Source organism: Myotis nattereri, assembly GCF_964212035.1.
Source record: "Myotis nattereri genome assembly, chromosome: 2".
In the NCBI taxonomy this organism is placed as follows: domain Eukaryota; kingdom Metazoa; phylum Chordata; class Mammalia; order Chiroptera; family Vespertilionidae; genus Myotis; species Myotis nattereri.
Window position 1 is genome coordinate 102,153,781 of NC_138076.1, and position 71,931 is coordinate 102,225,711.

Below are 71,931 nucleotides of genomic sequence, written 5' to 3' on the forward strand. Positions count from 1 at the left end.
GCCTCAGGACTCACTGAAACAAACCCTCAGAGTTGGATCAGCTCAGAAGAGAAACATAAAAGAACCATGTGAGTAACAGAAATGTATCCAGAAGAGAAACACGTATCTGGGGGGCCAACTACAGTTTGCTGTGATAGGTAACTGACATGCATCATGTAAATCAATGCTTAAAAAAACAAAATGCCCTCGGTAGTTCCTAACTAATATGTAAATCTAATAACTGCAAAAATCTCTTCTCCATCTCAGCGATGGGAGGTTCAGAGCCTGATGAACCATGGGAGGGGCACGGGGAGGAGAAAGCAAGCTGTTACCATTTTGAAACCAAGTTTCATCTGAAGGGGGTGCAAGCATGAGCTGTCACTTCTTGGAAGAAGAGGGAAAGCCTTTCATGCTGACTTAGGGGCTAGGACCTGGTGTTCCGTTCCATCTTGTCCAAGCACTCCCGAACCAGCCTTGTCATGTGGATGATGCCTCGTTTCAGTCTCTCCATCGCGCTCTTGCTGCCCGCTTATGTGAGTCAGATCTCCTTCCCTAGTTCTTCAATGATGACCAGCAGCTCAGCATATTTGCTCTGGGGCACCTGGCTGTTCTCTGTTCCCTGCGTGTTAGAGATGGTGGTCCTAGTCACTCAGCAGCTGGCGTACTGGGAAGACGTTGCCATGCTGGTGGAAGGAGGGTGAACGCTCCCAGAGGCCTTGATGGAGGTGGCGGGCATGTGCATGGTCAAGTTTGGTTTGTAAGACATCCCCCCCCCCACAGCCCCCCCGCCTCCCGCTGTGGAGCGCAGGCCCCATGAGAGGGCATCGCAGCGGTGGTGGTGAGGCCAGGCGGTGGCGAGGTGGGCCTGGGGTCTGTGTGCCTGTCTGTGCGCCTGCCCAGCTCCCGCACACTTTTTGTTGTTGACAGCTCCGGCGCACTGACAAATATGGCTGTCCCCACTGACAAATATGGCTGTCCCCTCACCCTGACACTGCCGCAGTATCATGATCTTTCAGTTTCTTGATGTTCTGCTTGTGCTGCTCAATTTCTTTCTGCAGACGCTCAAGCTCCTTTTTATGATGAGTGATCTCTTCTTCATATTGTTTCTTCAAGGCTGCCAGCTGTTCTTTAATCCGCTCTGGGAAGTATCCTTCCTCTTCAGCCTTCTCCTTTTTTGTGAAGGTCCCCATGGCTTCCCTGATTGCGCCTGCCTTGGAGCTGAAATTATCTGACCATTGCAGCCAAAGCCTCTGGCTTGCATGACCCTCACCCCCCACACTTCAAGCTGCAGATGTGCCACTGACGCAGAGACTGCCCTGGTTGTCAGTGCCGCGCAGTTCTGGACCACCCCACTTAGTTTTAAATGCAAACCTTCCTTGGACAGGCCTTGAAGGTCTTTTTTCCACAGCGATCACAGGGTAGCAGGCCAGCCGGCACCCACGCCTGGGAGGATCCAGGGGTGCCGGCTGGCCTGCACCGGGGCTCTCTCTGCCCCCGATCGCCATGGCAATCACCGGGTAGCAGGCCGGGGCTCTCTCTGCCCCCGATCGCCATGGCGATCACTGGGTAGCAGGCCAGCCAGCACCAACAGCCCCGGGGGTTGGGAGGTGCCGGCTGGCCTGGCTGGGGCTCTCTCTGCCCCCAATGGCCATGGCGATCACGGGGTAGCAGGCCAGCCGGCACCCACAGCCCGGGGGGTCCGGGTGCCGGCTGGCCTGGCTGGGGCTCTCTCTGCCCCTGATCACTATGGCAATCACGGGGAAGCAGCTCTCTCTGCCTCCAATCCACAATGCAATCACTGATCACCGGCTGTCTTTGCCTGCTCCCCACCTCTTGCCTGCCGGCTGGGTTTCCCATCCCTTTCGCCTCCCAGCATTGCTACTATGTATTCAAATTAACCGCCATCTTGGCTGGCAGTTAATTTGCATATCGCCCTGATTAGCCAATGGGAAGGGTAGTGGTTGTACGCTAATTACCATGTTTCTCTTTTATTAGATAGGATTGTTGATAATATTACAGATATCTCCCATTTTCCCCACTTCACACCCCTCCTCCCAGCCCCTAAACCTCCCCACCCCAGGTCTTCATTACCCTGTTTTTCATGTCCATGGGCTATGCTTATAAGTATATCTGTTATTTGGTTTACTTCTTCTCGTCCCCCCAATCCCACATTGAGGTTGTTAAGTCTGTTCCATGCCTCCATGTTTCGGGTCTTATTTTGTTGGTCAATTCATTCTGTTCATTAGATTGCACAAATAAGTGAGATCATGTTATATTTGTCTTTCTCAGATTGGCTTATTTCACTGCACATAATATTTTCCAGGTCCATCCATGCTGTCCCAAAGAGTAAGAGATTCCTCATTTTTACAGCTGCCTAGTATTTTAAAGCTTAAATGTCCCACCGCTTTTTTATCCATTCATCTACTGATAGACAATTGAGCTATTTCCAAATCTTAGCTATTGTAAATAATGCTGCTATGAGCATAAGGGTGTATATATTGTTTCTGATTGGAGTTTTGGGTTTTTAGGATATATTTCCAGAATTGGGAATGCTGGGTCAAAAGGAAGTTCCATTTTTAATATTTTGAGGAAATTCCATACTGTTTTCCATAGTGACTGTACCAATCTGCATTCCCACCAGCAGTGAACTAGAGTTCCCTTGTCTCCACATCCTCGCCAACACTTGTTTGTTGATATTTTAATAATAGTCATTCTGACAGGTGTGAGGTGATATCTCCTTGGGATTTTAATTTGCCTCTCTGATGATTAGGGAGCTTGAGTATTTTTTCATATGTCTCTTGCCATTTGTATGTCCTCTTTGGATAAATGTCTATTTAGGTCTTCTGCCCATTTTTTAATTACATTGTTTGTCTTCCTTTTGTTAAGTGATATGAGTACTTTATATATTTTGGATATTGACTCCTTATCAGAAGTATCATTGGCAAAAATGTTGGTTCCCTTTTCATTCTGATGCTGCAGAAGCTTTTTATTTTGATGTAGTCCTATTTGTTTATTTTCTCCTTTAGTTTCCTTTGCCCTAGGACAGTGGTCGGCAAACTGTGGCTCACGAGCCACATGCGGCTCTTTGGCCCCTTGAGTGTGGCTCTTCCACAAAATATCGACATCTGTGCATGGGCCACGAAGTTTCAATCGCACTGTACATGCGCGCCCACATGTGGTATTTTGTGGAAGAGCCACACTCAAGGGGCCAAAGAGCTGCATGTGGCTCGCGAGCCACAGTTTGCCTACCACTGCCCTAGGAGATGCATCCATAAACATTGCTATGTGAGATGTCTGACATTTTTACTGCCTATGTTCTTCTCTAATATTTCTATGGTGACATACCTTAAATTTAAGTATTTTATCTATCTTGAGTTTATTTTTGTTTATGGTGTAAGTTGGTGGTCTAGTTTCATCTTTTTGCATGTGTCTGTTTAGTCTTCCCATCACCATTTGTTGAAGAGAGTGTCTTTATTCCATTGTATGTTCTTGCCTCCTTTGTCAAATGTTTTTTTTAATTAAATCTTTATTGTTCAGATTATTACATTTGTTCCTCTTTTTTCTCCCCATAACTCCCCTCCTCCCAGTTCCCGCCCCACCCTCCGCCCTCACTCCCCACCCACTGTCCTCATCCATAGGTGCATGATTTTTGTCCAGTCTCTTCCTGCATCTCCCACACCCCTTCCCCCCCCCAAGAATAGTCAGTCCATTCCCTTTCTATGTCCCTGATTCTATTATAATCACCAGTTCATTCTGTTCATCAGATTATTTATTCACTTGCTTCTTAGATTCACTTGTTGATAGATGCATATTTGTTGTTCATAATTTGTATCTTTACCTTTTTCTTCCTCTTCCTCTTCTTAAAGGATACCTTTCAGCATTTCATATAAGACTGGTTTGGTGGTGATGAACTCCTTTAGCTTTTCCTTATCTGTGAAGCTCTTTATCTGACCTTCAATTCTGAATGATAGCTTTGCTGGATAAAGTAATCTTGGTTGTAGGTTCTTGGTATTCATCACTTTGAATATTTCTTGCCACTCCCTTCTGGCTTGCAAAGTTTCTGTTGAGAAATCAGCTGACAGTCGTAAGGGTATTCCCCTGTAGGTAACTGAGTTTCTTTCTCTTGCTGCTTTTAAGATTCTCTCTTTGTCTTTTGCTCTTGGCATTTTAATTATGATGTGTCTTGGTGTGGTCCTCTTTGGATTCCTTTTGTTTGGGGTTCTCTGCGCTTCCTGGACTTGTAAGTCTATTTCTTTCACCAGGTGGGGGAAGTTTTCTGTCATTATTTCTTCAAATAGGTTTTCAATATCTTGCTCTCTCTCATCTTCTGGCACCCCTATAATTCTGATGTTGGTACGCTTGAAGCTGTCCCAGAGGCTCCTTACACTATCCTCGCATTTTTGGATTCTTTTTTCATTCCGCCCTCCAGTTGGGTGTTTTTTGCTTCCTCGCATTTCAAATCATTGACTTGATTCTTGCGCTCCTCTGGTCTGCTGTCGGGAGTTTGTATAATATTCGTTATTTCAGTCTGTGTATGCTTAATTTCTAGTTGGTTCCCCATCATAACATCGAGGGTCTCATTAGTTTTCTTGTAGATCTCATTAAGTTTATCGGCGGCTTCTAAACAGTTCTTGAGAGACCTTAAAAGTGTGGTTCTGAACTCTAGATCTTCCATTGACAATTTTGTCCTGTTTCTTTGTCTCCGCATTTTGTTATGCTTTCTTGGTGCACCCCCTAGTGGTCTTTGTGCGCAGTCTTGTAGTTAAGCCTTGATTGTTGTAGCTAATACCAGGGAGGGTTTGACCTCCAGGCCAAGTGGCTGTGAGAATCAGCTGTGTCTGCAGTGAGAGAACTTCTGTCCTCTAGGGAGGTGCTAATCTAGCCTTTGCCTGAGGCTATCCGGCAAGTGCCTCTGTGCAGGGCTTGGGCGGGGCGGGTCGCACAGGATCAACAGGGTGGGCCAGAGAGAGCAGTTATGGCGGCTCTCAGTCCTGTCCCCAGGGGCTCTGCCTCTCTGAGTCCCAGCAACCGCTGCAAACCTCGGAGAGAAAGCTGCACTCGCTCTGACCGAAGCCAGACAGTCCCACTTCTCCCGTTTGAGTCTGGGTCCCTAAAGACTCGCCCGTATCTGGAGCTCAGAGTCTGCAACTCCCTCCTGATTGAAAACGCCAACCGCGCCCTCCGCCGCCAGCCCGCTCCACGCACTCCGCACCTCAGAATTTGACTTCAGCACTGCGCCTCCTCTGAGTGTCTGTATGCGTTTCTCTTTCCTCCTAGTTGTAGGACTTCCACTCAGCCAGTGTTCCTGTGGTTCTGGGTGATGTCCGTTCCGTCTTTTAGTTTCACTTTTGAAGTAGTTGTTCAAGGCAGCAAACTCCGGCGTTAACCTATGCCGCCATCTTGGTTCTCCCTCAAATGTTAACTGACTGTAATTATATGGGTCAATTTCTAAGGGTCTCTGTTCTGATCCATTGGTCTATATGTCTTTTCTTGTGCCAGTGCCAGGCTGTTTTGGTTATAATGGCTTTGTAGTATAGTTTGATATCTGGTATTGTGATCCCTCCAACTTCCTTCTTCTTTCTCAGTATGTCTGTAGTTATCCATATAAAGTTTTGGAGTATTTGTTCTAGTACTGTGAAGTATGTTGTTGATATTTTAATAGGGATTGTGTTGAATCTATAGATTGCTTTGGGTAGTATAGACCTTTCAATAATGTTAATTATTCCAATCCATGAACATGGTATATACTTACATATGTTTGCATCTTCCTCTATTTCTTTTTTCAATGTTCTATAGTTTTCCAAGTACAGGTCTTTTACCTCCTTGGTTAAGTTTATTCCTAGTTATTTTATTTGTTGTTGTTGTTGCAATGGTAAATGGAATTGCTTTTTTAGTTTCTCTTTCCGAGAGTTCATTATTGGTGTATAAAAATGCCATCAATTTTGTATCCTGCTACCTTGCCGCATTCACTTACTAAGTCTAGTAGTTTCCTAGTGGAATCTAGGGTTTTCTATGTACAATGTCATGTGATCTGCAAATCATGACAGTTTTACTTCCTCCTTTCCAATTTGGGTACCTTTTATCTTTTGTCTGATTGCTCTGGCTAGGACTTCCAGTACTATGTTGAATAAAAGTGGTGAAAGCAGACATTTTTGTCTTGTTCTTGTTCTTGTTCTTAAGGGAAACCCTTTTATTTTTGACCCTTTGAGTATTATGTTGGCTGTAGATTTGTCATATATGGCCTTTCTTATGTTGTGGTATGATCCCTCTTTTCCAACTTTACTGAGTTTTTATTAAAAAAAAAAGTGCTGAATTTTATCGAATGCTTTTTCTGCATCTATTGATATAATCATGTGGTTTTTATCTTTCACTAGAGGTTCGTGCACAAAATTCATGCACGGGTAGGGTTCCTAGGCCTGGCCAGCAATCAGGGCCGATCAGATTCCCCGCCTCCCCACCTTCCCACCTCTCCACCTTCTCCTTCCCTTGCTGCCCGCCTGTGTACCACCACCACACAGTCCCCACCCCCAACCTCCTTCCCTTGCCACCTGTGCACTGCCATCGCAGTTTCCCCTGCCTCCCCACCTCCCCGCCTCCTCCTTCCCTCACTCCCTCAGTGCCCTGCCACTACCGCTGGTCACCCACCATGTTCTGCACTCCCAGTCTCCCAGTCAAACTCCTGGGGGGACACTTTGCATATTAGCCTTTTATATATATAGAATTTCTTTATGTGATGTATCTCATTTATTGATTTGTGACTATTATACCAGCCTTGCATCCCTGGAATAAAACCCACTTGATCATGGTGTATGATCTTTTTAAAATATTGCTGGATTTGATTTGCTAATATTTTGTTGAGAATTTTAGCACCTGTGTTCATCAAAGATATTAGCTTGTAATTTTCTGTCTTTACCTGGTTTTGGAATTATGATAATGCTGGCTTCATAAAAAGATCTTGGAGGTGTTCCTTCCTATTGTATTTTTTGTAATAGTTTGAGGAACGTAGGTGTTAGTTCTTTTTTGAATGTTTGATAATATTCACCTGTAAGTCCATATGGTCCAGGACTTTTGCTTGCTGGAAATTTTTTAATTACTGCTTCAATTTCATCAATAGTTATTAGCCTACTCAGATTTCTGATTCTTCATGATTGAGTGTTGGAAGATTGTATTTTTCTAGGAATTTTTCCCAGGTTGTCCAGTTTGTTGGCAATTATTCATTCATAGTATTTGCTTACAATCCTTGTATTTCTGTGGTGTCCATTTTGTTATATTGCCTCTTTCGTTTCTGATTTTACTTATTTGGGTCATCTTTCTTTCTTGATGAGTCTGGCTAGGGGTTCATCAATCTTATTTATCTTTTCAAAGAACCAGCTTTTGGATTTATTGATCAAGAACCAGATTTTGGATTTATTGATCTTTTGTACTTTTTCTTGTCTTTTTTTTTAGTTTCTATGAAATTTATTTCCACTCTGATCTTTATTATGTCCTTCCTTCTACTTCCTCTGGGCTTTTCTTGCTGTTCTCTTTATAATTTATCTAGTTGTAGGGATAGATAGGTTACTAGTTATTTTTCTTGTTTCTTGAAATAGGCCTGTAGTGCTATTACCTTCCCTCTCAGGACTGCTTTTGCCATGTCCCATAGATTTTATGTGGTTGTATGTTCAATTCATTTGTTTCCAGGATGTTTTTATTTTTATTTTATTTTATTTTTTTGCTTGATCTCATTGACCACCTATCATTGTTTAATAACATGCTATTTAGCCTCCATGTTTTTGAGGAATTTTTTATTATTGTCATTGATTTCTAACTTCATGCCATTGTGATACAAGAAGATGCTTGGTATTATATCAGTCTTCTTGATTTTGCATAGACTTATTTTGTACCCTACATGTGGTCTATCTTTGAGAATGGTCCATGTGCACTTGAGAAGAATGAATATTCTGTTGCTTTGGTGTGAAATGTCCTGTAAATATCCGTTAGATCCATATGATCTAAGTGATCCATTTAAGGCCTATGTTTCCTTGTTAATTTTTTGTCTAGAAGATCTATCCCGTGATGTCAGTGGGGTGTTAAAGTCCCCTACTGTGAATGTATTGCTGTTAATCTCTCCCTTAAAGTCCATCAAGAGTTTTTCATGTACTTGTATGCTCCTATATTGGGTCCATATGTGATTACAAGGGTTATAGTTTCTTGTTGAATCATTTGTTTTAGTATTGTGAATTGGCCTTTTCTCTTGTCATGACCCATATCAGTATAGTCAATTAATCTGCTAATAAAAGCCTAGGTGGCCCTTGCACCTTCACACCCTCACATCATCACAAGATGGCCGCCCCCATGTCATCACAAGATGGTCACCACAAGAGGGCCTCAACAAAGATGGCTGCCAAAAGATGGATGGCAGGGGAGGGCAGTTGGGGGCAACCAGGCCTGCAAGGGGGCAGTTAGGCATAATCAGGCCTGCAGGGGAGCAGTTAGGGAGCGATCAGGCTGGCAGGCAGAAGCTGTTAGGGGCAATCAGGCAAGCAGGCAAGTGGTTAGGAGCCAGCAGTCCCGGATTGTGAGAGGCATGTCTGACCGCTGGTTTAGGCCCTATCCTGACTGCCAATAGGCATTCTGACATCCCCCGAGGGGTCCCAGATTGGAGAGGGTGTAGGCTGGGCTGAGGGACACCCCTCAGTGCACGAATTTTGTACACCAGGCCTCTGGTACAGTGATGGCGAAGCTTTTGAGCTCAGCGTGTCAGCATTTTGAAAAACCCTAACTTAACTCTGGTGCCGTGTCACATATACAAATGTTTTGATATTTGCAACCATAGTAAAACAAATATTTATATTTTTGATATTTATTTTATATATTTAAATGCCACTTAACAAAGAAAAATCAACCAAAAAAATGAGTTCACGTGTCACCTCTGACTAGCATATCATAGATTCGCCATCACTGCTCTAGTATTTGATAAAGAAAGTAAGAGAATACAATGGAGTAAAGGCAGTCTCTTCAATTAAATGGTGTAGGGAAAATTATAAAGATACATGCAAAAAAAAAAATTAAACTAGACCACCAACTTTCACCATACACAAGAATGTACTCAAAATAGATAAAAGACATAAATGTAAGTTACAAAAACCATAAAAATCCTAGAAGAAAACATAGGCAGTAAAATCTCAGACATCTCACAAAGTATAATTTTCACCAATACATCTCCTAGGGCAGGAGAAACAAAGAAAAAAATGAACTACAAAGCTTCTGTACAGCAGAAGAAACCATCTTCAAAATGAAAAGGGAACCCACTGTATGGGAGAACATATTCACCAATGCTACATCTGATAAGGGGCTAATTTCTAAAATATATAAAGAAATCATATAACTCAACAAAAGGAAGACAAACAATCCAATCAAAAAATGGGCAAAGGACCTGAATAGACACTGCTCCAAAGAGGACATACAGATGGCCAATAGACATATGAAAAAATGCTCAATGTCACTAATCATTAGAGAGATTCAAATTAAAACTACAGTGAGGTACCACTTCACACCTGCCAGAATGGCTATCTTCAATAAATCAACAAACAACAAGTGCTGGTGAGGATGTGGGAAAAAGGGAAACCTCATGCACTGTTGATGTAATGCATACTGGTGCAGCCACTGTGGAAAACAGTATGGAAATTTCTCAAGATATTAAAAATGGAATTGCTATTTGACCCAGCAACCCCCACTTCTGGAAATATATCCTAAGAAGCCTGAAACACCAATCAGAAATAATTTATGCACCCTATATTCATAGCAATATTTTTTACAATAGCTAAGATCTGGAAACAGCCCAAGTGCCTATCAGTAGATGAGTGGGTAAAAAAGCTGTGGTACATTTACACAGTGGAATACCTTGCAGCTGTAAAAAAGAAAAATCTCTTACCCTTTGAGACAGCATGGATGCTCTGTTATTATTATGCTAAGTGAAATAAGCCAGTCAGAGAATGAAAAATATAACATGATCTCACTTATTTTAGATGAGCAAAATAGGTCTAGAGATATAGAAACATGGAACAGACTGACAGACCTCAGAGAGAAGGGGGGGGGGGACAAAGGAGGGTAGGAAGAGATTAACCAAAGAATTTATATGCATGTATGCATAGCCCATGGATACAGACAATAGAGCAGTGGAGGCCGGGGGGGGGGGGGGGATGGGAGTCGGGTGGAGGGGGGAAAGGTGGGATAAATATGGGACATCTGTAATACTCTCAACAATAAAAATAAATTTTAAAAAATAAATTATTTCTACAAATTAGGCCTTGGACAGTTGGTTGGAGCATTATCCTATACACCAAAAGATTGTGGGTTTGATTCCCATGCCTGGCATATACCTAGGTTGCATGTTTGATCAGGCACATACAGAAGGCAACTAATCAATGTTTCTCCTTTTCTCTCTCTCTCTCTCTCTCTCTCTCTCTCTCTCTCTCTCTCTTTTCCTCTCTGTAAAAAGCAATAAAAATCTATACTCAGGTGAGGATTAAAAAAAAAAAAGCTATATGTCTAATCACTGGGTTGTGCACCTGAAATGAATATAGTATTGTACATCAACTGTAATTGAAAAATAAAAAATTACATTTAAAAAAAAAGAAAGAATGACAATTTCATTTGGATTAAATGAATTAAATGCTCCAATAAAAAGAAATGGGTTGGCTAAATGGCTAATAGAACAAGACCCATACATATGCTGCCTACCAAGAGACCCACTACAAATCAAAAGATACACACTGAAAGTAAAGGGACTGAAAGTAAAGGGACCGGAAAAGAATTTTCATGTAAATGGAGATGCAAAAAAGAAAGCTAGGGTAGCAATACTTATATCAGACAAAATAGACTTTAAAAGGAGGCTATAAAAGTAATAGAGAAGGGCATTTTATAATGAAAAAGGGATCGATCCAAGAAGAGGACATAACCTTGTAAACATTTACGCAACCAATGCAGGAGCACCTAAAGATATAAAGCAAATATTGATGGACATAAAGGGAGGGATCAACAGTAATACAGTGATAGTAGGGGACTTTAAAAGCACCATTGATGCCCTAGCCAGTTTGGCTCAGTGGACAGAGTGTCAGCCTGTGGATTGAAGGGTCCTAGGTTCAATTCCAGTCAAGGGCATGTACCTTGATTGAGGCTCGATCACTGGCCCTGGCCAGCTGAGGTGCAAATGGTAGGCAACCAATTGATGTGTCTCTTTCACATTGATGTTTCTCTCTGTGTGTCTCTTCCCCTCCCTTCCACTCTCTCTAAAGATCAATGGGAGAAAAGGTATACTCGGGTAAGGATTAGATAAATAAATAAGATACAATACCTAGGAATAAGCATAACCAAGGAGGTAATTCTCAACAAACTTAAAAAGACTGAAATCCTATCAAGTATCTACTCTGACCACAATGGTATGAAACTAGAAATCAATTACAAGAAGAAAAATGAAAAATACAAGAAAATACATGAGGCTAAATAAATTGCTACTAAAAAATAATGTGTTAACAATGAAATCAAGAAAGAAACCAAAAGATACATTTAGACAAATAATGAAAATACAACACCCCAAAAATCTATGGGACACAGCCAAAGCAGTTCTAAGAGGGAAATTCATAGAAATACAGGTCTACCTCAAGAAACAAAAGAGCCCTAGCCAGTGTGGCTCAGTTGGTTGAGCATCATCTCATGCACCAAGAGGATGCTGGTTCAATTCCTGGTCAGGGCACATACCTGGGTTGTGGGCTCAATTCCCAGTAGGGGGCATGCAGGAGACAGTCAACTGATGTTTCTCTCATCTATGTGTTTCTCCCTCTCCCTTCCTCTCTCTCTACAATCAATAAAAACATAATCTTTTTAAAAAAAAAAAAAGAAATAAATAAACAGATCAACATTCAACCTGTGATGCTGAGGCAGCGGGGCTCAGCTCTGTCCGGACATGGTCTGGACTCGCACATAGTTCCATGGTGCATGGATCCCAGGCTGAGATGGAGCAAGAGGAGGAGGTGCTGAACCAGTGGCAGGCAGCTCCACACCAGATGGCAGGGAATATTGAGAAGTCAATGTGCATCTTGGACATGTCTCCATCTCCCAAAAGCAGTGGAGTGCACACCTCTTAGAACCATGGTACATCAGGCATTCAACACATCCTTCAGGGTCCACAGTTGGAGAAGATCCCCTAGGTTTCTGCTCAGGAGCCCAGGCAGAACGCAAATGAAATGGGGCCACAGTTTAGTGTGTTACTGCCTTGAGCATAATGTGAACTTTTGATCCCAAGTGACTTTCCCTCCTTCTGTTATGGGTTGGCTCAGCGAGATAGACCACCGACTCAGAATTTAAGTTTAAGAGCCTTTATTAAGCTGGCCAGCTGACCACAGCACCTATCTCCCCATCTGGGAGCTTCGGAGCATGTGGCAGAGATCAAGGGTGCAGTATGATCCTTTATAGCAAAACAGTGTTACCTTAGAAGTTCACAGAAAGTTCATAAGCACAAAGGGGAGGTAAACGGAGTCACACCTGGCTGGAGCATATCATAACATATTGTTTTTCTAAGACAAGCTAGCAATTTTTCTTTCATGATTCCTAACCCTGACACAATCCTTCTCCATATCCTGACACAATCCCTCTACATACGTCAGTCCCCCCCTCCCAGCACATTCAGTTTCTCATGTTTCATTTCCCCCCCTTAGCACATTCTGTAACATTCTGTAACCCTTCCATGGCTCAGTCCCACACCCTGTAACACTTCCCAAATGATTTACTGTCAGAGAATGTCACCCTCTCAAACAGGAATGATGATTTTCAAGGGGTCCCAAATGATGTCCTTTGGAGAGCCCAATATTCCAAGGGTGGTCCTGACCTTCAGTGGGAATCTAAGCATGCCCCCCATGGGCCACCAGTCACAGCGTTTCACATTCGGACACCAACAATGCATTATTCTGGCCATTCTAATAGAAACCGTTTGACACCTAAAATGTTATTGCCATCTGCTGGGGTCCAGGCAGGGCTCTCCTCTTTGGCTCAGATGTTGCCACCTAGAGATCCCCACAACTGTGGAATGCCCTCAGATGGGTCCTCATCATTGCTGACTTTAAAATCCCTGAACTCTTGTTAGCCAGCCAGCCTCCCAGGAAGACCTGTTCCTATCTGAGCAGCCCATATCTTCTCCACAAAGAGCAGAGCAGAATTGCAGGGTCCCAGAAAGGCTCACAGGAGCAGATCTCCAGTTGCAAGGCCTCACTGCTGCCAGTATGAGAACTTTAGAAAAGCTTACACCAAGCGCTCCCACCTCCTGAGTCACCAACGCAAACACACAGTTGAGAGGCCCTATAAATGTGAGTGGGAAGGTTTTACGTGGTCTTTCTTCCATTCTGATGAGCTTGGACAACATATGTGGATACACGCCAGATACAGGCCACATAGATGTGATCAATGCGGCCAAGAATTCATGAGATCTGACCATCTCAGGCAACACCAAAAGACTCATCTGTGGATTCCAGGATCTCCCAATCCACAGGCCAACGATGAAAAGATGGCTGGTCTTCCTGCTCCTGGTCTTTAGTCAGTCTATTCTTCCCTTCATTTTGGCTTCTCTACCCAGATCCTGCTTGACTCTGACCAGCTAGTCTCTTTAGTAGGTATAAGCTTATTTGCAGACTGAGAAAGATTATGAGGCAGTGTTGAATGAAGCCCATATTAGCTGGACCCCATCAGGAACTCTTCAAAAAATAGATGTCATCACCTCTTTGGGGCCACTTACTGTTGCTGAGTTTATCTACATGGAAAGATGAAGCAAAGTAAAGATTGTGAGCTTTATTAAAAAGCTCTTTATGTCACTCTCCAACTTGAAACTCTTCAGTGACTCTCCTTGCCTGCTACAAAAAATCCAAGATCTTTATTTTGGTCTTCCACAGTTTCCAGAGCCAGGCTATGTTCAAATCCTGAACATACCACTTACTGGCCATAAGACCTTGGCAAAGGTCTTCTGGTAAGTGAAAAAAATACTATTAGACTGTTTGGGACACATCTTATGTATTGAATCAGATTCTGTCCAGAATTCACCAGCCACATGCCCAAAGTTTGTCTCCTCCCACCACTTTTTTTTTTTTAAAACAGTTTCATATTCTTTTTTTTTAAAATATATTTTATTGATTTTTGACAGAGAGGAAGGGAGAGAGATAGAGAGTCAGAAACATTGACGAGAGAAACATCGATCAGCCGCCTCCTGCACATCCCCCACTGGGGATGTGCCTGCAACCCAGGTACATGCCCTTGACCGGAATCGAACCTGGGACCTTTCAGTCCGCAGGCCGATGCTCTATCCACTGAGCCAAACCGGTTTTTGGCTCCTCCCACCACTTTAAGACTTGGATGGAATGGCCCACTGCAGGGCATGGGATCTGGCATTTTGAGTAGGCACTAGCAACACAGAAGCATGGGGGAGTTAATCCTCTTGGGCAACATTTGACTAATGAGAGTTGGGAAAGACCAGGGCATATAAATTCCCTCTTCTTTCCTCCCTTCCTTGAATTGCTGCAAGACACTGTTTCTCCAAATAATACACCCAATGGGGAGATGTCCCAAGTAGCCAGTGAACACACCTGCTGTGCTTCAAGATTTGTCATGAAGCAGGATCCCACCTGATATTACCTTGCATTGCCTCCCATTCTCCCTGCCTTGCTTTTCTTTTCTCCCTCTCACTGCCTTGGGTTTACACCACCAAATATAATATTGGTATGTCATTCTTGTGTTAGGCTCTGTTTTCTAGGTGACTTAGGGGTGGAGGACATTAGAATGGGGCAGAGAAGGACAAACCCACTGTAACTTCACCTTCTCCTTACAGAGCTCAGGTACCAGATACCTTGTATTAAATGGCCTGTTCTGCTCCTCCCCTTGGGTTGAGTGTATAAATGGCTATCCTGACAACTCAACCAGGTACTTCAAACCTCATTTCTGGACTTCTCAGCCAGCGTTTTTCTGACCAGCAAACTAATAGAAAGAAATTTATCCAAGGTCTCAAGTGTACTCTCAAGTAGCAGAGCTGGGATCCCAAGCAGGATTTGTCTACTCCAGGGGTACATCTCTTAGCTATGATGCCTTCTATAGATGTTGCCTGTTCCTACTCTAATGCCAAGCACTGCCAGGTGATTCCACAGTGAGATGGATCAAGACTGGTTCCTGTGGTACAGGAACCATTTGGTCTAGGGCCTAAGAGGTCCACCTAGGTGCAGTAACCATGGAGAGGAGGAGCACCTAAAGGGGAAGATCATAAAGATGTATGCTCCTCAACAAGGGATTGGCCCCACAACCTTGGGTATGTGCCCTGACTGGGAATCAAACCAGCAATTTTTTGGTGCACAGAACCATGCTTAGCCAACTGAGACACACTGGCCAGACTCTGCAAATATTTTTAAGTCTACAGTTCAAAGCTGTGGGGATTCATGGTGGATGGCATGGAAACAACAGTGTGCCAGGGAAGAAGACTTCTCAAGGAGGTGCCCAAATCAGACCTGAAGAGCTCATGGGGCTTAGCCAGACTTGCCATTTCCTGGATGTCTACCTTGGTCATGCTTAGTGCTGGACACTAAGAACTCAGAATATGACAAAATGGCAGCCGAATAGGCAGACATGTCCTGAGCCTTATCCCAGACCAGATAGAAAGAGCATCTAAATCGAATAACATCCACCCAGAATTAGCAAAGTGGACACAGCTGGTGAGACAATTCGCAGCCAGGAAGGGCAAAGGACACCTGGAGAATGGTAGGATCGGGGATCTGGGCTGGAGAGAGTTGCGAGACCTCTGAGCCAAGAGGATTGGAAGGAAGCTGCACGGCACCAAGTCCGCGCCCCTTGGAAACAAGCATAACATCTGACTGTGGAAAGGAACTTCACAGGGCTGCTGGTGGCAGGGGATTCTAGATCTAAGTCCACAGCCGTTAAAGGCTGAGCCCAGACCCCCATTCAGGTTTGGGCCTGAATAACTGCCCAAACGGCATGGTACCAGGGGGAGGGGAAGACGGGGGAGAGGAATTCAGTCATGCGATTGTTTCCCCTCTTTTTGGTCTTTGATTTTATTTGCTAAACCCAGTACATAGGACCTTTCAAATACAAACACTTACCCGTGGCTGAGGTGCAGGTGGAAGTGCGGACTTGTAGAGTTCAGGGAGAGGCTGTGGAGAAGAGCAGGTCAGGAAAAGGTGACCGGGCAACCGGCACTGGGACATTCCTCATACTCCGGACCTAAGCAGCCATTTTTTCCTGTAGAGCTAGCCCTTCTCTTCAGTCTCCAGGCAACCAATACAGCCACGCCCAGACTACATCCTGAAGGGTACAAAAAAAAAATCTGAATAGCCCTTAAGAGCCCTCAGGGACTGGATTGAAGAGAGGTTGTTCAGTCCCAGAGAGCACTACAGCAGCCTCCCTAACTATAGCCCTGTCAGAAACAGCCGCTTAAGAGATTAATATTGAAAGCAGGCAGACAGGCTAACTGGTCAGATTGGTCCTGCCTGCTGACAGTCAAGGTGGTAGAGATAGACACAAACAGAGGAACTTGGAACTTCTACAAAGTACTAGCTATCTAATAGGAAACAAAAGTGACAGACAGTACAGAAGAGTGGGATCTTAAACCAGCCTGTATGGGGCATTAATACTCGACTGAAATGAATGACACTTCACTTTTTAATTTTTACTTTATTTATTTTTTTTAATCTTTAATTTTTTATTTTTACTTTTATTTTATTTTGTTTTTAATCTTTTATTTAAATTTTTTCTTTATTTTCTTTGATTTTCTTGTTTTTTTATTTTTTGTAATATTTTTATTCATTCTATTTTTAATTTTTTAATTGTTATATTATCTTATTTTTATTTTTTATTAAAAACTTTTTTCTTTTTCTTTCTTTTCTTCTCATCCACTCATCCTCTTTCTACCTCCTCTATACTGAACTGAGGTCCTCCCCATATTCATTCAATTCCTTAACCTTATTTTCTGTATATAAGCTCTGCCTCTACAGATTCTGCCCCACCCTCTTTTATGCGTGTTTGTTGTTTGCATTTTTTTGTTTATCTGTTTGTTCTATGGTATTTTCTCCCCATATATATTTTTTTTTCTTTTTCTTCTTTTTCTTTTCTCTTTTACCAGTTTTTACCTCCTCAATATCATTTTTGCTCTTTTTTCTGTCCAGTAATTTCTGTGGTGGTCACTTCTATTGGGGTTATCAGTATTGTGAATACATTCGTGTTTTGTTTCCTTTGTGTTGTGTCATGTCAAGTTGTATTTTGTGATGTTTGGTCAATGTGGTAGAGAGTGAGGCACATAACCAGACACATTGAGAGGAGACTCCATCCACGAACGGGACAATAACACTCAAGACCCAAATACACCAAGAGAACACAAGTACCCAAATAAGAGGCATCCCTAGATTGCCCAGCCAAGAACACTGGAGAGATTGCACCACTGGGTCCCAAAAACATCTACTGTATAATACAAACTCAAAAAATATGGTGGCATAGCAGTTTGATCAAATATGTAGAAACAATCACAAAGGAACAGTAAATATGGGGAGACAAAGAAACAACCCCCAGTTGAAAGAAAAGGAGAAATCACCAGAAAATAAAATAAACAAAATGGAGGCAAGCAATTTGTCAGAGAAAGAATTCAGAGTAATGGTTATAAGGACACTGAAAAGGATGGAAGTCAAATTCAACATGTGTAAGAATCAAGAGGAAATCAAGAAGAATCAAAAGGAAACGAAGAATGGCATAGCATACTTAAGAACACAAAGGACAGGTTCAACAGTACACTAGAAGAACCTGAGACCACATCAGTGAGTTAAAAGACAAGGTAGAAAAAAAACCACCCACACACTGCAGCAACTGGAAAGAAAACTTAAAAGGCAGGAGGAGAGCCTAAGGGAGCTTTGGGACAACATGAAACAAAACAACATCTGCATAATAGGGGTGCCAGAAGGAGAGGAGGTGGAGCAAGGGATAGAAAACCTGTTTGAAGAAATAATGACAGAAAACTTCCTTGATTTGGGGAAGAAAAAAGCCAAATAAGTCCAAAAAGCACATAGAGTCCTAAACAAGATGAACCTAAAATGACCCACACCAAGACACATCATAATTAAATTGGCAAATATCAATGACAAATTAAGAATCTTAAAAGCTGCCAGAGAAAAACAGATACTTACCTAGAAGGAATATCCCATTAGAATATCAACTGATTTTTCAACAGAAACACATTAGGCCAAAGGAAATGGAATGAAATATACAAAGTGATGCAAAGCAAGGGACTGAATCTAAGAATACTCTATCCAGCAAGGCTATCATTCATATTTGAAGAGGAAATCAGGAGCTTCACAGACAAAAAAAGGGCTAAGGAGTTTATTACCACAGAGACAGCAATGCAAGAAATGCTAAAGGGACTGCTGTAAAAAGAAGGAATAGAAAAGGAAATGGGAACAAAGGCATAAAGAATAAAAATGGCAACAAACAAGTACTTAAAAGTAAATGGATTAAATGCTCCTATCAAAAGACATAGGGGTTGATGGGGGAAACAATAAAAAAGAGAGTACCCAAATAAATAAAATCAGAAATGAAAAAGAAGTAACAACTTACACCACAGAAATACAAAGGAGTATAAGAAAATACTATAAACAATTATATGCCAAAAAGTTGGATGACAAGGAAGAAATGTTTAAATTCCTGGAAAGAAACTATTTTCCAAGATGAGACAAGAAGAAAGCAAAGATCTGGACAGAATGATAACTACTAATGAAATTGAATCTATAATCCAGAAATTTACAACAAACCAAGTCTTGGACCAGATGACTTCACAGAATTTTATCACACATTCAAAGGAAAAATGACTATTTTTCTCACACTATTCTAAAAAGTAGACAAGAAAAGAAGGCTTCAAAGCTCATTTTATGAAGCAAACATTACTCTGATTCTAAAACCAGACAAAAACATTTCAAAAGAAGAAGATTATAGGCCAATATCTACTAACACATATGCAAACATCTGCAATAAAATATCAGCAAACCAAATGCAGCAATACATTAAAAGATTATACACCATGATCAGAGGAATGTATTCCTGGTATTCCAGGTTGAGTCTATATCTGCAAATCTATTAATGTGATAAGCCACATAAACAAAATGAAGGATTAAAAATTATATGATCTTATCAATAGATGCAGAGAAAGCATTGGACAAAATCCCACATCCATTTATGATGAAAACTCTCAGAAAAATGGGAATAGAGGGGTCATACCTCAACAGCTATATATGAAAAATGACAGCCAACATCATACTCAATAGGGAAAAACAAAGTGTTTCTCTTAAGATCAGGAACAAGACAGGGACATCTGCTTTCTGCTTTCATCACTCTTATTCAACACAGTACTTGGAGTCCTAGCCACAGCAACCAGACAGAAAAAATAAGTAAATAAAAGGCATCTAAATTGGAAAGAAAAAAGAAAAACTGCTGTTATTTTCAGATGACATGATACTGTGGAGAACCCTAAAGAATACACACACACACAAAAAAAATTATTGGCAAGAGGAAGGAAGATAGTGACTGGAAAGATGGCAGGGAGAGAGAGAGTGAGTGAGTGAGTGAAAGGGGAGTGTGTGCATGTGTGTAGTGAGTGTGTGTGTGAGCTAGGGACAGTTAGATCCTGCAGGACTTTCAGGGGCTGGTGGACCAGGCAGTCTTATACTGCAAGACCCTGCTTCTGCTGCTACTGCAAACACCCCCAAGTGGCTGGCGCTGGCACATAAACCACTGCCATCTTGAAGGACAGAACTGCTGTGACTAGGATTCTAGCCTAACCACCACCCAAACTGGCCTCGGATGCAAACCGGGATACTACAGCCACTCTGGACAAAGACCTGCTGCCACAGCTTCAGATCCAGGGACACCAAGACTCCAGACATCCTGGTCGCAGATTTCTGTGAGTCACAGAGTGCATCCCCCTCCCTGCTGTCCCTCCGCAGTAAGATAGGGCCTGTGCGACCCGTGGCACATGAGCGGGCCTCCCACCAACACATGGAAACTCTGATTATCAATGCGCATGTGCATGGACTGAATCTAGGCATGAGCAAGAGGCCGCACTAAGCGACACTGACTTTGATTCTCCCCGCATGCATGCAGGAACACTGTTTCTTGTCGTGTGTATGTAGGGGGACTCTGATTATTGGTGCACATGCAAGGCCGCACCGAGCACCAAAGACTTTGATTCTTGATTCTTGGCATGCACACATGGAGACTCTGATTCCTGGCACAATCTTGGAGACTCTGATTTTCAGCACACGCATGTAGGGACTCTGTTTCTCAGTGCACGCATGCGGGGAACCTGATTCTAGGTGCGTGCATGAAGCTGCACAGAGTGCCAGTGACTCCAATTCTTGGCACACACATGGGGACCCTGATTCTTGGTGCATGCGCAAGGCTGCACTGAGTGCCCATGACTCTGATTCTTGACGCATGAGGCTCCCACTGACCCACAGCAGGCACACATTGCAGTGTCTGAGCTCTTCAGTGATGCTCTGATGATGAGATGCTCCTGCTGTGCATGGCTCAGGCACCTGCAACTTGGCACTTGGACCTTCTGGTGATAGCAAGAATGGGGAGACAACGAAACAACCCCCAAAGGAAAGAAAAAGAGAAATCACCAAGAAAGGAAGTAAATGAAACAGAGACATGCAATATGTCAGAAAAAAATTCACAGTAATGGTCGTACAGTTCATAAATTGGATGTACAAGAAAATCAACAACCTATGCAAAAATCAGGAAGAAATCACAAGGGATATAGCTACAATTAAAAATGAGATGGAAGGTTTCAACAGTAGACTAGGAGAAGTGAAGGACAGAATTAGTGAGTTAGAAGATGATGTAGAGAAAAAAGCCCAATCAAAAGAGCAATTGTAGAAAAAAATTAAAAGCAGGAGGAGAGCCTAAGGGAGGTTTGAGACAACATGAAACAAACTAACATCTATACTAATAAAAGGGAAATATGCTAAATAGACCGGACATCTTCCAGACGACCTTCTGGGCATCCTTCCAGACAAAGCCATGGTGGCGGGGCTGAGGCAGAGGCAGTTAGGGGCAATCAGACAGGCAGGCAGAGGTGGCTAGGGGCGATCAGACAGGCAGGCAGAGGTGGCTAGGGACGATCAGGCAGGCAGGGGAGCAGTTAGGGACATCAGGAAGGCAGGCAGAATGGTTATGGGCAATCAGGCAGGCAGGCTGGTGAGCGGTTAGGAGCCAACAGTCCCAGTTTGCGAGAGGATGTCCAAGGAGTCCCAGATTGGAGAGATGTAGGACGGGCTGAGGGACCACACCCACCACCATGCACAAATTTTGTGCACTAGGCCTCTAGTATGTTATAATAGGGGTGCAAGAAGGACAAGAAAAGAAGGAAGGATTAGAGAATCTATTTGAAGAAATAATGACAGAAAATTTCCCTGATGTGGGGAAGAAAAAATTCAAACAAGTACAAGAAAGTCCCAAGCAAGATGAACCCCAACAGACCCATACCACATCATAATTACATTGGCAAATATTAATAATAAAGAGAGAATCTTAAAGACTGCAAGAGACAGACAGAGCGTTACCTACAAAGGATCCCCCATCATATTATCAAATGATTTCTCAACAGAAACACATCAGGTGAGAAGGGAATGGAATGAAGTATACAAAGTGATGCAAAGCAAAGGACTGAATCCAATAATACTCTACCCAGCAAGGCTATCAATAAAAATTGAAGGGGAAATAAGGAGCTTCACAGAGAAAAAAAAAGGCTAAGGGAGTTTATCACTACCAAGCCAGAAATGCAAGAAATGTTAAAGGAAATGCTGTAAAAAGAAGAAATAGAAATGGAGGAAGGAACAGAGGCATAAAGAATAGAAATGGCTACAAACAAGTACCTATCAATAATCCATTAAATATAAATGGATTAAATGCTCCAATTAAAAGACATTGAGTGACTGAATGGATAAGAAAACATGACCCATATATATGCTATCTATGAGAGACCCACCTCAGAACAAGGGACTCACAGAGAGTGAAAGGGAAGGGAAGGAAAAATATCTTTCAGGTAAATGGAAATGAAAAAAAAAGCTGGGGTAGCAATACTTATATCTGACAAAATAGAACTCAATGTGAAAACCATCACAAGAGACAAGGAAGGCCACTTCATAATTCTAAAGGTATCAATACAACAAGAGGTTATAACTCTGGTAAACATACATGCACCCAATGAAGGAGCACCCAAATACATAAAAAAAAACTTCTGGAAGATATCAGGGGAGAGATTGACAGCAATAAAATCATACTAGGAGACTTTAATACCCCATTAACATCACTGGATAAATCCTCTAGGAAAAAAAAAAGCAAAGAAATAGCAATCCTAAATGACTCACTAGATCAGTTGAACTTAATTGACATCTTCAGAACATTCTACCCTAAAGCTACAGAATATACATTCTTCTCAAGCGCAATAGGACATTTTCAAACATATACCACATATTGGGACACAGGCAAAGTCTCTCCAAATTCAAGAAGATGGAAATCATATCAAGCATCTTCTATGATCACAATGGCATAATATTAGAAATAAACTACAATAAAAAAAATCCAAAAAAATTCAAACACTTTGAGGCTGATTAGCATGCTATTAAACAATGATTGGGTTACCAAAGAGATCAAAGAAGAAATAGAAAACTTTCTGGGAAAAAAATGACCATAAACACACTCCAATCCAAAATCTATGGGACACAGTTAAAGCAGACCTGAGAGGGAAGTTCATAGCATTACAGGCCTACCTCTAAAAAAACAAACAAACAAACAAAAAACCCAAAACAAAGAAACAAACAAAAAAAAAACAAGGAAAAGTGGTAATAAATTATCTAACACTGCAACTTGAAGAATTAGAAAGAGAGCAACAAGAAAAGCCCAGAGTGAGCAGAAGAGAGGACATAATAAAGATCAGAGCAGAAATAAATGACATAGAGACAAAAAAAAATGAAGATAAATGAAACCAAGAGCTGGTTCTTTGAAAGGACAAACAAGATTGATGAACCTCTAGCCAGGCTCACCAAGAAGCAAAGAGAGAAGACGCAAATAAACAAATCAGAAATGAAAGAGGCGAAATACCAACAGAACCCACAGGAATACAAAGAATCATAAAAAAATACTATGAGCAAATCTATTCCAACAAACTGGACAACCTAGAAGAAATGGACATATTTTTAGAAAAATACGACATTCCAAACTCAACCAGAAACAATAAAAAATCTGAATAGGCTGAAAACTATGAAGGAAATTGAAGCAGTAATAAAAAAAATAAAATAAAACAAATAAAACAAAAAAAAACTTCCATGAATCAGAAACCCTGGACCAGATGGCTTCACAGGGGAGTTTTATCAAACATCCAAAGAAGAATTAAACCTATCCTCCTCAGACTATTCCAAAAAACTCAAGAGGAAGGAACACTTCCAAGCTCTTTTTATGAAGCCAGCATTACCCTAATCACAAAACCAGATAAAGATGATACCAAGAAAATTACAGGCCAATATCCTGCTTGAACATAGATGCCAAAATTCTAGGAAATTAAATCCAGCATTACATTAAAAAGATCATACACCATGACCAAGTGGGATTTATTCCAGGGACGCAAGGATGGTACAATATCCACAAATCAATAAATGTGATACACCACATAAACAAATTGAGACATAAAAACCATTTAATCAAATCCATTGATGCAGAAAAAGCATTTGACAAAATCCAACACCCTTTCTTGATAAAAACTCTCAGCAAGGTGGAAATAGAAGGATCATACCTCAACATAATAAAAGCCATATATGACAAACCTACAGCCAACATCATACTCAATGGGCAATCACTAAAACCATTTCCCCTAAGAACAGGAACAAGACAGGATACCCACTCTCACAATCCCATTCCACATAATTTTGGAAGTACTAGCCATGGCGATCAGACAAGAAGAAATAAAAGGCATCCAAATTGAAAAAGAAGAAGAAGAAGTAAAATTGTCATTATTTGTAGATGACATGATATTGTACATAGAAAACCCTAAAGACTCCAAAAAAAAACTACCAGACTCAATAAATGAATTCAGCAATGTAGCAGGATACAAAATTAACACCCAGAAGTCTATGGCTTTTTTTCACCAGTACACACCAACAATGAACTCACAGAAAGAGAAACTGTAAAAACAATCCCATTTACCATTATAACAAAAAAATTAAGATACCTACAAATAAATTTAACCATGAACGTAAAGCACTTGTACTCAGAAAATTATAGGACACTGAAAACAGAGAAGAAGATATAAACAAATGGAAGAATAATACCATGCTCTTGGATTGGTAAAATCAACATCATTAAAATGTCCATACTTCCCAAAGCAATCTATAAATTCAATGCAATTCTCATTAAAATACCAATGGCATACTTCAAAGACCTAGAACAAACTCTCCAAAAATTCATCTGGAATTAAAAAAAGACCCCAAACAGCTTCAGCAATCTTGATAAAGAAGAACAAAGTTGGAGGGATCAAAACACTGGGTATCAAGCTATACTACAAAGCCACGTTTCTCAAAACTGCCTGCTACTGGCACAAGAACAGACATATAGACCAATGGAATAGAAGAGAGACACAGAAATCAACACAAACCACTATACTCAATTAATATTTGACAAAGGAGGCAAAAACATATAATGGAGTCAAGACAGTCTCTTCAATAAATGGTGTTGGGAAAATTGGACAGATACATGAAATAAAATGAAAGTAGACCACAAACTTACACCATACACAAAAATGAACTCAAAATGAATAAAGGACTTAAACATAAGATGGGAAACCATAAAAATATTAGAGGAATCCACAGGCAGCAAAATCTCAGACATATGATGAGGCAATATCTTCACCGATACAGCTCCTAGGGCAATGAAAACTAAAGAGAAAATAAACAAATGGTATCAAAATTATACATCAAAATAAAAATCTTTTGCTGTGCAGAAACCATCCACAAAACAACAAGAAAGCCCACTTCATGGGAGAACATATTTGCCAATGTTATCACCAATAAGGGTTTAATCTCCAACATTTATAGGGAACTCATACAACTTAACAAAAGGAAGATAAACATTCCAATCATAAAATGGGCAACAGACCTAAATAGATACTTTTAGAAAGAGGACATAAGGAAGGTGAAGAGACATATGAAAACATGCTCAAAGTCACTGATCAACTGAGAGAGGCAAATCAAAATAACAATGAGGTACCATCTCACACCTATCATAATGGCTATCATCAACAAATCAACAAATGAAAAATGCTGGTGAAGATGCAGAAAAAAAGGACCCCTCGTGCACTGCTGGTGGGAATGCAGACTGGTGCAGCCACTGTGGAGAACAGTATGCAGTTTCCTCAAAAAACTAAAAATGGAACTCCGATTTGACCCAGTGATCCCACTTCTAAGAATATATCCCAAGAAACTAGAAACATCAATCAGAAAGGATATATGCACCCCTATGTTCATAGCAGAGCAATTTACAATAGCTAAGATTTGGAAACAGCCTAAGTGCCCATCAGCAGATGAGTGGATTAAAAAACGGTGGTACATCTACACAATGGAATACTACACTGCAGTGAAAAAGAAGGAATTCTTACCATTGCAACAGCATGGATGTAACTGAAGAGCATTATGCTAAGCAAAATAAACCAGTCAGAGAAAGATAAATATCACATGATCACATTCATTTTTGGAATGTAATGAACGACATAAACTGATGAACAAAAACAGATCCAGAGACAGAGAAGCATTGATCAGACTGCCATAACTTAGAGGGAAGGTAGGGTAGGGTGGGGGTAAGGAGGAGAGATCAACCAAAGGACTTGTATGCATGCATATAAGCCTAAACAATGGACACAGACACCAGGGGGGGTGAGGGCATGAGTGGGGGTGGGGGGTTGGGGGCAATAGGGGCAATGAAAACACATACATAATACCTTAATCAATAAAGAAAACAAGCCCTGGCCGTCTTGGCTCAGTGGCTAGAGCGTCAGCCTGCGGACTGAGGGGTCCCAGGTTCGATTCCAGCCAAGAGCACATGCCTGGGTTGCGGGCTCAATCCCCAGTGGTGGGCGTGAAGGAGGCAGCCGATCGATGATTCTCTCTCATCATTGATGTTTCTATCTCTCTCTCCTTCTCCCTTTCTCTCTGAAACCAATAAAGAAATATATTTAAAAAAATAAAGAAAACAAACAAACAAAAAATATTTGACAAAGGAGGCAAGACCATACAATGGAGTCAAGACAGTCTCTTCAATAAATGGTGTTGGGAAAATTGGACAGATACATGCAATAAAATGAAACTACACCACCAACTTATACCATACACAAAAATAAACTCAAAATGGATAAAGGACTTAAACATAAGATGGGAAACCATAAAAGTCTTAGAAGAAGCTATAGTCAGCAAAATAACAGACATTTGTCGCAACAATATCTTTACAGATACCACTCCTAGGGCAATGGAAACTAAAGAGAAAATAAACAAATGGGACTACATCAAAATAAAAAGCTTTTGCACAGAAAAAGAAACCATCAACAAATCAACAAGAAAGACCACTGTGTGGGAAAACATATTTGCCAATGTTATCACCAATAAGGATTTAATCTCCAACAGTTACAGGGAACTCATACAACTTAACAAAAGGAAGATAAACAATCCAATCAAAAAATGGGCAACAGACCTAAATAGATACTTTTAGAAAGAGGACATAAGGAAGGTGAAGAGACATATGAAAACATGCTAAAGTCACTGATCATCTGAGAGATGCAAATCAAAACAACAATGAGGTACCATCTCACACCTGTCAGAATGGCTATTGTCAACAAATCAACATATGACAAGTGCAGGAGATGATGCAGAGAAAAAGGAACCCTCTTGCACTGCTGGTGGGAATGCAGACTGGTGCAGCCACTGTTGAAAACAGTATGGAGTTCATCAAAAAATTAAAAATGGAACCTCCATTTGACCCAGTAATCCCACTTCTAGGAATATATACCAAGAAACCAGAAACGCCAAACAGAAAGGATATTTGCACCCCTGTGTTCATGGCAGCACAATTTACAATAGCTAAAATTTGGAAACAGCCTAAGTGCCCATCAGCAGATAAGTGTATTAGATAACTGTGGTCCATTTACACAATGGAATACTATGCTGCTGTAAAAAAAAAAAAAAAAAAAAAAAAAAAAAAGGAATTCTTACTATTTCCAACAGTATGGATGGAACTGGGGAGCATTATCCTAAGTGAAATAAACCAGTCAGAGAGAGATAAATATCACATGATCTCACTCATTTGTGGAATATAAAGAACATCATAAATTGATGAACAAAAATAGATACAGAGACAAAGAAACATGGAACAGACTGTCAAACTGCAGCAGGAAGGCAGAGGAAGGTTGGGGTCAGGTGATAAGAGATCAACCAAAGGACTTGTATGCATGCATATAAGTGTAGCCAATGGACACAGACACTGGGGGGTGAGGGCATGTGTCGGGGGATAGAGGAGGCCAGGGGGAGGTCAATGGGTGAAAAAGGAGACATATGTAGTACTATTTGTAATACTTTAAACAATAAAAAGAAAAAACTATTGGCACTGAAAAATGAATTCTCTTCTCCTTCTGGCATCCCTATGATGTGGATGTTGGTATGGTTGATGTGAGCTAGAAGTCTTTAAACTCTCCTCAGTTTCTGTTTTTGTTTTTGCTGTCCTGATAGGGTGTTTTCCTCTATCTTCTCTTCTAAATCACTAATTTTATCCTCTGCATCATCTAATAAACTGTTGATTTCCTCTAATGTATCCTTCAATTATTGTATTCATTTCTGACTGGTTATTTTTTGTTTCCTATCTCTTTGTTAAAGTTCTCACTGAGTTCATCTACTATTGCCCTAAGGTCATTGAACATCCTTATAACCAGTGCTTGAACTCTTCATCAGATAGATTGCTTGTCTCCATTTTGTTTAGTTCTTTTTCTGAAATTTTATCCTGTTTTTCATGTTTCTTTGTCTCCTCATTTTGACTGCCTCCCTGTGTTTGTTTATAGGTAGAACTACTGTATCTCTCAGTCTTGGTAGAGTGGCTGTAGGTAGTATGTGTCCTTTTTTTTGGTCATCTGAGCTGGGTACTCCATTGGTATCCCTTTTGTGGATTGTATGTGTCCTCCTGTTATAGTGGAGCCTTGATTGCTGCTGTGACATCACTGGGAGGAATTGATTCTTAAGCTGACTGGCTATGAGAAGTGAGTATGACTGTAGCAAATGACCTATTTGTTGGGGGTCTGACCCCACTGAGTGGGATTTGCTTCAGCTGGGCCCTGGTGCCTACTAAGTCCATCCTTTTGGGTATGTCATTTGTGGAGCTGATTGGGTGGTGCCCTGGTATGTTCTAAAGCCAGGCACCAGGTGTGTTGGTTCTGGGACCTCTGGGGAGGAACTTTGGCATAGGCCAAGTTCAGCCACTGCCTGTGCCTGATTCAGGGCCACCTGGTAGGAGCTGCAAAGTGATCTGTAGTTGACTGTCACCTGTGCTGGGCTTGGAGGGTGCTGGAAAAAGGTAAGCTCTGAACTGAGGCTGGCTGCCACTAGTGCCAGGCTTGGAGCTGTTTAGCAAGAGGTAAAGGATATACCAAGTACAGCTGCTGACTGTTTGGGATTAGTGGGCCTTTGAGATGTTTCAGGAAAGTCCACAGCATGAGGTCAGACAGGTTGTTTGTGTGGGAAAGCCTTCAAATGAGGTTTGGTCTGTGCACTCGAGTTGGGTAGGGTGGGGTCTCAGGGAATCACCAGGATAGGGTGAATGATGTTAACCAAGTTAACAAGTGCCTGCTGGCTTTTGGGGGAAACAATGGTGTTTGCCAGCACTTCCATTCCAACAGAGAGCTGTCCTGACCCCTGACCTTCCAGCCCTCACCCTGAAGCTTGGGAATTCAGCTCCTCCCCCAGATGTCACTGGTGGTTTTCGAGCTGCTGCCCCTGTGATGGAGCCCAGATTGAGTGAGTTTGTGAGTGAGTAAGTCTGTGCTCAGACCCCTCAAGAGGATGGATGCCTTGGTCTCCAAGAGCCTTCAGTCTAACTCAGTTGCAATCCCTGCTACTTCTCTCATACCGATCTCTCTCTCTCTCTCTCTCTCTCTCTCTCTCTCTCTCTCTCTCTCTCTCATAACCTCAGTGAGGATTAAAAAAAAAAAAAAGAATATTAGGTTTCTAAATGAGCCTTATCCAGTGCCTAGCACTTAACTGGTGTTTAGGGAAATATTTTGGTGGGGGGGGGGGAGTGGTGAAACCGGCTTGATTTGTCTCTTTAACCCAGGATGCCTGTGAGCTGCTGCCATCCTAGATATATGAGAAGGAATAGGTGGGTAAGAGTACTGGATTGAGAGTCAGAAGTCTAGCTGTAACCCTAACTCTACCCTTAAGTAGCTGTGTGACTTGGAGTAAGTTGCTTTACCTCTCTGTCTCTCAATTTTCAGTTATTGTATATAAGATATCTAACATGGACCCAAGGTGCTTATGAGGTACTCAGTGACTATGTCTTCCCTTTTCTAGACCCTTCTGGAATGTATGTACTCACTTTATATATCAGAATATCTTTTTGTCCTCCTTCTCATCATCGTCACATCTTTGTCAATCCCTTTCCTGGCTGAAACAAAGCCTCTCCCCCCATCCCACCTCCCCCAACACCGTGTGTGTGTGTGTGTGTGTGTGTGTGTGTGTGTGTGTGTGTGTATACACAGAAGATTAGAAAAAACCCAATGAAAGAGGAAATCCGTCTAATACTCAGACTACCAACTTATTCTATGGTGTACCCTGTTTTCTCATCATTTTTATCTGTGATCTTTTTATTCAAGGCCTCAGACCTGAAAAAAAAAAAAAAGTGGGCTAAAGAATCTCTTATAGAAAGTTAATCTGACTGACTACATTTCCCAGAAATGCAAAGGATAACATCAAAGGGCTGTTACAAGTTATCAGGGAGGAAACCTGTCCTGATGGAGGCACCTGACAGGTGAGAGCAGAAAGGAAGTATCTCTGAGTGACCCCAGAACAAGGGGGCATAGGGGTGAAGGAGTGGGGACAGATTCATCAGTGTTTTCTCAGGAGCCCAGTTCTTAGCTTTCATTAGCTGCTTCTGCTTCTTCAACTGCTTCATTAACTTGAGCAGAAGTTGTTCAGGGTAGCTGTTGGCTGGTGTTTTCTCTGGGAGAGAGCTAGGAGACTGCCTATAATCACTCCAGTTAGCAGTTGGCATCTCCCCAATCTGCTTTCTGGCTTGGACTGGCTCAGTCTTAACATTTGCAGAACCTGAAGCAATGCTCACAAATGAGTGCAGATTGTATCCTTGCCCCATGTGGGTGGGCTTTGGCACCAGCTGGCATAGTTGAATATCTCACACTGAAGCCTGTGAAGACCAGCCCCAAGTACCACTGCTCTTAATGAAAGCAGCTCTGCTCTCTAGCAGTTACTGAAGTGCAAAGCTATGGGGGAGCAGAACTCTGAATGTGGCCTTAGGCAGGGATCCAGCCCAGAAAGCAGTCATTAGTGGCCTGTACTATGAGTAAATGTTCCCTGGGAGGTTAAGACATGAGCTAAATGAAATTATGATGATAATACCACCATAATCAACTACCTTTGACTGAGTACATACTCTGCTCCAGGCACTGGGCTAAAAACCCTTTGAATTCATGTCCTGTCTTTATACAACAGCCTGTTAAGATAGATATTAATACCTTTTTACAGTTGGATAGTTGAAAGCTTAAAAGATGAAGTAACCAGTCCAAGATTACACAAGCTCAGTGGCAGAGCTAAGACTACTGACCCCAGAGCTCAAGCTCTTACCACTCACTATGCTAGTATCTGTTCTGCCTTACATGACTATTGGACAAAGAACTTTCCAAAGGTTGCATGTGCCAGAAGCAGGTGGGAATAATGAAGGTTGTGAGTTCTAAATTCCATACCCCCATGGATTAGTTATACAGACTGACCTCTAACAGACGGGAGAAAGAAGGTTTGGCTCAAACTGACCCTTATTCAAGAGGCAGGTTTAGTGGCAAGCCCTGCGCAACCAACTACTGTGGTTCCACTGATCCCTTCCCTCAGACTCCATGGTGTTGTCTAGGAAGATGAACCTAGCAGCAGAAGGTTTAAAGAAGTCAGGAAACATGCAGTCTGAGGTATGTGGAAGATGAGGGAGTAGGCAAATTTCCAGCCTTGCTTTGATGTGGCTGGGATGTTTGTATTACACATGAGCCTCATCTTTTTTTTTCTCTCTCTCTCTTATTTTTTTTTTCAAGCCCCAACTGCTCTAGTCATTTTTTTCTCCCCTAACTCCCTGAAGGTATAACTCTATCTGCTGCCTTCCAGCTCAGTCATGGACTGAGTCCATGGGGGTGAGTCAGTATGAGTTCCATGCTTGTAGGTGCAGAACCACTGTACCTTCTGTCCACCCTGGCAGGTTGTAACATTTACCATCACCCACTTTGAGACTTTGTTTTTTATCAAGGTACCCCTACCTATAAATGCCTCTTTGTTTTCCTCTCTGCTAGATACATCTTCCTATTGTTTCTAATTCAATAATTATTTTACCTGCTCTCTCTTCCCAAGCAGTTATATTCAGAGAACTACTCCATTCTCTGGAAATTGGGACCTCCCCAATTTCTGAATCCAATGCAGGACACATGAATATGTAGAAATACATGTCTGTGGCTGCTGTTCCTGGTCCTTTTAGTCAGAAAGACCTGACTGCTCTATTAGTTTTTAAGTGCCTTAAAGAGAGGTAGGCTGGTGTGGTGGAAAGGGCACTAGACAGCATAGAGGCCAAAGCTGCCCTAATTCCTGCAAAAGAAACTGCTGACTGGGAATAGAGGCCTGAACCTGTCACCTCAGCCTGGTGCTGGAAGGCATGGTCTGTACTGAGACCAAGGCTATGTGGTCACTAACCACTAATGCTCCAGGAGTTCTGCTGGTGGGGCCTTGAAGAATCTTCTCCAGAAATCCTATGCTTCCTTTAGGTTCCCCCAGCACTGATCCCTCACTTCCTTGTCCCTCCTCCTTGTGACAGCTACCTCCTCCTCCCCTCTCATCCTCCTGGTCCACAGTGCTTCCCACCCCAACAACTCTCCCTCCCCCTTTCTTCCAGCTTATGCAGCCAGCCATGCTTTCTCCGGTCTCTCCTCCTACTCCCTCCCCCCTTAAATCCAGTCCTGGTTTCCCAGAAGCCAGCCTCCCTTTCCTCTTTGCCCCTCCCCCCTCCGCCCTGCAGGTGGCGACTTGGGGTGGTGGTGTCAGCTGGTCATCAACCCAAGCTGGCCCAGTCCGGGCGACTCCAGATCTCGCTGCTGCCCGACCCAGGTAGGACTCCAGAAGCTGGGGAGGTGGGCAGGGTACAGCTGGCAGCCTCCCGGAGGACAATGCACCCAGCTCTTGGCCATCCCCGCTCGGTCTCTGTCTTGTCCTGGTCCAGCTCTGTCCTGCCGCTCCCAGCCGCCACCGGGTCACAGCCCTTCTTCCTCCAGGGGGGTTTCCCTCGTGGCGGGAGAGGCTCCGGCGACAGCAACACCAGCACCAGCGCCAGTACCAGCCTGGGGGAAAGCCGCGGCGGGAGCAGCGGTTCCCCCAGCAGCAGCACCGGCGCAGAGCGGGAGGACAACCACAACCAGAGCGTCAGTATAAGCAAACCACTGGTTCCCACTGCCGCCACTGCCGGGATCGCGGGACCCCTAGCCCCAAACGCTGACCCAGCAGCGCGTGTGGCTTTCTCCTCCTCGGCCGCCACCCCCTCCTCCACGCCCACCTACTCCTGCAGCATGACAGCAGCGGACGTCAGTGGGAGTGCTGCCAGGGGCATCTTCAGTGGGGGTGCTGCCGGGAGTGTTGGGGGCCCTGGGGCCCTCTTGGCTGGGGTTACCACCGGTGGCGCAGAGACCAGCAGCGGCGCCTCCTGCTGTTCGTGCTGCTGCTGGTGTAGCCACAAGGCCCTGGCACCGCCAGACTACAGAGGTCAGCATCACAGTGGCGGCTGCGCCCCTAGTTCGGGGTGTCGTTGGGGCTACCAGGCACTGTCCGTGGTGCTGCTTTTGGCACAGGGAGGGCTACTAGACCTGTACCTCATCGCAGTCACCGACCTGTACTGGTGTTCCTGGATTGCCACCGACCTGGTGGTGGTGGTGGGCTGGGCCATCTTCTTCGCCAAGAACAGCCAGGGCCGTCGGGGCAGTGCTGGGAGCCATCACCAGCACCACAATCATGCCTCGCCGCCTCTGCACCTGCCCGCTGCTTCCATTGGGGCTGCAGCAGGGACCAAGGCTCACGGTGGCTGCAGGGGCTCCGGAGGTCCAGGGGGTGGTTTAGGGGCGGCTGAGGCGGTGGGCGAGTTCACCTTCGCCTACCTGGCCTGGCTCATCTATTCCATCGCCTTCACGCCGAAGGTGGTGCTCATCTTGGGCACGTCCATCCTGGACCTCATTGAGCTGCACGCACCCCTGGGCACCACAGGTTTCCGCCTTACTATGGCGCTGTCGGTGCCTCTGCTCTACAGCTTGGTGCGGGCCATCAGCGAGGTGGGCACTCCCCTGAGTTCAACAGGCCCCTTGATCCTGCAGCCCCAGCAACACCGCGCCTCGGGATGTTTCCTAGGCACGTGTCTGGATCTGCTTGACAGCTTCACCCTAGTGGAGCTGATGTTGGAAGGCCGCGTGCCACTCCCCACACACCTTCGTTACCTGCTCATCATAGTTTACTTCCTCACCCTCTCCTCGCCCGTGCTTTGGCTGTATGAACTCAACGCGGCAGCAGCCGCAGCCGCAGCCGCAGCTTTGTCCTGGGACCAGACTCCTGGACCTGGCAGCTGCAGCCGCCTTCTGCGCCTACTGGGCGGCTGCCTGGTGGACGTGCCCTTGCTGGCGCTGCGCTGCCTCCTGGTGGTGAGCTACCAGCAGCCCCTCTCCATTTTCATGCTCAAGAATCTCTTCTTCCTTGGATGCCGTGGCCTGGAGGCCCTAGAAGGCTGTTGGGACCCTGGAAGTCCAGCTTCTTCCAGTCGGGCTTCTTCCAATCGGGCCCGAGGGTGCTACGCCGCTCCACCCTCTGCCCCGCCTCCACTGCCACCTCCACCACCACCTCAGGGAGACTCTCAGCTGAGTCTCTGTATCACAGAGAACAATGAGGCAGGGGCCCATGGCTATGTCAACACCCTAGATGTGGCCTCACAGAATTAAGGGGAGTAAAGGAGGTGGGGCTTGCTTTTCAGTTAAGAGACCTCAGCTCCCTTGTCCTCTAACCTTCTCTCACCCAGGTTACATCAAGATTTGTTTAGAAGAGGTAACTGTTGTCCAGCCCAAGTGGCTCTAGTGGTTGAGCGTGGACCTATGAACCAGGGAGTCACGGTTCGATCCCCCATCCGGGCACATGTCCAGGTTGAAGATTCAATACCCAGTAGGGGGGTGTGCAGAAGGCAGCTGATCAATGATTCTCTCTCATCATTGATGTTTCTATCTCTCTCTCCCTCTTCCTTCCTCTCTAAAATCAATATATATATTTTAAAAAAGAACAGGTAACTGTTAATAGAGTTAAGGGCTAGTGTGTCCTTTTGCACTCCTTGGGTCAAGACTGCTTGGAGGAAGACCACAGCTAATAGTGAGGGAGGAGGGTCCACTCACTCTATTCTCCCTTCTCCATGCCTGACCCTAATTCTCACTTCTAAGAGTCTGGATACCTCTTCTTCTTGCTTTTGCCACCTCTAACCTAATTCCTAGCCATTGTGTGGAGGAGGGAGGAATGAAGGAAAGGAGGTGCCCAGGCACAGGGTGCTGGGCCTTAGGGCTTCTGTCTTACTTAGAAGTGCCAGCTTCTCTTAGGCTGTGGTTAGTGACCATTTCCCATGCCTTGAAATTGACTCAGAATCCACTGTCCCCTCATGTGTTTATTGGATTTCTTCCAAATGGTAGATGCAAAGTCTATGTCTCTATGTACGTGTAGTATTATTTTCTTATGTCTACCTTGTGGCCCGTTGCAATCAGTAGGAGATCTGGGGAGGCCCAGTCCACTATACATACCACCACCCTCCTTGTTCCTACCTAAACTTGTGGCAATAAATTCCCAGAAAGAGCTGGGCTCCTGGGAGCTGCCCAGTTTCTCTTCTTCAAGAGAGAAGCTCACCCAGGATCTTCCTCTCTTCTCAGCTTATGGAAAAGAGAGTGTCAGACGATTCATATTCTAAGGACCAAACTGCACCCTTTCTTGGGTGAATGGCATTTCTACCTCCATGCTTTTGACTTTTGTTGCATCATGCACTGATGCTGCTTGCAAAAAATAAAGACAAAATACTTGGCAGTTGCATTCAACATGGTCACTGGATCCAGGTGGGATTTTGATGTCAAGGTTGTTACAAGGTCTGTGGAGTATCAGCCATTGGCTTGGCTGTCTCTCTCCCTATGCATCCATATCTCTTTTCCCAAGGTTTGTTATTGGCTCGGTCAGATCTTGGCTCAGAACAGCACCCTTTGTGGGGTTCCTGGATAGATATGAAGTTGGGTCTCTCATGGGCCCACCTGTCCTCCCTGTAGGAAGTTTTGTGAAGACCAGAAATGGTGGTGGTCATTTTTGTCCTTTGCTCTGTTAAGAGAATCCCCAGGGAAAATGCAGGCTTCATGGAATAGGGTAGGCAAACCCACCACTGCCCAGTCTTTCTCTCTGGTATTCCTCTTGTTGAGGTTGATGAGAAGGCACATCCAGGGGTTTCCCACTAATAGTCTTAATGTGGGCATCACTCTTGGAATCTTGGAGGTAGAATAAGTAAGAATAAGTATTTTTAGGGGAGGCAAGAGTGCAATTGGAAGCAAGACCAGGAAATACTCTCCTCCACCCCACAATAGGACAGAGGGGTGAAATTGTAAGAATTTTTGTTTCCCTTTCACTTTCTTATGCTCGGGAAGTTCTGTGTGGTGTAGTAAACCCGGGGCAAGGATCAGAAAAATCATGGATTGTAGTTTTGACTGTCACTTTTGCTTTCTGGGCCTCAGTTTTTTTACATGGGATCACTTTTTCCCAACTTCTTGGGGGCTTGGTGACAGAAAACACCCATGTGGACAGAGACACAAGAGGGGCTCATGGATTAACCAGATACTCTCACAGTGGGGAACAATGGAGAAAAAATCTTTACACTCAATGCACTATCATGCTTCCAACCCCTCACCCTACCAGGTCCAACATAAACTGGTGGAATTTTGCAGCTAATTGGTTTTTCCTCTGTCTTTTCTCCTTTCCGTATTGACTCCTCTTCTTTCTCTTTGAATTTCATGTGCTCAGAGTTCTGGGGCCCAGACCCTGGGTGGGCCCCAATAGCTACTCCCTCTGTTTCCGCATTCTCCCTCCAGCTTTGTTGCTTCCTGCTACCTAATCTCAGTGACTGTGAAAGGACTTCGCATCTGAACCATGTGCGAGCCCCTGGCTGGTCCCCTACCCCACCCCCTTTTTACTGTTCAGATGGTATTCTCCCCACTGAATGACTGACTGTAAAAATCTGAGTGCTATTGGGTTTTCTGGTGAGAGGCTGTGTTAGGTTCCCATGAGCTGCCACTTCCCTAGATACATCAAGAAACTGATAGATGGGGGGATAAGGACACATATGTAATACCTTAATCAATAAAGAAAAATAAAAAGAAAGTTAAAAAAATAAAACTGATAGCAATTGGGCCAATTCTGGTAGATTTGTCTGCCCCCACACCCCCCCACACTCCCCCTAGCTATCCTCTTCCAAATATTTGATGCAAGCACATTGTGTTCAGAGGGTCAGTCCCTCCCTTCCTTCTGGTATGTTTTCCTTGAGTGCTTTTACTTACTTCCCTTGCCCCATTCACAAGAAGAAATTACACCTAAACCTTCATTTTTCTTGCCTTCTAGGAGCATCTGCATTGTAGGAGTCAAATTGGAGATGTTCTCTATGGGTCAGATAAACAGGAGTGCACTTTCTCCTGAGGTTGAGGGGAAGCACAGTTCACAGCCAGGAACCCAGGTTCAGAATTCACACTGCCTGCTTCTAACATTTGAGCAAGTAAGCATGTCCTCACTCTGAGCCGCTGACAGCTTATCTCTTTTAAAAAGGGGTTGGACTACTAGACCCTCTAAAGTCTGGTCTAATTTAACATGTCCTGACTCCAATTTCATGTGCTTTTGTGGAAGAGCTAGCTTGCAGTTAGAGCCTGGAAGAGGGAAAGTGGCACCTCACTAGCATTTATCATGTTTCCCCCCCTTCTCTTTTTACAAATAAAAACAGCTTCTGTTCTGAAAATAAAAACTTGAGATTTATGACAAACTTCCTGTGTGAATCTTTCCTGTCCAGGTTTCCTTACTAAATTCTTAAATGTCACTGTGACATTTGTCACCATTTTATATATCTGTGTTAACATTATGAGTAAACCTTGGTTATTTCCTTCTAGTGGCATGCTACTCAGGGAGGCAGTGTGGCTTTGGCCTTGACCTGGTGTCTAGCCAGGTTTTCTGTAGGCAGAATTAACTCAGATGCAGCCTGTGAGTGATTTCCCCAGCTATCCAGAGCTTTCTCTACAATTTCTTTCTAAAAATAACTTACCAAAGGGGGAAAGACTGAGAACTAATTTTTAAATACTTTGCACTTCTCTATTACTCTTACCCCTTCAGAAGCATGAATCCTTATGTATGAATGAGAACAAAGCCATGTTTTTGTTTTGTTATTTTGTTATTATTTTGTGAAGTCTAAGACAGAACATTGAGTCTGAACAAAAATAAAATTATAGTATTTTTTGTTGTTGTTTTTCTTTAGCACAGAGACAGCCAGCACCTTTCAAACCACTCTATGTTGTTGCCCTATGATGCTCTGGCTGTTCCAAAGTTATAGCATGATCAGAGCCTGGTCACAAGCTTTCTTTGCCTCCAACTTGCTATGCCTTTGGGCTCTCACCTGACCTCCTGGAATGTTTTCATTCTTTATAAAACAGGAGCAATATTACCTACTTTACAAGGCTGTGGTAAGAATTAAATGAGATGACATGTGCAAAAATGGTCCTTTTCCTGAAGACATTTATAATCATAACTAGGGGCCAGATGCACGAAATTCATGCACAGCGGGTGGGTCCCTCAGCCCAACCTGCACCCTCTCCAATCTGGGAGCCCTCAGGGGAGCTCTCTCCAATCCAGGAGTTTCTGTCTGTCTTTGCAATCATATGAGTGAACTAGTGGCCTAGTGCACAAAATTTGTACACATTAAAAGGGGATTAATTAGAGGAAATATTTTAATATTGCTATTTGCCCTTTCTCTATAATAGAAGTGTCATAGATGAAATAAAGTTAGTAAACTGTATATGAAAATCTTCCTCCTGTCAGAGTCAGGGGCGCACCACAGGATCCAGAGTCAAGTCCCCGCCCACACACATGTGCCTCAAAATCACGTGAGACCCAGACCAGGCCAGCGCCACCCCCCCCCCCTTGGGCTAGATCCAGACCCAGCCGGTCCCACCCTTGTCAAGCCCCGCCAGGTGGGGTGCACAGCCTCAGGTCCCCTGGCCCATTGCCGGGGCGGGGGCGCGCCTTGAGGTCCCCCATCAAGCCCTACTGGGCAGGGGGGCACAGACTCAGGTCCCCTGGCCCGGCGCTGGGAGGGGGATGCAGCCTCAGGTCCCCTGTCAAGCCCTGCTGGGTGGGGGGCATGGCCTCAGGTCCCCCGGCCTGGAGCCAGGGCAGGGGCGCTGCCTGAGGTCGCTGGTCAAGCCCTGCCAGGCAGGGGGTGTGGCCTGAGGTCCCACGTCAAGCCCTGCTGGGTGGGGGGACAACAGCCTGAGGTCCCCCAACCTGGCACCAGGGTGGGGGGCACAGCCTGAGGTCCCCTGTCAAGCCCCACAGCGGCGGGGCAGTGGGGGAGGGGCACGGGTGCAGCCTCAGGTCCCTGCTGATTGCTCATTAAGGTTCATTAGGGGAACTTGGCCTCTGTTGTGGGTGCAGACATTTTGTGTTACGGAAACCCCCACCTCCGCTGTGGGCGCTGCCATCTTTGTGGCAGAGTGATGGTCAATTTGCATATCCCCTCTTTATTATATAGGATTGTCTGAGACCCCAACCCAGTTTGGTTTTGTGCTCACAGAATAGTAGAGGTCTTTTTTTTTCTTTGCTCCATTGGTGGAGATTTCTTAGAAGTTGCAGGATACCTTCCTTTTAACTTTTCCTCGACACTGACTTTACTTATGTCTCTCACCTTTGCTTTCCCTCCATCCCCCACCCACAACAGTAACTTGCTCCAGGCTCACTTCGCTCTAGTGTCTAGGAGATCCTGCAATGTGTATGCCACCAGAACTCTGATTCCCAGTATTCCTGGTGCTCCCCGTGCTCTGGGTTTCTCCTTCCAGTTCAGAGGCTGCTACCAGAACTATGATTCCCAGAATTCCTGGTGCTCCCTGCACTCTTGGTTTTCGCTTCCAGTCCAGGGGCTGCAAAAATGAAAAGGACTGAGAACTTCAGCTGCCCCAAGGCCGGGCTGACAGGACCGGACACTCTAGTGGCGTGCCCAGGACCCCGGCTGCTTGGCACCTGCACGCGTATTCCTGGAGTGGCTGGGGGGCTGGAACACCCTCCATGTTGCCACGGCGAAGTGGCGGGTGTCCTGCCCCGCCCTTGGCCACTTGGCACCTGCACGCATGCACACTGCCCACAGGCCCGCCATCTTTGTCGGGTTAATTTGCATACTCACTCCTGATTGGCTGTGGGCATCATGAAGGGATAGTCAATTTATATATTTGTCTATTATTAGTATAGATGAGGGGACAAAATTTACACAGGAAAGAATTACAGTACAACCTAAGGCCATACCTTCATTCCTTCCTAAATCTAGATGTAAAATAAGTTGATTAATTTGACTAAGCATGTTACAAATATTTATACATTTCTCATAGTTAAGCATGCAAGCTCTCATTGATTTTGGTCAGCTAGAGCATATATGAGGCACTTTGGGAAAAGTGAAGAAGTGTAAGCAAGATCTAATTATGAATGGGCCTGACCCTGCAGTTCTGGCCCTAATGAGGAGCATGGAAATATATCTTGTGCTTGATTGTGTCAGGCCCTTGAGGCACGTTGGGTTATTTCATTCTCACAGCCACCTCAAATTAGCTTCATTTCCATTTCCAGAGAAGCTTGCCGAATACCACAACATAGTTAGGAAGGGATCCAGATCTGAATCCAGGTGTGTCTGCTTCCAAAATCTGTACTCCAGGTAGCCTTCAGACTTCAGCTGTTAACAGGTTGAACTTATCCTTCATTAAAGCTATGCAGTTCTGGCTAAAAAGTAGGGGCTAATTTTCATATTCTGTGTGAGTGCCATGGAAGAGGCATTGAGCAAAAGATAACTGGTGAAACACCATGTCAGTGCGCAGGCAAAAGTGGGGGCCAGCCAATTTTGCCTCCCTGTCTCCTTTCTGCTCTCTCATCCTCTCAGGGCACTACAATCTTCTTCCTCTCTTTTCAGAAAGGAAGGATCCAGTAAATTAATTTATACTAAAGTGTTTATAACCTAAGGGGTCATTCCTCCTAGGGAAGGAATCTAGATACCTGGGTAGAGAGCAGGCATATTGGACAAGATTTCTCTGTATCCTTCAAATCATGAGAGAGGATGAACATCTCATCTATCTTCCTCTAACAGGCAAGCTGGCTTAATAAGGTACTCTGCTTGCCTTAACCAACCTAAATTGACAGGATGAGAGTGTGGACCCAGTGCCAAGATCTAGGAGCAGTAGTAGGGCATGGAGAGCTCAGGAGAGGCCAAAAGAAAGGAGGTGAACCTGGAAGCCATTTAGGAGTGATGTTGGAAGCACTGAGTGGGAAGCAGACATTGGACAAGGGTCCCATCTGGCAGAAAGCAATGGAGTACAACTTCACAGCCTATGGGCTGGGGGCAGTTGCTTTATTTTATAGTCTTCTATAACATATAATATATATTGTTTCTATTTTCCCAAAATGAGCATATTCGCTCAGACAACACATTTGTTGAGCTCTTAATATCTGCCAAGTATTAGGTCACACATTACTTTTATAATCTGAAAAGGTAAACATGTGGTAAAAAGAAAAGAAAAGAAAAGCAGTAGCAAGAGGAAAGATAATCAGTACCCTGGGTTCATAAACTGATCTGGCCCAGAATCAGATTAGAGCTCTTCTCCTTGCTCAGAGGCAAAGAGACCTAAAGACACCTCTGGACTCCTTACAAAGGCAGCAGTATGGGAAGGGTGGAAAGGCCTGGACTGACATGGTTATGGCTACAGTGTGTCCAGTGTTACCTGGTGTAGGACACCACCTAAGTCAGTGGTTCTCAACCTTCCTAATGCCACAACCCTCATGTTGTGGTGACCCCCAACCATAAAATTATTTTCATTGCTACTTCATAACTGTAATTTTGCTACTGTTATGAATCATAATGTAAATATCTGATATGCAGGATGTATCTTCATTGTTACAAATTGAACATAATTAAAGCATAGTGATTAATCACAAAAACAATATGTAATTATATATGTGTTTTCTGATGGTCTTAGGCAACCCCTGTGAAAGGGTCGTTTGATCCCCAAAGGGGTCGCGACCCACAGGTTGAGAACCACTGACCTAAGTGCTTCATATGTATGTTTCATCCACTCTTCACAAGACCTCTGTAAGGTAGGAATTCCTGCTGTACCCATTTTAGAGACAAGATGAGACCTGTGAACCCTGACAAAAAAGACAACTGCTAAGAAAGTCTCCTAGTGGCTAACTGGGCTAAAACAAAAATAAAAATAGCCTAGCAGCCATTTCTACACAGGGGCCTCTTATACAAACTATACTTAAGGGAGAAGCCTGCACTGAACTACCTGCCTGCACTGTTTCTGCCATCTGAATCAACTATTATAAAAGCTCCTGGAATCCTATTTTAACCAATAAGACTGAGGTTTTTCCACATACAATTGGAGCTAACAGCTCTGAACAACCAGAGTGGCTCTATTCTGACCATCAGGGCAGTGAGTTTTGGACCAAGCAAACTGGGAGGATATGAAGTCCTCATTTGCATGATGACAGATCAATCAGGGGCCTGGGGTGGGGACTTCTATCTATATAAGCCAGCTCCCCTCTGGCTCTGAAAGTGTACTTTTCCTACACCAAGACTGAGTCTCCTTTGCTGAGCTAAACACCAGAGATGTCTTGCTGGAGCAGAGAGCAGGCCAAAGCAGAATGGAGCAAAGCAGAGCAGCACAGCACAAAGCAGACCTGCATAGAGCAGAGCTATCTGGCCTGAGAAGGGCCTGGCCCCAGAACTGTCCTATAGCTGTGCTGTATCACAATTGAGTTGTTTTGCACTGAGTCAAGTTTCTTTCTTCACCACACCACAAATTAGGGAGTCCTGTTGCTGTTGAATTGGGGCCAATGGTGATCATCAGTTGGCAGGCTTAAGAAAGATATCTTGATTTAAGTCATTTGGCTGGCAAGCAGCAGAGCCAGGGGCCTAAGTTTGTGTTAACTGTCGTCGGCCTTCTTTGAAGGACACTCACTCTCCAACACACCTAACTTGAGGCCCAGGGACAGGGCTGAAACACCAGCTCTGCATTTTACTCTGAGTTCAAGTATACTTGGGTCCCTACTGTCTTGAAGATGCTGGAACAGAACAGATCTGGCTCTCCCCCTGACTTATTTGGGAATGAGAACACCAATTGCTGGGCCTAAAGGTCACAGGATAAAAATCACCCATAATACAGCATCTTTTCCCTTATACCTTATTTAATACTCGAAGATCAGCAGGAAATAAGTGAAAGCCATCATACCCTGGCATTCGGAGATCCCAGCTCAAATTACTATATGCACGTTTAAGTGACTGAACATACCCCCTCAAAACTGAAACACAGCTGAGGGCCTTCCTAGGCAGAGAAACTGGTTTATAAAATCAGTATAAGCAGCATTATATCAAGCAATGTCCAGACTGCCCACTATCTAATTACACTCCCCCCCTCCACCCCCCTAACTAGGATCAAGACAGCTGGCAGAAAAAACTTATGGAAGTCCACCCAAAGCTCAGAGGCTATCATTGGACAGCAGTCACAGACAGCTACTCCCCTGCATGTTTGGTCACAAGGTTGGCTTCTGCCCACCTTGAGCCACCTCTGATACAGTCTATTTAGGAGCAGAGCCAAAGAGGTGGGAGAGTCATAGCTTGGAGGACATCTGTTCTTGGAGGGGCTCTACTGGCCACAGCAGGGTTTTATTTAGCTACTAGAGGCCCGGTGCATGAAATTTGTGCACAGGGGGTGGGGGGAGGTTCCTCAGCACAGCCTGCACCCTCTCCAATCTGGGATCCCTCGGGGGATGTCCGACTGCCTCTCCCAATCTGGGACCACTGGCTCCTAACCAGTCATCTGCCTGATTGCCCCTAACTGCTCCCCTACCAGCCTGATCTCCCCTAACTGCTCCCCTGCTGGCCTGATCACCCCTATCTGCCTCTGCCTCACCCCACACCCAGGATGCAGGATTCCCTCCTCTGGCCGGTCACAGGCACTCAGGACCCCAGCCGCCATACCTCAGGGGACCGTGTGTGGGTAGCTTTGCCCAGACCACAGCCACAGGTGCCCAGGACCATGGGGCAGGTGGCTTGTCCCTCTCCTGGGCCGCAGCCACAGACACTGGCATCTGGGACTGCGGGGCAGGCAGCTTGTCCCTCTCCCAGGCCGCAGGCGCAGGCGCTGGCACCCAGAACCACAGAGCAGGTGGCTTGTCCCTCTCCTGGGCCACAGCCTGGCTGGTCCCCATTCCTCTCTCTCGAGCTCATTTGTGCCTGGCTGGTCCCCATTCCTCTCTCCCCAGTTTATTTATGCCTGGCTGGTCTCCATTTCTCTCTCCTGTGTTGAGTGTCTGAGCAGTTCCAACGTGAGAGAATGATGACCGTTTGCATATTAGCTCTTTATTATATAGGACTAGTAGCCCGGTGCACAAAATTCATGCACATTAAAAGGGAATTAATTGCCCTAACTGGTTTTGCTCAGTGGATAGAGCATCGGCATGTGGACTCAAGCTTGGGTCCCAGGTTCGATTCTGGTCAAGGGCATGTACCTTGGTTGCGGGCACATCCTCAGTGGGGAGTGTGCAGGAGGCAGCTGATAGATGTTTCTCTCTTATCGAGGTTTCTAACTCTCTATCCCTCTCCCTTCCTCTCTGTAAAAAATCAGTAACACATATTTTTTTTAAAAAGGGAATTAATTAGCAGGGATATTTTGACAGCCAGCTGGCCTGGAGGTCAAATCCCCCTAGTATTAACTACAACAATCAAGGCTTAACTACAGGAGGACTGCACACAAAGACCACTAGGGGGTGCACCAAGAAAGCATAAAAAAAATGCAGAGACAAAGAAACAGGACAAAACTGTCAATGGAGGATATTCAGTTCAGAACCACACTTTTAAGGTCTCTCAAGAACTGTCTAGAAGCCGCTGATAAACTTAATGAGATCCTCAACAAATCTAATTAGACCCTCGATGTTATGATAAAGAACCAACTAGAAATTAAACATACACGGACTGAAATAACGAATATTATACAGACTCCCAACAGCAGACCAGAGGACTGCAAGAATCAAGGTAAAGATTTGAAATGCGAAGAAGCTAAAAACACCCAACCGGAAAAGCAAAATGAAAAAAGAATTCGAAAATACAAAGATAGTGTAAGGAGCCTCTGGGACAGCTTCAAACGTACCAACATCAGAATTATAGGGGTGCCAGAAGATGAGAGCAAGATATTGAAAACCTATTTGAAGAAATAATGACAGAAAACTTCCCCTACCTGGTGAAAGAAATAGACTTACAAGTCCAGGAAGCACAGAGAACCCCAAACAAAAGGAATCCAAAGAGGACCACACCAAGACACATCATAATTAAAATGCCAAGAGCAAAAGACAAAGAGAGACTCTTAAGAGCAGCAAGAGAAAGAAACTCAGTTACCTACAAGGGAGTACCCATACGACTGTCAGCTGATTTCTCAACAGAAACTTTGCAGGCCAGAAGGGAATGGCAAGAAATATACAAAGTGATGAATGCCAAGAACCTACAACCAAGATTACTTTACCCAGCAAAGCTATCATTCAGAATTGAAGGTCAGATAAAGAGCTTCCCAGATAAGGAAAAGCTAAAGGAGTTCATCACCACCAAACCAGTCTTATATGAAATGCTGAAAGGTATCCTTTAAGAAGAGGAAGAAGAAGAAAAAGGTAAAGATACAAGTTATGAACAACAAACATGCATCTATCAACAAGTGAATCTAAGAATCAAGTGAATAAATAATCTGGTGATCATAATAGAATCAGGGACATAGAAAGGGAATGGACTGACTATTCTTGGGGGGGAAAGGGGTGTGGGAGATGCAGGAAGAGACTGGACAAAAATTGTGCACCTATGGATGAGGACAGTGGGTGGGGAGTGAGGGCGCATGGTGGGGCGGGAACTGGGAGGAGGGGAGTTATGGGGGGAAAAAAGAGGAACAAATGTAATAATCTGAACAATAAAGATTTAATTAAGAAAAAAAATAATTAGCAGAGATATTTTAATATTGCTATTTGACCTTTCTCTATAATAGAAGTGTGAAGGCCGAAACCGGTTTGGCTCAGTGGATAGAGCGTCTGCCTGCGGACTGAAGGGTCCCAGGTTCGATTCCGGTCAAGGGCATGTACCTGGGTTGCGGGCACATCCCCAGTAGGAGATGTGCAGGAGGCGGCTGATCGATGTTTCTCTCTCATCGATGTTTCTAGCTCTCTATCTCTCTCCCTTCCTCTCTGTAAAAAATCAATAAAATATATTTAAAAAAAAAAAAAAAGGAACTGTGAGGGATGAAAGGAAATTAGTAAAATGTATATGAAAATAATATATAAATTTATTAATAAATAAACAGCAACAAAAGGATATAACAACAGAGGGATGATATAAAAACGACAAAAACATGATATGAAAACAACAAAAACATGATATAAAAACAACAGTGATGCAAACAATGACCGATAAAGTGATTAAACTTGTTCTAATATCTCCCTGTACACCATTAAGAGTTAAAACACTTTCAGACTGCTTGACTAATTTCCCTTGTGATGAAGTACTTAGAACTTTAACTGTAACATCACATGCTCTTCAAACTCGAGAGAAAGCAACATATAACTGACCATGTGCAAAAACGGGTTCAGGTAGGAATATGCCTACTTTGTCTAGAGCAGGGGTGGGCAAACTTTTTGACTTGAGGGTCACAATGGGTTCCTAAACTGGACCGGAGGGCCGGAACAAAAGCATGGATGGAGTGTTTGTGTGAACTAATATAAATTCAAAGTAAACATCATTACATAAGTACCGTCTTTTTTTTTTTAGTTTTATTCATTTCAAACAGGCCGGATCCGGCCCGCGGGCCGTAGTTTGCCCACGGCTGGTCTAGAGTTTGTCCTCGTGATTTATCAATAGTCATCACAAATGCTGGCATCCTGGGAAACCGTCATTGAATCAATATAAATGGGAGGCCAGTGTCAGATGGGGACAAATTAATTCTTGGAATCAGAACAAGCTCTCCCTCTGCAGATCCTGTTAATACTTCAGCTTTAATAATGTTAGGTCGTAATCTTTTTTTTTTTTTTTAATATATTTTATTGATTTTTTACAGAGAGGAAGGGAGAGAGATAGAGAGTTAGAAACATCGATCAGCCGACTCCTGCACATCTCCCACTGGGGATGTGCCCACAACCCAGGTACATGCCCTTGACCGGAATCGAACCCAGGACCCTTCAGTCGGCAGGCCGATGCTCTATCCACTGAGCCAAACTGGTTTTGGCTTAGGTCGTAATCTTTTGATAATAAATCTGGTACCATTACAAAGACCCAATTTACTATTGAGATTTCTCAATAGCATGATGATTGCACCCACTTTCAATTTTAATTTATGACATGGCATTCCCAAAGGAGTAATACTATTAAGAAATTCGATGGGAAAATTTTCCTTTTCAGCATCATCTGTGGAATCAATGGAATCATCACTCAAATATGTGTGAAAATCTCCATTGAGTATATCCAAATTTTCTTCATTTAATTTTTGAACATGCTCATTTTTTGGACAAAGAATTGCACGTTTAGATATATTTTTAATATTATGTATAGCAGTGGTTCTCAACCTTGGCTGCACATTAGAATCACCTGGGAATCTTTTTAAATCCTGATTCCTGGACCTCATCCTCCAGAAATTGTTTCTTTGTTATGGGGAGGGGCCACAACATTAGTAACAAAGAAACAGAATTTCCGGAGGATGAGGCCCAGAAATCAGGATTTTAAAAAGATTCCCAGGTGATTCTAATGTGCAGCCAAGGTTGAGAACCACTGATCTATAGATATAGTATTTCCAAAATTAGCTTCAATAATAGATCAATTACAAATCATTTCACTTCCCTGCTCTGCTCTGAGGGTGGGTTCCAGCCTGAAACCTCGCCCTGAGGGTGGGTTCCTGCCTGAACCTTGCCCTCCAGGAAACAGCTGGGGGAGGGCGCAGCCGTTTCCAAGACGACTGCTGCAGGACTGACTTCCTTCTGGTTGAACGCACTTCTGGCCGTGATGTTACACCCAGGGTTTTTATATAAGTAGATTAAAACTTTATTGTGGGGAGCCGCTAGTGTTTTGGACAGGTTCAAGCCTTGGACTGATGAGAGCGCACAGTGCTCTCATTGCCAGGTGCAAGTCCCAGCTTGGAGGGCAGGGCCTTCCCAGCACAATTGTAGCCAACAGCTATAGTTGTAAGCTTGAACCTATGGTCCCAACATGTGGCCCCACGTGTCTGAGTGATGTAGGCTTGACAGAGCTCAGGTGCATGTAGTTGAGTAGGATTGAAACCCAGGAGAATGTTGTAACCATCTTGGTCACACCCTTACTTTGCCTTGTGGCATCTGCTATAAAATAAAGACACAGCTGTGGGCATGGTTGCTGTCTCTCAGAGAAGCAGCATCCCACTGAGAGCTGGCTTTCATTCTCTTGTCTGCCTTTTCTAAGCCTTTCAGCTGCCCCGACTCAGGTTCACCCTTGGCCATCCTGGCACGGCACACCTTATAAAGATATGCCGCCACGCTCCGAGGGCGGGTTCCTGCCTCAAACCCTGCCCTCACCAGAACAGCTCTGGGGAAAAAGCTCGAGGGAGGGTGCAGCCGTTTCCAATACAACCCCTGCAGGACTGACTTCCTTCCGCTTGGTGGCCAGACTGGTCGTGATGTTACGCCACCCAGGGTTTTTATATAAGTAGATGGTTCAAAATAATGCAAAAAGAAAGGTCTGACTTGCTTTGTAAATATTCTTGAAGCACTTGGCATTTGGCTGACAGCAAACACCACACTCAGATGGACAGAATTTCCAGCACTATGATGACCAGTGTGAGATTTGGGAGCTCCAGGGATTGGGGAGGGAATGTGGAAGCAACAAAAGAATGACATTAAAGAAAGGGTTGCCCTAAGCTAGTTTGGTGCATAGGCCTGCGGACTGAGCCCCAGGTTTGATTCTGGTCAAGGGCATGTACTTCAGTTGCAGGTTCTATCCCCGGCCCTTGTCAGGGCACATACAGAAGGCAACCAATGGATGTATTTCTCTGTCTCTCCCCCTCCTGTCCACTCTCTCTAAAAATCAGTGGGAAAATATCATCAGGTGGGGATTAACAAAAAAAAAGAGAGAGAGGGTCAAGAAGCCTGGGGAACTTTATGATTCCATTTATATATGACATGTCCACAATAGACAAATCCACTGACGGAAACATTAATGGTTGCCTAGGGACAGGATGGTTAAAGGGGGGTAATGATTAAAGGGTGCTGTTTCTTTTGGGAGTAAGAAAATGTTCTAAAATTATATTGATTGCTGAACTCTGAACTCCTAAAAGCCATTGAACTGCACAGGGTCAATGGTATATGAATTATAGCGCAATAATTAAGCTATTGGGGGGGGGGGGGGAAGCAGCAGTCCTGGACATAGAGACATAGTGGACAATGCCAATTAAAAATATCTGGCCTCAAAGGCCAGCAAAGCTAGAATTCAAGGTTTGTGGGGAACACAATCCAAATGGAAGTGTGCTTCCGAGCACAAGGACTACACTTGTTGGACCCTTCTGCTGCCAGATAGAACCCTGACTCCAGCCAGAGAAGAGTCCTCCATGGCATTTCACATGCTGGACATTTAGTAAGTGCTTATTCACAGAGAGCTTGGTAGGCATCTGGACACAATGATGCCCATCTCCAGAATTACTGAAGAAATGAAACCCAGGAGACTGGGAGGGCTGTGCCTTTTCTCCCATTTTTTTCTTTTTCTTACTCCCAGACTATTTTATAGTCTGTTCAGGCTGCTATGACAGGGGCAGACTGCATCCCGGTGTGTCCTTCCAGGAAAAACTTCAAACTCTGGGCCTTAGTGTCTCTCCTTAAATATTTTCTTTGAACATAGACCTTTAAGAACAGAGTGGCACACTTCCCTCTCCCCGAAAAGGATCTGCTCAGTGACCTCCCACTCCCACTCTGCCATGAACACTCCATATCTCACACTCAATTCATTTTGCTGTTGGACCCCACTGGGGAGCTGAGGGCTCCTAGTTAGCAGCCCTGAAGCATTCTTTGCTGTAGCTCTCCCACTAATTAAGAGCTCAGGACTTCAGACTCCTCCCTGATGAATGCTGTTCAGTTTCACATCAGCTGTCTATCTGGTCTCTTTCCAAAATGATCTGAGATGGCTTCCAAATATGTTTGGCTCTCAGCCTCCGCTGCAGGGCAACAGCTTATCACATCCAAGGAGTCCCAGGCCTTCAGGCTGATGTCCCAACTCCAGGCCTGGACTCTGGATAACCCGCCACCACATCTCTCATGCCTCCCTCCTTCCTCTCCAGGCTCAACTAGCAGTGTACTGATGGGTCTGGCTCATACTCATCTCCTAGCCTTTTCCTTCTCCAGGACTTGTGCCTTCTCCAATCACAATCTCTTGGCATAGGAAACTAGCTTCTCCTTCAGCTCATATATCACCCACTCCAGGATTTCTCCGTGGGCCAGGTACTCTTTCTATGTGTTTTCCTAGTCCTGGGCAGGCCTCTATTCAGCCTTTCCATCTTGCATGACCATCCTCTACTTGCTAATCTGTTCCTCTCACTAGATGTTAATTTCCTTAGTGACCAGGCCCAATGACAGGTGCAACTTATCTTTGTATCTCAGGTCCCTGGCACATAGTAGGTACAAAATAAATGTTGAATAAATGAATGAATAACGGAGACTCAAGAACACTGCCACTAGCTCCGGAAATGGGCTGTAGATTTTTGTGGGGATGGAAGATGATCAGATGGTCCCAGAAAGAAAAATTAAGGGGGATCAAAATCAAGATGTCTATATTTTAAAGGTATCATTTCACATATGAATATACATACATATAGAGACACACATATACTCCCTTCTCTCAATGCTCTTGTCTGGGAGGTGCTATGTAACTGGCCTCTCTGGCTCCATACTGTCCCAGCCAGAGTTATTCTGAAGCTCTTGGAAGAAAAGTTGTCGCTGGAGGCTTCTCAGCCTCTCCAGGGCCTCACAGGAGAGTTGCTTGGCAGACTTTCCCAGGTTCTGCTTTCCTTCCTCTCCCTCCATTTCCACCAGTCCATCAGGGGGTTGCGGGGAGCTCCTGGAGATGTAGCCCTGGTCAGACTGCACTGACTCCCGCTGCCCCTCCCCAGGTCTCTCCCACCCCTCTGGGGTCTGGCAGCTCAGACTCTTCTGGGAGAGTGAGAGCATCAAGCCTTCAAGCTGCCCCCTTACATCCTCTGAGAGGTGGTCTGGTAATGCCATAGAGGTGCTGCAGAGAGGTGGGTCCTCTGAGTTCATGGGGAGGAAGAGGACACTGTTCTGCTGAGGGTTACAGCACTCCAGCAGTGGGTAGGCCTCATTTCCTTCCACAATGGCCAACTGACTGGTTGTGCTGCTCCTAATAGCAGGAGGGGCAGGTTCCACAGCTTGAGTGGGAGGGACAGCCTTCAGGGGGAGCACCATGGTTTGAAGGGTTTGGGCCACCAGCTGCCCCTGGGGCTGAATCTTAGGTTGAAGCCTGGCCACTCCTCTGCCTTCCTCAGTGATGAGCAGTGCCACCTCCAGGTGGCCCTCAGCAGCAGGGTCCTGCACCAGGGGCTCCTGCTTCACAATCCCTCTTCCAGGTGGCAGTAGCCACTCTGCAGACACCTCTTCATTTAGGGATGGAAGATCCTGGTCATCTGCTGAGCAGAGGTTCTCAAGCTCAAACCAATCAGGGCACTGAGCCTGCCACTCTCGGAACCTCTCCACAGCTTCCTTGAGCTGCCAGCCACTGGGACTCTGCAGGTAATTCTCCCCTGTGAGCTCCCCAACGCGGTGCATCCGGCCAGGTTCATACATCTCCAGGTCCTGAATCCGGAAGTAAACCTCCTCAAATCTGTCCATGAGTGGGTACCTAGAAGTGATGTTGAAGAGGTCTGGGATATCACTCTCACTGCTGATGTCACTAAAGTAGCATACGATGTAGGTGCCAAAGCAGGCTGGCTTCTTGAAATCTGGCAGGATCATATTCATGGCTGCTGTGAAAAGGTCCCCAGCAAGCTGCTGGTGGTCACATCGAAGCTGGACAACAGGCTCTTCCCAGCCAAGTATGGCCTGCCACTTGGCTCGGGTACCTCGGGAACACAGGATGATGATCTTGGAATTGCTCTCTACCATCTCCTGCTTCTGCCGGCCCACCCAGGTCATGACTCCCATCTCTGAGATGATCTGCTCCTCCAGCAGGTCAAGGGTCACTTCAGTGCCACAGACAGTGAGCAGGAACTGGGCGAACTTTAGGACCACATCCACAAAGAGAGGGTGGTCGGCGGAGTAGACAATCCAAACCTTCCTGGGCTTCAGGGGAGGGGGCATAAGGCCAGTGGTGGGCAGGACATCTGGGGGAAACAAGTCAAGCCAAGCTCACAGGTTCAGATGTGTGTCTGTGCTGACCCTACACCACAGGCCAAGGGGAGGGAACCAGACCAGGCAGAGCTTGGCTCCCTAGATTAAAAAATGCAACCGAGGCCTAGGAGTAAGCCAGATGTTGCTGTTTTACCTATTTTGGCTGCATGAAAAAAATCACAGTCTGGTACCTTCTGGAAAAAAGAATCTCTCACATTTCTATCTGGCCTTCAGCCTAATAAAGTTCATCAAAAAGAAAAAAATAGAAACAAAGACCTGACTATAGAACAGGTATGACCTCTTTTTTTAAAAAATTAAATTTTTATTGATTTCAGAGAGGAAGGGACAGGGAGAAAGAGATAGAAACATCAATGATGAGACTTACTGATTGGCTGCCTCCTGCACATCCCCTATGATTGAGACCATAACCCCGGCATGTGCCCTGACTAGGAATCGAACTCGGAACCTCTTGGTCCATTGGACGACACTCAATCCACTGAGCCACCACAGCTGAGCCAGGGATGACCTTTTTTCACAAAATATGGTTGGTACCTTACCTCCTTCCCTTGTCCAAGTGATTTAAAAAACTTTGCCCCAGCCTTGCCATTTAAGGTGGCCTCTTTGGGGATGAGGTCTTTTGAAGGGACTCAGGAGTTAAACTGCGGAAGGTGACCCACCCATTATCTCAGGAGAACCCTCCATCACATCTTTAAAAATAAACATATACCTCTCTCATCATTGATGTTTATATCTATCTCTCCTCTCCCTTACTCTCTGAAATCAATAAAAAATATATTTTAAAAAAAGTAAGCCTGGCTGGTGTGCCTCAATAGTTGTAAGGGGCATGCAGGAAGCAACCGATCAATGATTCTCTCTCATCATTGATGCTTCTATCTCTCTCTTCCTCTCTGAAATCAATAAAAACATATTAAAAAATAAAAATAAACATATGCTAAACCCAGCGTACCCCCACCAGGAAATACTGACCTGTGTCTCTGGTGTCACTGCCATATTTTTCATGATGAGACCCTGAAATGAAAAACATCAAAGTTCTTTTGAAAAACTAGGGACTAACTCACAGAGGCATCTGACAGAGGAGTGCTTCCCCACCCCTAACAAAGGGCAACTTATAAGGGAAGGCAGCCAGAGGCAGGGAGATCATGCTGTGTGGAGTTACTCAGATGTGAATCTCAGTCAGCCATGACAAGCTGTGAGATATGGGAAAGTTATTAACACCTGAGAAACTCAGTTTCTTCCTCTGTAAAATGGGTCTGTGGTGGGTGATTAAATGAGATTGCTCTGTGCCCGACACATACTCAGTCAGCTGAAGTCACAAGTATTCTGTGGAATGGACCCAGCCAGAACCCCTAGAATGGTGACTGAGGTACCCCATTACAGTCCTGGTTGTACTCTTCCCAGTTTGGCCACTCCCAAGGAGACTCCTCACTTGAGAAAAAGCCCTTCCCCAGAGGTGTCTTTGCAGGAAGCATAAATCTTACAATATATATCCAAAAGTAGCCTCCAACAGGTGCATTTACATTTTCTCCTAGTATTTTTGAGGTGAGGAAAGGAAACCAACATACTTGAGCAATTGCCTCCCTCAGAGATGCAATGAAGGAAACTTAGTGCAGAAGTCAACTCTTTGGTGATACTGATGGGAGAAAGAGAACCCACAGATGGTCAAGGAAGACCTTTACCATAGAGCCTTCATTTTAATCCCCACCCTTTGGGCCTCTTCTCAGAACTATCAAAAGACAAGTCAGATGATGAGGTTTCCTTCCTATCCTTTCCTTTAGCCTGCATGTGGCACTTCAGGAAAGGTCAGAAGTGCAAAAGCAGTAATGAAACAAGAAGTCACCCTGACATCTATAGAGAGCTTTATGGTTTACAAAGCATTTGCAGAGACATTTAACTCATTTTACTGCCAGTAATCCTATGGAGGACCCTCTCCATAGGTCTTTTGGTGTCTGGTTTGGTGTTCTTTCCACCACACAATAATTAATACTGATTAAATACCTAATCCTGATGAGCCTTGTAAGTGTGGAAATGGCCTCCCAGAACAATGAAGGAGTCCAGGGTTGTGGAGGGGCAGGGAAAGGCCAAGTCCCCTAACCTGAAAATCCATGTTCTCTATTAAGAACCTGGCCAGAGAGGGCTGCAGTGTGGCGGGGGAACCAATATTTATTAATACCCACCAAAAAGCACCTTCCCTGCTGTATCATTTAACCCATCCACAGCTGTGAGAGGGAGGCATTATGACTCTATTTTCCAAAAAAGACAACCAAATCTATGGTTTATTAAGCAACTTGCCTATGACTGCAAATCAATGAACTGGGGTACACAGCCCTGTGCTCTGTTCCCCCAGAGCATTCCCTATCATATCATGCTGTCCTTTGTCATCCTACTCTCCCTGACCTCAGGACTACGGTCTGGGGACTGCTGCAGGATGGGGTAGCTCAGGTTACTCCACCTGCCTAGCTGATCATGTCTCATGCAGGAAAACTCCACTCTAGTTCCTTCCAACCTGTTGATTTTTTTAAATTGATTTTAGAGAGAGGAAGGTGGGGGGAGAGAGAAAGAGAGATTGATTTGTTCTTCCACTCATTTATGCACCCACTGGTTGATTCTTGTATGTGTCTTGATCAGGGATTGAACCCACAACCTTGGCATATCAGAATGATGCTCTGTCCAAATGAGCTACCTGGCCACGGCCCCAACCTGTTGATTTTAATATTAATTTCAGTGGCAATAAATATAATTGTGGCTAACATATAATAAGCAAATATGTGCCAAACTGTGCTAAGAATCCATATGCATTATCTCACGTAATCTTTATAATTGTTTGATGATGTGGGTATCATTATAATTTCCATTTTGATAAAAAAGGAACCTGAGGCTTAGAGAATGAAGTAATTTTCCCAGGTGGTAAGTGATGGAGCTGTTATTTGAGCCCAACCAGGTCAACCTTACTGCAAGCTCTAATTGATAACAGAGGTGTAACCTGTACAAATTTGAGATTGAAAGGTGCCTTCTGAGCACAGCATTACAGAAACTGGAGTGGAAAGGGGGAGATGGGAAGAAAGAGAAGAGCAGAGGGAAAACCCCAGGACCCGTACCACAGTGTCTGCCCCTTACCAGATAGCCTCCAGGTCATGCAGAAGATCAGCAGGATGATGCAACCCACCATCAGGATGGAGATGCCCGTGATGAAACCATACACCCACAGGGGTATGTACTCTGTGGCGAGCAGAACAGCATGAGTGATGTGGCAGGGAGGCCTGTTATGCCAACCCTGAGGTCCTCCAGCCCCTAAGCTGGCCTCTCCGGCCTGCACCATGACATACTGGTGATCTCACCCACCCCTGGGCAACTTTGAAAGCCTGGCCCGGCACCAGGCTCCGTCAGGAACTTCTCATATGGCCCCTGAGGAATGTCCCCTTGGGTCTCCCGCAGCACACTATGGGAAGGATCAGTGGCCTTACCTGCAATCGGGTCTGCTATGAAAATAAAGGAAAATAGTATTTCAATTATTAACAGTAATCACAAAACCATTACTGACATTCACTGAGGACCTGCTAATAGCCATGGCCCTATACCAACCACTTTATTTATTTATTTATTTATTTATCCTCACCCAAGAATATTTTTCCTTTGATTCTTAGAGAGAGTAGAAGCAAGGGGGAAAGACAGAGAGAAACATTGATGTGAGAGAGACACATCGATTGGTGGCCTTCCACGTGAGCCCTGGCCAGGGCCAGGGATAAAGCCTGCAACCAAGGTACATGCCCTTGACCAGAACTGAACCCAGGACCTTTCAGTCCATAGGACTCTACCCATTGAGCCAAACTGGCTAGGGCTCAACCACTTTAGATACAGGTTAAACTTGATGAAACCATTTAAACAAAACACCTGAGTTTCTAGGCTACCAAGTAATGCCCCTCCCTTCACTTGGCAGACTGGGGTTTATGTCGAAACCAGTGCAATGCCTGTTGCTTTCTGCTCAGTTTTGACTATAGCCACAAGTTAGGCTTCTGAACAGCCTCTGCCACTTCCTTGGTGTATGATCTTGGACAAGTTACACATCTCTGGGCCTCAGTTTCTTCATCTATGAACCTGGGGGCAGGAGTTTCTACTTCTTGGTTCACAATTTATAAAGATTTTGTTCTGTACATGGAATATAACTGTAACTCTATGACAGTAACAATCCCATTTTTTTCAGTCACAAAAGTTGAGGATCAGAAAGATTAAGTACTGTACTTTACCCAAGTCTACACAGCTAATACAATGCAGTCAGCTGTCCAACCCAGGAGTGTCTCTCTAAAGCCCTGCATCACAGGCCTGAATAACTCCAAGTTAAACTCTGCCCTCACCCTTAGGACCAGGTCAGGGTTCAGCTCAAGTTGTTGACCTTCATTGATTCTCACCCCAATTGTGTTCCAAGATAGACATCTGCTTCCTACCTGGAATTTCTGGACAGGAAACATTCACGGAGTGTCTACGGCAGTCATTCAGACAGCTGCTAAAGAAGGGCTGGATCTGTGAGACCAGAGAAGGGCAGGGAAGACAGGGACTGGGAGACACAGGACCCCCACCAATGCTTTCCTGACAGAAGAGTAATGGACCCTGGCTGACTGCTTCAGTATCTCAGTGTGGCGGTTAGGTGATCATCCATCCATCATCAAGAGGAGCCCTGCCCAGGTGAGGCTGGGAGAGAAGGGCTTCCAGGCAGGGAGTCCCAGATGGTAGTGGTGTTGGATCCTCAGAGAGAGCACAAGTCACAAACTGCCCTCTTCCCCTCCCTCATCCCTCTAGAAGGAATGCCCACCTGTGCATGCTCTCTGTTATATCACACTCACCCACCTGCACTCGGTGGTGGCAGCACCAATTAAAGTTTGGTAGAGTGAGCGTGACATTGGATCGCTGGTGGGAGTCCTCTCGTGTGGGCTGAAGAGAGGGGAGAGGATAGGTGAGGCTAGCTGGATGAGAGCTGGCCACAGTGCTGCAGGAATTGATGACAACATTCCCCACTACTGTCAGTGTGCCTCAAGAGAAATGCCTTCAGGTTTCTGCTCCAGGAAAACGATGTTTCCCTAGGGCATCGGGCCTGTTGTTAACTTATGAACACAGCTAGTGACCAGTACTTCCCTCTTTGCATTGGCTGCTAAGGACCATGGAGACAGATCTGTGCTCATCCCCAGCAGCGTTGCATACATTTTCTGTACTCATCTCACCCTGGCTCCATCTTACTTGCCTCATTTTTATTTCCCCTTGTCTTCATTTCCACATTTAAAAAAATCTTCCAATCTCTTTGAAATAAGTAGAATAAACAAAGTGGAACAAAAAGAGAACAGCGGAGAATGTGGGAGGGAAGGACAAAAAGGATGAAATGGTGAGCAGGGCTAACTACAGATATTGAGAGCAAAAGGAAACCTCAACCACAGAATCAACTACTAGTATGTATCAACTGCATACCAAAGGGCACAGCACTGAGCGCTAGATTTCTGGCAATAGTTTTGTCAGGACTAATAAGGGGACACTGAAGGCTTGGAGAGGTGGCTCTGAGCTATGTTTGAGGGGTTAAGAGTGGCAGACTTACCGCAGGTATATCCAATATGTGTTTGAAACATCTCTGATTCTCTGTGCGTGGGAAACTGTTCAGCAGGATCTGGTAATGGGTAGATTCATCCCACAGAGTGAAGCTCACCCGCAGCCGGTAGGCTTCCAGGGTCTCCACGGTGATGTTAGGATCCCACAGGCTGCCTGCCCAGGGCACAGACATAGGCTGGGAGTGAGGAGAGGGCATGTATGTGTACCCAAATAAAGCTCCCCTGGCATGCCAGCCAAAGTTACCTGAACTCACACAGGGCCTGGTTATCTTCATCCTGGGGTCCTCACAGTCTGCAGAGCCAGAAAAAAAATGACACCATTAAGTCTCTGCCTTATAAAGTTTGCACTTCTTCCAGAATGCTGATACCAAAGATAACATCCTTTTCCGTCTGGGGAGCCTATTCAAGGATGGCCCCTTCAAAGCAAGCTCTAGGACTGGACTGTGGCCATTGACCAGAGTCCCCAGAGCACTGGGGCTGACCTGGTTGTCTCACCCCTCCTCTATCAGGGAACTGTCTAGTTTCAAGTGTATTTCTCCTGAGCTTACTTCATTTATTTATGTATTTATTTATTTTTGTGAGCTTGCTTTAGATAACCATCTCTCCATATTGCAGCTTCCTCTCTAGAGTTGCCTCTGCCTTTTTACGAGGGGACAACTTTGTTCTTTGTTCCTCCATGGCAGTGTTTCTTGAACTTTCATGTGCGCAATCATCAGTAGCTTCTGATTCAGCAGGTCTGGAATGGGTCCTGAGAATCTGCATTCAATGACATTGTTGGTTCTGGGACTACGTTAAGGACCACTGCTCCACAGATATCTTCTTGATCTCCTTCACCAATTTTCTTGACTGTAATTTTACTTTTTTTTTGTTTTTTTAATATATTTTTATTGATTTCAGAGAGGAAGAGAGAGATGGACACATCAATGAGAGAGAACCACTGATTGGCTGCCTCCTGTACGCCCCACATTGGGGATCGAGCCCACAACCCAGGCATGTGCCCTGACCTGGAATCAAACCATGACTTCCTGGTTCACAGGTAAAGACTCAACCACTGAGCCACGTCAGCCAGGCTTTACTTTGGTTTAAGAAGACACGTGACAGGTATGAATTACCATGGAGTGACAGAGACTGAGTCAGTTAATTTTAAGGACAGGGGAGGGAACTGGGGGACATTCATTCATTCAACAAATACTTATGGAGCTCTCAATATGTGCCAGGCACCATTTTAAAAACTGGTAAATAAGACAAAGTCCCTGTCCTCCAGAGATTACATTCCAGTAAAAGAGACCAATAAAAACAAACAATAATGTCCAAATACATTATGAAATGTCAGGGAGTGATGAGTAAGAAAAAGGAAAATAGTAAAAAGGGGGACATCGAGGAACGCTCAGGCTTGGACCATGGCGGACAGCGGCTCGGAGCGGGCTGATGGGCGCATCATCAAGATGGAGGTGGACTACAGCGCCATGGTGGATCAGCGTCTGCCCGAGTGCGAGAAGCTGGCCAAGGAAGGAAGACTTAAAGAAGTCATTGAAACCCTTCTCTCTTTGGAAAAACAGACCCGTACTGCTTCTGATATGGTGTCTACATGCCGTATCTTAGTTGCAGTAGTGAAGATGTGTTATGAGGCTAAAGAATGGGATTTACTTAATGAAAACATTATGCTTTTGTCAAAAAGACGGAGTCAGTTAAAACAAGCTGTTGCAAAAATGGTTCAACAATGCTGTACTTACGTTGAGGAAATCACAGACCTTCCGATCAAACTTCAATTAATTGATACTCTACGAATGGTTACAGAAGGAAAGATCTATGTTGAAATTGAACGTGCTCGACTAACTAAAACATTAGCAACTATCAAAGAACAAAGTGGGGACGTCAAAGAGGAAGCCTCCACTTTACAAGAGTTACAGGTGGAAACCTATGGGTCAATGGAAAAGAAAGAGCCAGTGGAGTTTATTTTGGAGCAAATGAGGCTCTGCCTAACTGTGAAGGATTACATTCGTACACAGATCATCAGCAAGAAAATTAACACCAAATTTTTCCAGGAAGAAAATACAGAGAAATTAAAGTTAAAATACTATAACTTAATGATTCAGCTGGGTCAACACGAGGGCTCCTATTTGTCTATTTGGAAGCACTACAGAGCAATATATGATACTCCCTGTATACAGGCCGAAAGTGAAAAGTGGCAACAGGCTCTGAAAAGTGTTGTCCTGTACGTTATATTGGCTCCTTTTGATAATGAACAGTCAGATTTGGTTCATCGAATAAGTGGTGACAAGAAGTTAGAAGAAATTCCTAAATATAAGGATCTTTTAAAGCTTTTTACCACGATGGAGTTAATGCGTTGGTCTACACTTGTCGAAGACTATGGAATGGAATTAAGAAAAGGTTCTCTGGAAAGTCCTGCAACTGATGTTTTTGGTTATACAGAAGAAGGTGAAAAAAGGTGGAAAGACTTGAAGAACAGAGTTGTTGCACATAATATTAGAATAATGGCCAAATATTATACAAGGATAACAATGAAGAGGATGCACAACTTCTGGATCTATCTGTTGATGAGTCAGAGGCTTTTCTCTCAAATCTCGTAGTAAACAAGACCATTTTTGCTAAAGTAGACAGGTTGGCAGGAATTATCAACTTCCAGAGACCAAAGGATCCAAATAATTTATTAAATGACTGGTCTCAGAAACTGAACTCATTGATGTCTCTAGTTAACAAAACTACACACCTCATAGCCAAAGAGGAAATGATACATAATCTACAATAAGGGGTCTCCATGCCCTGATGCTTTTAGAAAAGAATTAACATTGGAAGTCATTAAAAAAGAAAAGACTGTTATGGTGTATGTGTTGGGTTCTTTTTTCCTATTCTCAACTCCTTTGTCTAAAATTTAAAATATAGTGAATATGTTTGAGGCCCCTTTTCTACCTTTCAACTCCCTAATTTCATTGTTAACTTTTCATTTGTAATTCATACAAAAATAGAATACATTTCTATTGTCTGAGTACTCAAAAAAAAGAAAAAAAAAGAAAAAGGAAAATAAAGTAGGGAATGTGGATAGTGAGTGTGTGTGTGTGTGTGTGTGTGTGTGTGTGGAATCGCTCCACAGATGAAGGTCATCATCATTCTAAGAAGCATTTCCTGATCACCTACTAAATGCAAGCCAATTTGTGAGGTTCTAGTGACTACACAAAAGAGTATGAGAACCAGACCCTGTCCTCAGAGAGGCTGGCGTTCCAGATATAGTTGGTTTTGAACAATAAAAAGTTTTGTAAGTAGTGGCTGAGATTCTGGGGAGGGCAGAAAAATAGAAGGTGCACATTGAATGCTGCTTTAGTAGATAAACCTGGCAGTATTCATAGGCAGGATGGATTAGTGGGGGAGACGGTATCCTACATTGGGTGGTGTTAGATAAATGCAGGCAGGATGTGGGGTAAAAGTGAAGAACAAGGTGATGGAAGCTTGGACGAGGCTGAGATAAGGGTTACAACTCTTCCAAAAGTGGCTTGTCCTCCTGATACTTTCTGGGTAGGAGCATGCTTCTCTAGATAGGAAGGAACTCCAGTTCCCATAAAACTCCTGGGGTCTTGGGCCAATATCCACTGTTTGTGCCAACAGAGAACGGGCTCTGCCTTCAGGGAGTAGAGGTTGAGGCCACATACAGAAGGGCTCCCTATCCCTGGCATCTGTTTGTTCTGTGGGTACCACATGCTGACAATGGCAGTCATTGTCCAGCTGAGCAGGGTGGCTGATGTCTGGGCCACTTGTTGGTTTTTTTCTGCAGAGCCATGTGGTGAAGGGAAGGGCTTGGTATGGCACTCTTACCTGGCACAGGAAAGTTCCTGGATTGGTGGTTTGGGTCCCCATCAGGGATGGGCTTGGGCAGGTGATGAATGGTCACTTCATATTCCTGGCCAGGTTCTACCACAAAGTGGCTAAAGGTAAAATGCCACTGAAGAGAAGGGAGGAAGGGAAGGTTGGACAGGTCACACACCATACCTCTCACACAGCTATGCTCAAAGAACCCCACCCTACCCACTCCCAAAAGATCAGTCAAAAAATAAGAAGAAATAACCATCACAACAAGATCCAAAATCAGAGGTTTCTGTATCTTTGCTCTTTGTTTCCTCTGGTCTTTCCTTCCTATTTCAAAAAACCTAGACCTGGCCTCATCAATAGCTGGCACACAAGAGGCAGCTAAAAACTATTTGTTAAGTGGCTCTTCTTCCTTAAATGGGAAAGCCAGGGATCTCTTAAGATTGTTCCAGAGCATGAAAGTGCAGAGGGAGGGATAGAAAAAGCCCTAGTCATCCTGGGCCTGCAGGCACCTTTGTTGCAGAGATGACAGAATGTGAGTGGAGAGATTTTCTGGAGGGTGCAGATAACAGATACTGACTTCAACCTCCATTCTAATTACCCTGGTGGGATCCTTTGCTTTAAGTATCTAGGCACCTGGTCCTCACCATGCACTCAAGTTTGAGGGCTAATGAAACATGGGAGAGGAAAATGTGTTTGTGGGAAATCTGCAAATGGCCACTTTTTGCAGATGTAAACAAGCAGTTTTCAAACTGAAGCTTGCATCAGAATCACTTGGTGGGCTTGTTGAAGGATTGCCACCTGAGTTTCTGATTCAGCAGGTCTAGGGTAGGGCTCTAGAATCTGCATTTCTGACAAGCCCAGGTCATGCTGATGTGCTGTTCTGGAACCACATTTTGAAAACAACCGCTTTAAACAAACTAAATAAGAATCAACATTTTACCATCTGGCCATGAACAGCAATGTGAGCTGAAATTGTACAGAACTCATTTGCTTGTGCCCTGCCCACTGCAGTTTTCTGGTCTTGGCAAAGTTGTTCTTTTCCAAAGGCAGTGTCCAGATTAATCTCAGTTACAAATAAAGATGGCAGGAAGCAGGGCAGGGGAAGGTGTCTCCTCATTCAACTTACTTTACAATGACTGGCTAGGAAAGGTTGAAAGGAAAAGCAGGGGGTTGGCATGTCTGGGAAGTTTTCAAAAACATGTTCTGCTCCTCGTGATCATCAGAGGAACATAATCCATCCAGGAGCTTGATTCTTACCCGCTTGTCATGATGCTGCAGTTTAGAGAGAAACTCAAACTTGACACACAAACGCTCATTGGTGTTCAGCTGCAGGACAGATAGCTCTGCACCCTCCAGGTAGAGGATGCTGGCTGAAGACCAAAGGGAGGAGAGGAGACACAGATTCAGATGAATAAGACAAACCACTGGGTGTGTCACTTCCCTGTTGGTTAGGCTTGCTCACTCTTGAAAGAAAATCTGCCCATCTTACCCAACCCTGTACTTCCTGCTCCTCCCAGCTCATTCTTTGGTCTAGTTAGCCCCCTGCCCTGCAGATAGTTACTTCCCAGCTACACAGGGACAAGCAACACTTTATACTGGTCTAAAAGCAAAGGCTTTGCAAGTTTGTGGCTAAGGCGTTGGCAACAGGGCTTGGTGTTTAATATGGCCACCCACCATCCTTGAAGATGCTGCAACAGCAGCAGTGGCTGGGGACTTACAAAAAGAACTCCCCCAGGCCTTGTTCACAAATCTAGGGCTGGCTCTTATTAACCTCAATTTTCTCAATTCTGTAACACAACTCTCTATCCCTAAGAGTTTTTTGGGGGGTGTCATTTGAAGAAATGGTAACCTCTAAAGGAAGGAAAAAAGCAGGCTGACAAATGTGTTAACCATTAAATATTTGGTACTGTGGTCACAGAATTAACCATGTGACTTTTTTTCTGGGGTGATAAAGATTTTAGGCTGAAGGAAGATCTTTCATAAAGGATAGTAGGATGGACTATATTGTGGACTAATATCTAAAACACTGAAAAAGTATTCACTGTATGAAATGATGGATCCTTTCAGCACTAATTTGGTCCCTCATGTCTGTGCACAGGACTGGAAAACTAATTCTGAGTCTGATGGGAGAGTCAGATGGTCTAGTCTGTGGGTTCACCTGGAGGTGGACAGAATCCCTCAGGTCTCACTGGCATGGCCACTCACCATCTGTCTGCAGGGTCCATTCAATATGAACCACAGGGACAGAATCTCCATGCTGGGTGTGGGCAAAGTGCAGCTGAACCTGGACATCTTTTGGGGATGAAGGGGTCAATTTTTGAGGCTGGATCCAGCTGTCATCCAGGCAGGTACCTGGAAGCCAGGAAAAACAGAAATCAGAGACTTGCATGCTCTGCAAGACACTACAAGAAACTAAAGCATGCAAGCTAGATGCCCAGCAGTACATCCAGAGAGCTGGACCTTAAACATCAGGGGTGGGGTTCTCAGCTTTCCCATACTGCCCCCTCTTTTCTTGTGTTTCTCCCGGGTCACTGTAAAGCTTTGAAATCTCAAAGGTATATCAAGAGAGAACACAAAGTACACAAGTTGGTTCTGAAATGAAATAGTGGTTAGAAATGGGGACAGAGGAAGGATGGGGTAATGAAAAGAGTTGTTTTATTTTTATGTGCCAGGGTCCCTAATTAGCACAGACACTTAAAATATGTGCCTTCTTGAATTAAAACAAAATCAACCATAGTTGTCACTCATGTTACAGTGACGAGTTCTGGCAAATCAAGCTGAATTACTGACACACCACGGCAGCACGTTAAGGATAATCTGAAAATCCAAAGGGCAGTTTAGCTTCTCACTTCCTGACTTTGGATAATGAATATTCTTTTTTTTAGGTGTTTTTTTAAAAATATTTTTATTGATTTCAGAGAGGAAGGGAGAGGGAAAGAGAGAGATAGAAACATCAATGATGAGAATCATTGATCAGCTGCCTCCAGCATGCCCCCTATGGGGATTGAGCCCACAACCTGGGCATGTGCCCTTGACTGGAATCGAACCTGGGACCCTTCAGTCCGCAGGCCAACAGTCTATCCACAGAGCCAAAGCAGCTAGAGTTGAATATTAATTTTTTAAAAAGCATTATTATTGATTTTTAGAGAGAGGAAGGGAGAGACAGAGACAGAGAGAAACATAAATGTGAGAGTGAAACATCAATCAGCAGCCTCCTGTACGCACCCACGCACCACACCAGGATCAAGCCCACAACCTGGGTGTGTGCCCTGGCAGGAATCAAACCAGCAACCCTTCAGTGAGCTGGATGAGGACCAACCCACTGAGCCACACCAGTCAGGGCATGGATGATGAATATTCTTGAGAAGAAGTGCAGGTGTGCGCATTCAAGGCTCTCAAGGGTACCTCCTGCTGGAAGGTGCAGCCCTCATCCCAGACTGGAAGAGGAAGGGCAGCGCTTTTATCAGCAATCAGCATGAGGTTAGCACTTTATCAAAGCAACAAGAACAACAACAACAAAAAAGATGACTTACTATTCTTGACTGTGCAGTTTAGCCCCTGTGGGAAAAAAAGAAGGAGGTCATTACAGCTGGAAAAGAACTTTAATTCGCAAGCTGGGCTCCAGACACTTTTTTTTTGGCTCATTCTGGCCCTGCTTTCTCACTTTGGGGGGCCAGCCTGGGAAGGGGGATATTATCCTCACACTTTCTCATCATGATGAGAAATAGGATGAGAAGTGGGGATAGTGGGTAACAAAACAGAACTGCTGTTTCCTGAGTAACTCTTATGAGCTGGGAACCTTCCAAATTCATTTATTTATTTTTAAAATATATTTTTATTGATTTCAGAGAGGAAGGGAGAGGGAGAAATAGAAACATGAATGATGAAAAAGAAATCATTGATCTGCCTCCTGCATACCCCCTACAGAGAATCGAGCCTGCAACCTGGGTATATGCCCCAACTGGGAATCAAAACATGACCTCCTGGTTCATAGGTTGATGCTCAAACATTGGGCCACACCAGCGGGACAAACCTTCCAACTTTAAAAACACTGAGAGGGTTCCCCTGGGGTGCACTGGTGATAGGCCTCTAATCCCTTGAGGCTTCCAATCTTCAGTCTGGAAACAGTGCTGAAAGAGGGGAGATGAGAAACTCCAGTCCCTGGTACAGAAATTTCACTAAGTCCCTACAAATTCCCTAAGGAAGATATGCCAGACCATTTACTGCATGAGTTATATACTTTATTGTTTCATGAATCCTCATAAAACCCCTGGAGTTGAGTTGCCTCAAGAAATATAACATTGCCAAGCCTTGATTTCTTCAACTGTAAAATCAGAATAACCACAATACCAACTTCATAGTGTTGTTGAAAATTAAATGAAACAAATAGAAATAAAGATCTTGGGGCAGGAAGTGAGCTAGTAGTGATGGTGGTGTATGTATGGTGCTTTTCACTTCTAATCTGTCTGTATTATGAAAAATTTTGAACAAAGGGAATGAATTCTTGTACTAGTTATGCAACAAAGTAAAATAATACATGCCCCCACACTGTAAAGCAGGAAACTTACTAGAAGCCCTGGGGAAATCATTATGAGAAATTCTGTTGGCTGCAATACCCATCTCACTGCCTGCTAAAAGAGACTAAATTTGTCCAGTGTCTGGCACATAATGGCTGCTCTTTAATTTCTTGTTCCCCTTCTTATAATAAGTCCTCAATAAGTGGGGGAGGGGGAGGCAGGGGTGAGGGCTGGGAGTGGGGCTAAAGGGGGGCAAAACCAGAGACATCTGTAATACTACCAACACTAAAATATATATATTTTTTAAAAATTTAAAAATTTAATACTATTTTTGGTCTTGGTTTCTGATAGCCATTGTTGTATATAAATATGTTCTTTATAGCTTATATATAAACCAGCTCCTGAACCTTATCAAATACCTCTCCAGCATTTATTAACATAACTTCATAGATTTTGTCCTTTATTGATATAATGAATTATGTTGATAGATTTGCTGATAATGGACCAATTTTGAATTACTGGAATAAATCCTACTTGATTATGGAACACTATTCTTTTGATATTTTACTATTACATTTACTAATATTTTAATTTTGATATTCTATTAAATTTACTAATATTTACTAATAGAATTGTTTGCATTTAAATTCATAAGTGAGATCAGTCTGTAGTTTTTTTTTGTATATGACTTATCAAGTTTTAGAATTTAGTTTTGCTAGCTTTAAAAAATACCTTCCCCTCTTTTTCTGTGGTATTGAATACCCATCATAGGGTATGGCTGAATAAAGTAAGATCTAATTTAAATCTCAATGTCCATCAAAACAGAAAAGGTTAAATAGATGGCTTTCTACTCTGGATTATGCAAATATTAAAGAGCATTAGGTACATAAATGTCTATTGAGCTGGAGTGATGACTAAATGTGTTAAAGGGTAAGAAAAATAAGTTGCAAAAACTTTTTATTGTAGAATCGTTTTCTATGGAAATAAGTGATGAAAAAATCCGTGAATATAACTGTATAAACATAGAAAAACATGTGGATAGATATATATCAGACACACTGGTTACTGAGGAATGAAGGAATGGAAGAGATGGAGAGAGGGATAATAAGGGGGAAAGGATGTAATCAAAACAAAAATATAAGTGAAATATAAAATAGCTCCTGAACCTTACCAAATACCTCTCCAGCATTTATTAACATAACTTTGTAGATTCTGTCCTGTGATCTCTAATGGAATATCAAATGGAATTTCTAATGGAATCTCTATAAAATTCCATTAGAGATCACAGAATGTTGACATGTATACATGTATACATATTATCTTCTCCCCATCCCCAAACTATATGAAAGTTATAGGAAAGAGAAAATTTTTATAGGCACTTTATAGGACAAAGAGATGTGAACAAATTTCAAAAAATAACATAAAGACTGGCTCAAGCCCAGGGGAAGAACTTCAATCTGAGCGCTGCAGAATGGAGATGCAGACAAGAAAGAGGCCAGAGACTCATAGAACCCTTCTAAGATCAGGTCTTTTTTTAAAATATATTTTTATTGATTTCAAAGAGGAAGGGAGAGGAAGAGAGATATAAACATCAATGATGAGAGAGAATCATCGATCAGCTGCCCCTTGCATGCCCCCTACTGGGGATCGAGCCCACAACCTGGAATGTGCCCTGACTGGAATAGAACCCAGGACCCTTCAGTCCACAGGCTGGCGCTCTATCCACTGAGCCAAACCGGCTAGGGCAAAAATCAGGTCTTAAAGGTATCAGGTACTTGGGAGGTAGTGTAAAGCAGGCAGGGGGTGGGGTTATATGAAGGTCTACAAATGAGATTTGGGGAACCTTAGCCTTTCTTTCCCTGCCCTGACTTTAGAATGCTGGTGCCAAGCCCAGAGAAAAGATCTCCAGATTTGGACATCTGAGAGTCAACCAGTAGGTAGGCCAGGTTTACCTGGTCCCTATAGTAACCCAATGATCAATAAGTCCTATCTATACAGAGCATTCAATCAGCCTTTAGACCTTTTATTTTAAGATTCTTCTTAAAATAATCTCAGACAGCCAAAGAGTACCAGATATTTGAGGTTTCCGGTGTGAAAAATAGATCAAAACAAAGTTTAAACAACGTTCTTGGAAGAAATAAGACAATGTTGGGAACAGAATAGAATTTTTAAAAATTACAATAATTTTAAAGAGTTAAGAGAGGACACAGAAACCATATGACAAGGACAGGATACTGTGGGGAAATGAGCAAGCAGAGAATAAAAATAAACCGTGAAAATAAAAAATTTCACAGAAGAGTTGGGCTATAAAATTCAGGAAAGTTGTCTGTAAGTAGAACAAATACAAACAAAAATAGGAGAGAGAAAATGTGAATATTAGAGAATCAATTCAGGAAGGATATGGTATTATTAACTGGATTGCTAGAAGAAGATTACAGAGCAAATAGAGTGGAAAAAATTATTAAAAATAAAAGATTCTAGGCTGAGGAGGGGAAGATGGCGGCGATATAGGCAGACGCGTCCCAGGTCCTGTCCCGGAGCAAATGGAGAGAGCAGCTGAAACTAATAGCATCCACCCCGAATTGGCGAAATTGCTCAGCTGGTGAAACGGTTTGCAGCCGGGAAGAGAAGAACTCCCCTGGAAAGGTAAAAAAACCAGGGTTTTGGGCAGGAAAGTTTGCCAGACCTCTGAGCCCAGAGAGTCGGAGTGAGACCGCGTGGCAGACAGCCGCGTCCCTTGGGACAGGCACAGCCCCTGACAGGGGAAAGGAGATCCTCGGGATTCCTGGCGCCGCCGGGGGAATTGAGAGCTGGGTTCTGTGATCACGGAGGACTGAGCCTAAAGGGGGCAGCCTGAAAAGCTGACCAGACCATGCAGTCCCGGTAAGAGAAGAAGCTTACAGAAACCAAGCCTTCCCCGTTTCCGCGGCCGGCGTTTGTTTGATTGTTTTCACTGAATCCTGTTCATGGGACATTTCGGATACAGGCACTCACCTGTGCTGAAGAGAGGGAGAGTGTGCGGAGGAGTGGAATCTGGGGAGAGACTGAAGAGAGAGGGGGGCCGGGAGAGGTGGCAGCGAATTGAGTGCTGAGACACTCCCGAACCCAGGTCTGGGGCAGACATTCTCTCCGGAGGGTGAGACTCCTCCCCCCAGCCCCCAGGCAAGGAGCACAGCCACACCCAGATTCCACCCTGTAGGAGATCAAGGATTAAAATAATCTGATCAATCCCTGGGAGTTAACAGGGTCTGGCCTATAGAGGGATTTTCAATCCCAGCAACAACACAGCGCTGGTAACTAACTATTACGCAGCCAGCTCTGGGCAGTGAACTTCCACTGGACAGAGAGGCCCTATAGCCTCAGAGGCCAACCCCAGAACACTGCCACCCAGAGGCTGACCCACAAACTGACTCTTTGCTAAACACAAAATAAGGCAGTCTGGGATACAAATGCGGCCTGCTTTAAAATAAGGACTGTGGTTTACAACACAGAGGAACAGTGTATCGCAGGGAAACCCAACACTCTCCTGAATACCTGGCAGGTCTAAGGCGAGCCACACTGAAGAATAGAAGAACCGAAGGACCTTCACTACTGCAATTCTTTTTTTTTCTTTTTTCACCTTTTAACTAAGAAACCAATTTTTTTCTTCTTCTTTTTTTTTTTTCCTTCTTTTTCCATCACCTCATTTTACCCTTTTAACTACTACCTTCTTATTTTTAACCAGTATTATTACTGCTACCATTTTACCATTTTTTAAAGTGCCATTTTATTTTCTCTTTATTTTATTTTGGGATTAGTGTTCTCCATTCTATTTTCATCGTCATATTATTGGTTGTTTCTAGTTTGCATTCATCTCCAGGGAGCTGTTGCTGGAATCTGTTGGGATTAATGGCGGTTCTATAGGAGTATTCTCCTCATATTAAAAGTCTCTTCCCCTCTTCCACTTCATTCTCTCTTTTCGCTCTTTTATTTTCTTTTTTTTCTTTTTTCTCCTTTTTTTTTTCTTGTCTTTTCTTTTCTCGCTTTTTTTCCCCCCTCCTTTTTCCCAATTTCATTTTTGCACTCCTTTTTTTGGTCCCTACTTTTCTTTTCTTTTTTCTCTTTTATCTTTTTCCCTTCCATCCTCCTTATCCCCTAATTCTCTTAATTCGGGTGGTCACCTTTATTTGGGGTTATTAATATCGTGAATATATTTGTGTATACTGCCGGGTACGTGGTGCCTTGTTGTGTTGCATTTTGTGCCTTTAAATCAACGCAGCAGATCGAAGCTACAGCAACCTCCAGAGCACCACACCCTCTGCTGAGGAACAGCAGCTGTATGTGAAGCCTCGCCCCACCAGCCAGAAGAGCCACCTCAGCTGTGAACAGCACACACCAGAGGAGCTGCTGCCAACTGAAGAGCAGCTGCTACCGCAACCACCCGAAGAGCAACCACAGACCAAGGAGTCACTGCCACCAAGGGAGCAACCACTGAACGACTCAACGTCTAGATATGTCAGTGAGATCAAACATGGGTAGACAAAGAAACCCCCAAAGGAAAGAGAAGGAGGACTCTCCAGAAAAGCAGCTAAGTAATACAGAGGCATGCAACGTGACAGACAAAGAATTCAGAATAAGGGTCCTAGAGTGCATAAACCGGATGGAGGAAAAAATCGACATCCTCTGCAAGAAGCAAGAAGAAACAGATGAAAAAATCGATAACATATGGAAGAAGCTAGAAGAAACAGATGAAAAAATCAACAACTTAAGTAAGACCCAAGAAGAAATGAAGAGTGATATAGCTGCAATGAAAAACTCCATTGAAAGTATCAACAGTAGACTAGGAGAAGCGGAGGACCGAATTAGTGAATTAGAAGACAAGGAAGCAAAACACACCCAAAATGTACTGCAATTGGAGAAAAAAATTAAAAGACAGGAGGAGAGCCTAAGGGAGCTTTGGGACAACATGAAACGAAACAACATACGAATAATAGGGGTACCAGAACAACAGAAGGATGAACAAGGATTAGAAAACCTATTAGAAGAAATAATATCAGAAAACTTCCCTGAGGTGGGGAAGAAAAAAGTCACACAAGCCCAGAGAGTCCCAAACAAGGTGAACCCGAAAAGACCCACACCAAGACACATCATAATTACCATGGCAAATGTTCAGGACAAAGAGAGAATCTTACAGGCTGCAAGAGAGAGACGGAAAGTTACATACAAGGGATCTCCCATTAGATTGTCAAATGATTTCTCAACAGAAACACATCAGGCCAGAAAAGAATGGACGGAAATTTACAAAGTGATGCAAAGCAAAGGACTGAATCCAAGAATACTCTATCCAGCAAGGCTATCATTCAAACTTGAAGGGGAAATAAGAAGCTTCACAGACAAAAAAAGGCTAAGGGAGTTTATCACCACCAAGCCAGCAATGCAAGGAATGCTAAAGGGACTGGTATAAAAATAATAAAAAGCTCAGAAAGAAAGCAGCCACACACACAAAAAAAGAAATGGCTACAAATAAGTACCTTTCAATAATAACTTTAAATGTAAACCGACTAAATGCTCCAACCAAAAGACATCGAGTGGCTGAATGGATAAAAAAACATGACCCATACATCTGCTGTCTACAAGAAACCCACCTCATTAGAAGGGACTCACACAGACTGAAAGTGAAAGGATGGAAAAATATCTTTCAGGCAAATGGAAAGGAAAAGAAAGCTGGGGTAGCAATACTTATATCGGACAAAATAGACCTCAAAGTGAAGGCCATAACAAGAGATAACGGCCGAGACCGGTTTGGCTCAGTGGATAGAGCGTCGGCCTGCGGACTGAAGGGTCCCGGGTTCGATTCCGGTCAAGGGCATGTACCTGGGTTGCGGGCACATCCCCAGTGGGAGATGTGCAGGAGGCAGCTGATCGATGTTTCTCTCCCATCGATGTTTCTAACTGTCTATTTCTCTCCCTTCCTCTCTG

General features: G+C 44.0%; 3 protein-coding genes and 2 pseudogenes across 5 annotated transcripts in view; 3 read left to right on the forward strand and 2 right to left on the reverse strand.

The window, feature by feature from the left end:
* Positions 1 to 403: 403 nt before the first annotated feature.
* LOC308514721 (cyclin-dependent kinase 2-associated protein 1-like) lies at positions 404 to 745 on the reverse strand (annotated as a pseudogene). The gene has a single exon. The product of its transcript is annotated as a cyclin-dependent kinase 2-associated protein 1-like (transcript).
* An 11,104-nt stretch (positions 746 to 11,849) lies between these two features.
* LOC308513792 (Krueppel-like factor 17) lies at positions 11,850 to 13,546 on the forward strand (annotated as a pseudogene). Its single transcript has 4 exons — positions 11,850 to 12,243; positions 12,675 to 12,682; positions 12,713 to 12,883; positions 13,100 to 13,546. The product of its transcript is annotated as a Krueppel-like factor 17 (transcript).
* Positions 13,547 to 32,488: 18,942 nt separating this feature from the next.
* Positions 32,489 to 34,294, forward strand: TMEM121B (transmembrane protein 121B; the record flags this gene model as incomplete). The annotated part of the gene is made up of 1 exon (XM_081084145.1): positions 32,489 to 34,294. The coding sequence occupies one exon, from the start codon at positions 32,489 to 32,491 to the stop codon at positions 34,292 to 34,294; it is 1,806 nt and encodes a 601-aa protein (XP_080940271.1).
* A 16,144-nt stretch (positions 34,295 to 50,438) lies between these two features.
* The window catches only part of IL17RA (interleukin 17 receptor A), a gene marked incomplete at its 5' end in the record, with an annotated part of 28,162 nt that continues 6,669 nt past the window's right edge, over positions 50,439 to 71,931 (reverse strand). The window contains 12 exons of the mRNA XM_081083480.1: positions 50,439 to 52,021; positions 53,016 to 53,057; positions 55,164 to 55,265; positions 55,511 to 55,525; positions 56,489 to 56,564; positions 56,889 to 56,972; positions 57,625 to 57,788; positions 57,879 to 57,926; positions 61,463 to 61,589; positions 62,714 to 62,826; positions 63,662 to 63,808; positions 64,990 to 65,014. Coding sequence (XP_080939606.1) covers positions 50,547 to 52,021; positions 53,016 to 53,057; positions 55,164 to 55,265; positions 55,511 to 55,525; positions 56,489 to 56,564; positions 56,889 to 56,972; positions 57,625 to 57,788; positions 57,879 to 57,926; positions 61,463 to 61,589; positions 62,714 to 62,826; positions 63,662 to 63,808; positions 64,990 to 65,014 — 2,418 coding nt within the window. The 3' untranslated portion in view covers positions 50,439 to 50,546. The remainder of the gene's footprint in view (positions 52,022 to 53,015; positions 53,058 to 55,163; positions 55,266 to 55,510; positions 55,526 to 56,488; positions 56,565 to 56,888; positions 56,973 to 57,624; positions 57,789 to 57,878; positions 57,927 to 61,462; positions 61,590 to 62,713; positions 62,827 to 63,661; positions 63,809 to 64,989; positions 65,015 to 71,931) is intronic.
* LOC308513427 (26S proteasome non-ATPase regulatory subunit 12-like) lies at positions 59,035 to 60,404 on the forward strand (the record flags this gene model as incomplete). Its single annotated transcript, XM_081083484.1, is given in 2 exon segments — positions 59,035 to 60,166; positions 60,169 to 60,404. Coding segments are annotated over 2 exon segments (1,368 nt in total).